A 72,089-nucleotide genomic window follows, 5' to 3' on the forward strand; every position below is an offset into this window, starting at 1 on the left:
TGAATAACTGCCATAAGAATAATCAACCTGAGCCTTGAGGTAAACTCTACTCTGTTTGGCTGAATATTTCTTAATGGCAAAGAATTCAGGCATGCATGCTAACATAACATTTCAGAGGCTGAAACGTTTATTTGCCCATCTTCATACATCCTAAGTACATAAACAACTGCAGGCATGGCTTAAATGATAACTGCTCTTTTAGCTTTAGATTTAAAATAGGTTCTCAAATATAGAACAGCTTGCTTCTTAGGCGGTGCGAGGGGTTTACAAAGTACTCTGGATATGCATGGTGTAGCCTGAAACTTTTTGATGCATGTTCAGCAATCTCTCAATCAATTGTGCTGGCAAAGTTTCTTTTTTTCCAAGATGGATACTTTGAGATTTGTAATGGAATATTCTGGAAGGCTGAAATGCACTGATAGTAGTTTGCCCTTGTTTTGAGTCCTGATGTCAAACTTGTGTCCATTAATTTTTTGTGTGCAAAGTTTGGCCTGTCTGCCTTACGTAGAAACCATAGGGGCATGGCTGGCAGATGATGGCATGTATCACAGTAGGGGAAGAACACATTTAGAGGAAGAGAAAGACCATCCAGGAATTGTGGATTGTCAAAGAAAGCTTTTCCTTTAACAACAGCAGGGTAAAGTAAATGTGCTAGTCCTATATAAGATTTGTGAGAAATTATCACCTTTATGGTTAACCTAAGCTATATTTCATCCAGTCTAAACCATTGCTTATTAATTAATTTATTTTATGTATAAGAAACAGCAAATGTTATGTACTTGTTCCTTTGGCATGGCTGTTTTCACCTGGCAGCAGTTACTCATTATGGCTCTTCAACACATGGGGGCTCCCCCAATCTATTACAGGTAGTCCTCACTTAACAAAGGTAATTGGGACCAACAACTCTGTTACTAAGTGACACAGTCTTAAAGCGTGACATCATGTGACCGTGTCGACTTATGACAGTAGTTCCCAGTTGCTGTCGATAGGTGAATCCTGCACGGTTGCAGCATTCCCAAATCATGTGATTGCCGTTTGTGACCTCCTGCCGGCCTCCCCATTGATTTTGCTTGTCAGAAGCTGGCAGTGAAGGTTGCAAATGGTGATCACATGACTGTGGGATGCTATGACTGTTGTAATTGCAAGCCAGTTGTCAAGTGTCTGAATCACAACCATGTGACTGTGGAGATGCTGTTGTAAGTCCCCTTTGTTCAGTGCCACCATAACTTCAAACGGTCGCTGAACAAGTGGTCATTCAACGAGGACTGCCTGTATGTTGCAAAGCCAGTTTTGCAGAGTTGTGAGGCTTGGCTCATAGGATTTCTCCCTTTTCTCCTGTAGCCAAAGCACCATGGCACTTAATACCATCCCCCATTTCTCTCAAGTCATTCTGAGGGGTGACTTTACTGTTAGCCTCACACATCAAATGATTGTGTTGTTTTAATAAAAAAATAAGAAAGAAAACTTTTCCCTCACAAAGAAAATATGTGTGAGGGAAAAGGGAGGGTTGGGCCCTCCTATAGTGGGAATACTGATGGGTTCAGTGGAGGACATATTCTCTCCACTGCAGATTGGCTGCAGTGGTTAAGAGGATCAAACCTGAAAGGGCCCAATGTCTGAGTTGAAACTTTGATTGACTATGTTTCATCAAGTAGGTGTTGACTGTTAGTGACCATATAGATAGATTTTCCTCATGACCATCTGTCCCTAATCTGGTCTTTCAGGTGCATCACTAACTATTGTAACTGAGTCCATCCACCTTGCTGCTGGTCCTCTTCTCTTTCCTTCCACCTTTCCTAGCTTTAGAGCCTTTTCCAGAGAGCTAGGTCTTCACATAATGTGTGTATGTAGAATAATTTGAGACTGGTCATTTGTGTCTCGAGCGAGAACTCTGGGTTGATTTGTTTGATGATCCATTTGTTTATTTTTTTGGCTGTCTATGGTATTCTCAGAAGTCTTCTTCAGCACCAAAGTTCAACAGCATCAATAGTCCTTCTATTCTGCTTCTTCAAAGAGCAATGTTTGCTTCCATAAAGTGTCACAAGGAATACCATTGCTTGTATTATTCTGGCTTTTGTAGGTATAGACACATCGTGGCATGTGAACGTTTTTTTACAAGGCCTTTGTGGCTGCTGTACCAAGTGCTAGTCTATGGTGTATTTGTTGACTGTTTGTTCCTTTACTGTTGATGGTTTATCCTTAAAAGGCAGAAGCTATCTACCACTTCAGTATCTTCACTACCAGTTCTAAGGCTGGTTGTTCTACCTGTTGTCATAAGCTTGGTTTTCTTTACATTTACTTTTAGTCCTATTTTTCACTGTGCTCTTTGACTTTTATTACTAGACCTTACAGATCCTTGCATTTTTGCTTATTGAATAGCATCATCACCATAGCACAGGTCATTGATGTTTCTTCCTCCAATTTAAAATCATATTCATCTTCTTCCAATCCAACTTCCCTTAATATATAGCATATATATTGAATAAATTAAGGGTGAATATACAGGCTTGTCATTACATTGCTGACCTGGAGCCAGTCTGTTTCACCATGTTGTTTGTACTCTGGCTTCCTGACCTGTATGTGGGTTTTGCACAAGGACAATAAAATGTTCTGGGATTCCCATTTTTCTAAGCACATTCTACAGGTTGATATGATTGATACAATGAAAGGCTTTTCTGTAATCAATGAAGCACGTATTGATTTCTTTTTAGTATTCTTTGACTTTCTGAGTTATCCCCTGTGCATCAGCAATAATGTCTCATGTTTCTCGATATTTTCTAAAGTCAGCTTGAACGTCTGGCACCTCTTTTTCCATGAAGGTCTCTAATCTGCATTGGATGATCCTAAGCATTATTTTGGTAGCATATGAAATTAAGGATATTGCATGATAGTTTCCACAGTCTGTTTTTTGATATTGGAATGTAGATTGACCTCTTCCAATCTGTTGGCCACTGTGTTGTTTTTCAGATGTCCTGGCATAGCTTGGTTAGAACCTTGACTGATTGTTCTTCTGTTGCTTGCCATATTTCAGTGGGTATTGCATCCATTCCTGTAGCCTTCTGACTTGATAATGCCTGGAGTGCTGATCTAATTTCATCCTCTAGTACTAGAGGTTCTTGTAAGTAAGGAATATCTTATAAGATAACTTGGATGTTGACATCTCTACTGAACAGTGTATCAGTAGATTCCTTCCACCTTTCTTTGATCTTCTTTGAACTGGTTACTATCTGTCCATTGGTGACCTTTAGCATACCAATTTGAGGTGGAACCTCCTTCTGAGTTCATGAGAATGTTGACTGATCTTAAAGAACTGGTTTAAAGAACAAGAGGAGCTTTGGTAACCATTCTTTGAAATAATTTTGTTTCTGTAAACTATAGTTAATATTATTAATTTGACTGGGTTTGAATCATCCAAATTAATTGAAATAGAAAACAGAAGCTCCCTTCTTGTTTCTGTAGTCAAGAGAGAAGAATGAAGGTGAAACATATGAATCTAAAGAGACCTATTATGAACTCCGTGTAGAACAATTAATGTGCAGATAGAACTTGTGAACCATCCTACTTTTTTTCTGCCTAAGGGTCAAGGTAATGTTCCATCAGTATGAGCTAACCCTTGGTTTTTCTTTACCCTATGGTAAATGCATGGAGTCACATGTTATGGGATATGTCGGGGAGAGTTAAATCTTTCCTTGCCAAATTAGAAAACAAACAAACAAAAAACCCTCCATTGGCAGCAATGGAAAACCTTTTCTTTCCACTTTTATAATAGGGAAGTAGGGATACCTAAAACAAAACTCTCCTGTGTATAGACTTTTTCCTGAGTAACAAAAGAACATTGGGTCATTTCTGCATGCACTGGCATAGTACATATTTTCTATTGTCTGGATTTCCATCCTCATAATCCACTGGCCAGCCTGGCTTTTCCTTGAAGAACGTTTCCCTGTACATGCTTTTGCATAGTGGGAAGCAAGCATCTGGGGGGGAAAATGCAGAGAAATCAAGTTTCTGCAAAAATTTAATACTGAACCCCTGCTTTGGTTCAGCCTGTGGCCTTCTATTTATTAGTGGACCATGGGTATCTGTAGAAGGGAAAAGGTGGCAAGTGACATCACACCTATCATGATATCACACAAATGATGCAAATTACATAATTTATATAATTTGAAAGATGATGTCATGACCTACCTCATATTATCATGGCTTGTTCTGGATGCCTACATGCTGGATTACAATTGTTAGCATCGCTCATCCTTTGGCTATGTTGCCTAGAGCTAATGGGAAATGGTTCAACACTGTCAGGCAGGCTACTCATTGCCCATCTCAGTTTTAGCAAAACAGCTTTGAGTCCTGGGCTCTAAGGAGCCAACAAGGAGACAAGGCATTTCAAAATAAAAGCCCTGAATCACTGGTGGCTGTTGTAAAAGAAAAATAGGTAGGAAAAAAGATAATGAACGGCACTTTCTTGCATTTATGCAGCCCTTCCTAGGGAATTCTCTCTCCTCGTTTCATTTTGTTTATTTCTCTTTTTTATTCAGTAAAACTGTGGAGCATGTGCTTTTGCTTTCAGCTAATCATGTGCTTCATTTTGGCTCCAAAGGAGATAAAAAACAGGATGGATCCTACAGCAAGGCGTTATTGAAAGGAGATTGACACCCGCGAAACATAACACAAACAGCCCACTAATTATTGCATTTCAGGTCAATGTTCAAACTCCAGTCTGTATCATGCACAAGCCCAGTGTCCTGTCCTGCTGATTATAGATGAGTTGAAGGCATGTTGAGATCCTCAGGCACAGCCTCTGTTGTATTCCCTGCAACATCTATAATGTAAACTCTTTTATACAAGTCTATGCTTCCTGCTCAGTATAATACAGATTAAAATAAAATTGATGCAGTTTGCTACCCACACCTTTCTGCCCAATATCATCTGTGATTTATCTGCATTGGCAAATATCACTGAAATTGGGATAGGAGACAATAATCTTCCCCTTTGCAGTCACCACAATTATTAAAGCAGAATTTTTTTTCTAAATGTGATAAGGGCAATGACATTGATTGTGCAGTAAAAGCCAGCACTTATTACATGTAAAAATAAAATAAGATAAAATGATTGCAATATATTTGAAGGAAATTTAGCTCTATTTGAAGTATTGGCATCTGGGTTGCCTTTTTAAAAACATAGTATTACTCTGTGCTGTGTTTTAGAAGCATGGAGGAGAGGCATGGAATGATAATTACTTTATTTGGTCCTAATTCCAGTTTTACTATTGTCTGTTTTCAGTGTATGAGGATGTAAATTTATTTATTTTTTAATTGTACTTTGACACTACCCAAGAACATGAATTCTCTAAAAAAAGGTTCAGTCAGCTGGAACGTGTCATATAAAGAAAAACAATACAAAAATCCACACGGAGAATAACACAGCAGAACAGCTAAACATCAGGAAAAGCAATGGTTCTTGAAATGCCTGTGCATTTTTTTTGAAGATGTTTTACCGGGCACATTGAAGTCTACAATACAGATGATTACTGAAGCTCTCTAGAAAGGGCATTCCACAGATGGGACCCCACCACCAAATGCTCAGTGAATGTTGACTGGGGTTCCAGAGTCTGTGGTTAAAGCATATAAGACAACCAGAACTATCAAATCTTAACATTTTAACTGCATGATTCTATCCATATCTATTGAAAAGAAGAAAACAAAGGATGCAACCTAAATGCATGTATGCATTTTATAAAGTATCTAATGTGGTCCTCACAAAATTGAAACATCAGCGCATCTCAGCAACTGTCAAGGTCCAAACAAGCCAATAAATTAGCTTGCCATATATAGAGATCTCCTCCATTTCCTAGTTATAAAAGGTCTTTGCAATGAGTGATTTTTCTCATCCACATCTGAAGGAAACTTCGCAGCCGTGTGGGCTCCCAATTCCTAAACATCTATTAATAAAACAGCAGTGTTTGCCAAGCATTCCTGTTTATGACCTCATGTTAGCACAGAATTAGATATGCTCATCCTAAACATTGATTTGTGAGTTGCTTCAAGACTTGTTAGTATGGAATTTATAAAGTTGAAAAGATCAGGATTAGGGGAATGTGTTTTGCAGACAGAATCAGCCTTCCCCATGATGAATCCAGGGTTTTCTTCCTGTCTTATTAAAAAGACTTGCTTCGACTGGACATGAAAAGAAAAAAGAAAAGAAAAAAGGGAAAGAAGTTGGGAAGCTAGGGTTTGGCAAAAATCAGACATTTGACAAAGCACATACTCCAGTCAAATCTGACAAGTTCCCCAAAGGCCTGTTTCTACCATGATACTGTTTGATATACACTAGGTCTGAATTTTTAATCATGAAACAGAAGTATTAATGATTATTTGGAACACAAGAAGCTGCTCTATATTGATTCAGATTATTAGCATGAGATAGTAAATAATTCTCTGGAGTTTTAGGAAGAATTTTTAGAACCTTCTCTAGAGATACTAAAGTTTGAGCTAGGTCCATATGCATGTCCTCTACACTGAACTGTGGCCCTCCCAATTAAATGTAGAAGCATAAATGTATAGAAGCAGGGCTGTACATTAATATCAATGGCAAAAAAGAGAAAGATGTTCACAAATGGTTTTGTAACCTTCTTTTTTGCCCTTTCTAATAGAAGCCCATAAACCTTTGGGAATATTGGTCATAACACCAACCAAGTCATTTAGGAGGAGTGGTATTTATCCTATTCCCACTGAGTAGTTAATCAGAACATACATTAGCATAACCCAAGCATGAACACTGGCAAAGAGATTCATTGTTGAATGTGATCAGCAGGAGCGTTGAGGGTTGTCATGATTGTTCTTCTGAACTATATCATTTTTAAAATTTCTACAATAGCAAGGCTAGAAATACAACAGTTTCTTTGAAAGGATGACCTTCCAGTCTGATAACTATGCAAGTGGAATTCAGCAGATGCATGCAAAGTGATTTACAGTTCTCCCCTTTTGCCTCCCTCTGATGGAGCTTACAGTATAGCCAGTTTCTTTATGGAATAATTGTTCTACCATTCCAAGATTATTTAGCTCCCCATTGGCAATGGTAATACTTCTGCTAAAATGACAGTATCCTAAAATGTAGCTGTAACTAAATTCCCCAAAGAGTTAATCAAAGAGTTCGGTTAATATTTAGCTGGCCACTTTTACACTGCTAACAAAACCTGGATCTTCCTTCTTGCATCTTCAGGTCCTCTTCTTCCTCAGGATATCTGCAGAGGATAGGCATATCTAAAGTTGTGTCATCTTCCTTACAGAGCAACTCCTATGCTAATTCCCCTTTGGTGGCCTAAGAGTCACCGTAGAACCTGCATATAGTCAAAGCTTTCCTACTTTCTCTCTTTCTCCAACGTCTCCCCCTCTATAAGACTCTGATTCTTCAGCCTTTACTTTGCGAACCTAATATGTTTCTCAACTTTGTATCTAAACTTTAAAATATCTGTCTTAGTTTGATCATAGCACATTTTATTTTTAACATATGCCAGTTATTTTTAACATACGCCAATTTACATATGGGCATAGACCTGCAGTAAGCAGAGTTTTAGGTCTGGTGGCCCCTTTGTAACTTGGACAGAGTTGAGGGTGATGTATGAAACTTTCCCAACTTGCCTTGGGATGATTTTCCAAAATGGCTGCCATGATGAGGATAACCAGTCAGATAATACCTATTTTCTAAAAAGCAACAAGAAAGGTTATTTCCTAATATCCCTTCTAGCCCCTTGAGATGTTCTCTACTTTATACTTGCTTACTCTTAATCATTTTTTTCTGGACAGGAGGACTATAGTTACAAAGGAACATTGAGCTACAGTTACCTACTAGCTTTATTTTGTATGACTCCAAAAGATCTATGCATCACATACCAGTTTTTTAAAAACGAAAACATCTTGGTTTATATGGCCCTACAAATGTTATGATTGCTCTTTGAAATTATATCCACTAGGCACGGAGGCCAAGAGTGATGTGCTAGAATGTCTTCATTTGTGTGCAGTATTTTATAAAAGAACAGTGGGGCTCTTTAGAATTTTTTTTAGCAGCAGGCAAGCTACTTCCTTTATGAAGCCCTTGGAGAGTTGAGTTTCCTGAAGTTATGGAGGGTGGTCTTCAGAAAATGAATCTGAATTCTGGTTTGTGCCAAAACCACCTTTGTGATTCCATCCAAAAATACAAGGAACTGGAAGGTCATCACTGACTGCAATGATTAATACAGTTAATCCAAAATAGATGCATGTGAAGTTGACTGGCTTTTTCCTTGGAAGTGCCTTCCAGGAATGTTTAGAAATGAAATACAGCCTTGCTACACAGTCCTTTACATTTCTCCTTAGAAGAAAATCCCACTGAGTTTATGAGGTTTACTACCAGATAAATTGGTATGGGATTACAGCTTTTAAAAAAAGGGGGGAAAAATGGACTGTTACATTACAGTCCAAAGCAAAGTCATTTGGGAGATAATGTCAAATAAAGTCAAGCTGAATAACATTTAAATTCTAATCTTGCTTTTCCCAATACTTTTTAGAAAGGTAGCATGTTAATGATTGCCATGTTATAAGGTAAAACTGGTTAAATATGTTAGATAGCTTCTTTAAACACACACACTATGTTCATGACATAGCTACCTTAATCTGTAATGGAATTAGGAAAGAAAAATATATAATTCATGTTATAAATAAAATATAACTGCAATTCCTTAAAAGGAGCTGGTTAAGGAATTATAATAATACTTCAATTGTTAAATATTTTGATTCCATTTTTCCAAATCTAGATTGGAAGGAACATTTTATTTCATATGCTATTACACTTGCTGAATATGATGTCCTCTAGAAATACTAGATTGACTCCCATAAACTATTATGGAAGAAGTTTGGGAGGATACATCTAATTTTCAAATACATCTTAGGATGGAATTCAGACAAGCAGCAGGTAAAAATAAGAATGATTTAAAGAAACAAACCAACTTCAAATGTTGCTTACTGATCTTGGCTAATTTCTTAAGCTAACCTTACTTCTCAGTTGAAACAAAAGCCCAAAGATTATCTGGGCTTGTTTCTGTGGCATTATACTGCACGTTATAATTTAACACTATGACCAAATATAACTATTGGATTGCTTCAGTATTTTGTACAGCACTTTGCACTAAATAAATGTTTAATGTTTATATTTCACATAGTCTAGAACTGGTCTACTTATGAACAGAGGCAGCTTAAGGTATCATTCAGAGACAAATGAAACAATTCACAACCTATTTCCAACTGGCTTTAGACTGGATTACAGGCTCAGATGGATGATCTTTATCTGGAGACCGAGAGCAGGATATTTGGAATTTTTGGCATTTTAGCAGCTTTCAGGGCCATCAGCCACAGAATCCTTCTGGATCATCAGAGAAATGTGAGACTTTGAGGCCCACTTTTGCAGTGATTCTGTCTCTATCTCTTGACAGATTTCAAATGGTATCACTTGGAAGCAAGTGGTCCTTGAAATAGGAGCTATGGTGTCCCTCACAGCTTTATTCTGTTTCTAACAGAATGCCTCCCTTGCTGATCTGAGGAGCCTAATTCATTTAAAAGATCCTAGGAAGTTAGAGAAAGCAGGAGAAGCACAGCTTCTGGAATTTGATGTCGGGGAAGAAACCAGAAAAAGAAAGACTGAATTTCAATATGGTTTGGATCTGGCTGGGGGATGTAGAGAAAAACATTCCAGAAGAAATCCCCCCATTCCCATGCTTCCCTATGGGAATGACTGGTGGGCAGTAGGATGCTGCCAACAGCTCCATTATAAGCCTGCTTCCTTGTTCCCCCAGTCATGTGACCCAGCTTGGAGTTCCTGCTAAGAGACCTTTCCCATAGGGAAGGTCTACATCCCTACATCCCTACATCCCTACATCCCCCAGCCAGGTCCAAACCATATTGAAATTCAGTCTTTCTTTTGCTGGTTTCTCCCTCAACACCAGATTCAGCCCCTCCTGTTCTGTTTTTGGAGAGGTATCCTGCTGATGGACAGACAGGCAAGACTCCCAATCCTCTTTAATTTCTTTCCAAATTTTTGTCAGGTGGGAAAAAATAAAAAAACACACATTTTAATGGTTGTTTTTAATTATTTTTAATTGCTATTTTAATTAGTTTTAATATCTCTGCTTTCAACTTTGGTTTTGTGCATTATTATAAACCGGCAGATAGCAGTGGTTGCTGTATAATAAGTTTAATAATAAGTTAAGAAGTGCGGACTCACCAGAGAATTTCAGCTGATCGTGGTTCGCTTGTGACTTGTTTTCCCCTTGTTCCATTTTACTTGTGATATTAATCTTCGCAGGCTGCTTGGAGCTATTTCAGCTGAGGAGTAGGATTTTAAAAAAAGCTTCAAATGAATAAAATGGCTTAGGCAAAACAAGTGTAATGCCTAAAATTGTAATGCATGTAAATACCTTATTTGCTTTGCTTTTGAACATTTATTTCTGACAGTCTATATCTGCACTTCTGATGTCTTCTCTTGTCATTTCTTCTAGTGGTTGAGAAGGATTCCACAAAAAATATCAAAAATATATGTAATTATATAGATCACTAACAGCATCAGATGAATCTTGTTTGGTGCATTTGCAAATAAACTAGAAGTCTGCCCTGCCACCTGTTGGCAAACTGAGGCTTGTGAAACACAAAACTAAGAACATTGTGTATTTTATGGGGCGGGAGGATGTTAAAGTTTTTCCTGGCGCTTTTGATTAAGATAAATAGTTCTCAGTGATATACACTAGACACTTTGCTATTTGCAAATGAAAATGGACTGTGTTGGAAAAGATATATGGTATCTATATCTACATAAAAAGTCCTTTCTGACTTTCCTCTGTAAACATACACATACACACATTTCTATTCTTAGATTTAGAAATTTACTTTTCATATTGACATGCAAACAAGTTCTTGTGAATCCTTCAATTCTTAACAACTGATATTTGTCTGGTTTTAGCAGATTTGCATAAGAAAGAAAGAAAGGCATTAGTGGGGAGTAGTTCATTAACCTTCTGGAAATGATGCTGTGTTGAATCTGTCACTGCCCCCTGCTATTTGTGTGTGTGTGTGTGTGTGTGTGTGTGGGATAGGAGTGTGAAACTAAAAGAAGAGCAAGACCAAGAAAGATTTTGCTAACATTTTATAGGAGAGGATTGGTTGCTTATAGTTCTAAGTGTATAAGGAGGGCAAGGGCTTCTAACCACATACTTTCTTGTTTAAATTTAAGATGTGATTATGTGTTTGCAATATGACAGTGTTCTTTAGCTTATAGCCTGGCAGAGGTTCCTGGAATGCCCATGTATCAGTGGGCACTTGGATTTTCTTAGCTGGTTTGCAAACTTTTTTTTTTAATGTGAGATTTTAAAGGCATTCTTCCATTCTTTACAAAAGAGACATAAAACAACCACCCCCCTCCTTCATAGAGTGAAGGGTTTTTTTTGCTAGTGAAGGATAGTTGGGTACCACACTAAATAGGAGATCACTGAAGTGCTTATGTATGCACTTATACATTCACTGATTTTTAGTTTGTTCTATAACCAAAGGTTTCAGGAAGATAAGATTTGGAAATGAATAACCAAACATATAATATATAACCAGATTAGCTCCCTTTTTTTCTGGCTGGCCTTCTATGCCTCTAAAAACAGCTGCATGTTAAACAGTAATTCAGTTGACTCATTATTGGAACCTCCCTCCTTGGGGAAAAACAAGCAGTTGAACTTCTGCAAGTCAAAGAGCTCTGAAAGACTCTGGTGTCCTATTAGGCCACCCACACCCGCATCAACACACGGACACTATTTGGTCACATCATCATTTATTTTATTACACTGTTATCCAGCATGCTTCAAGAACAGCAACCCTAATATTCTGCCCCAAAGGAAAGAAAGTTAGAGCTTTTGACAAAAGTAAAGCCCTAACATAACTGACTTAAAAGGGTGGAAGTGATGAAGGGGTGACATTATCTGTTTTTCTCTGATACTACGACTACATTAATTCATTCAACCAATTATGAATCTATCCTACAGTCGTATCATCTAATCTATATTTTACTTTGTTATTAAAGAACATCATGAGACACATTATCACACATTTAATTAAGGTTCAGGCACCCTATATCCACAGTACTTCCTCACTCTATTAAGCTAGAAACCTGGACCAAAAAAGAGTTGGGGTTAGTCTGGCCTGTTTGTGACAAACCAATGAGGCTCTGTTAGCTGCTGGATTCCCATCCAAGCCCTCGCAAATACACTGTTTAATAATCTGTTCAAGGACTTTGCCCAATATAGATCTTAGGCTGCCAAGTTTGTAATTTCTTTCCTTTATTTGAAGAAATTTGTTTATTTGTTTACTCAGTTTATATGGCTGCCCACTCACCATGCAACTCTGAGCTGCTAATAGTCCATTAAAAACAACCATAAAGGAACTGGATACATTTAGCCTGCAGAAGAAAGGACTGAGGGGATCTATGACAACATTCTCCGATAGCTAAATGGTTGTCATATAGAGGAAGGAGTAGACTTGTTCTCCCTCAACCCTGAGGGCAGAACCAGAAGCAATGTGTTGAAATGATAAGGAAGCAGCTTCGTGCGGATATTAGAAAGAGCTTCCTGGTGGCAAGAGCTGTCAACTAGGGAGATAGGTTTCCTTGTGAAGTGGTATGTGCTTCTTTGCTGGAGGTCTTCTAAGTGAAGCTGGATAGACATCTGCCTGAAATGCTTTTACAAATCCAGCTTGAGCAGGGGATCAGACTAGATATCCTCTGAGATCCCTCACAACTCTGTGCTTCTATAATTAGTGATATTATCTAGCCACCTTCTCTTCTGTCAATCTTATTTTCAAGGGCTTTCAATTTTTCCAAGCATCAAAGTCTTCTCCTATGACTCTTGCCTTCATATTATTTGTCCAAAATATTTAAGCGTTAGCTTCTTTGTATGCAGTATGGTTTTACTTTATCTAGTATTAAATTGTTTGTCCTTACAGTTCAAGGTATTCTCAACAATTTTCTTCAGCACCACAATTCAAAGGCATCCTTTTTCTTTTTTCTTCATTCAGCCTTTCTGATGGTCCAATTTTCAAAGTCATGTTACAGCTGGGAAAACCATGCCCCTGACAATATGTATCTTTGTTGTCAGTGCAATGTCTCTGCACTTTAATATTTTATCTAGATCTGCCAGACTACTTGAAATAGTCTGGAGGCCTATTCAATAAACTATTTACTTATTTACTAGATCTGTCATACCCTTTTTCTCAAGTAGTACATTTGTTTATTTTATGGCCACAGTTACCATCCCTGTGAAGTGTCGAACATAGGAAGATAACATCTGTTACTACTACAACTTCTTCTCCAACTATTTGCATTGGGTGCCAATGCCGGATGACATAATCTTATTTTTTTCTTTTTAATAATGACCACAAGACCAGCTTTTGCATTATCTTCTTTCGCCTTCAATGAGAGATCCCTTAAGTCTTTCTCATTTCTAGCCATCAAAGTGGTATTATCAGCATATCTGCGAGTACTGATATTTCTCCAGCAAGTTTAATTTTAAATTCTATTTCTTCTATTCTGCACATTCCTTCTCTTATACCCTTATAAATACTCTTATATTTATAAGTTAAATAAATAAGGGCAGAGTATACAATCTTGGTGCACTCCTTTTCCAGTGTGGAACTTTTTAGTTGCCTCATCTTCTATTCTAATTGTGGCTTCCTGATCATCATACAAATTCTTCAGAAGGTAGATGAGATGGTCCAGTACACTTACGTTTTTAAGAGCCATCCACAGTTTGTTGTGGTCTACCCAGTCAAAACCCTTTGTATAAACAGTAAGGCAAAAAAATTTGGGGGGGGGGGGAACTCCCTTGTCTTCTTCATTGTCCATTAGGTATAAACAATATGATCTTCTTATACATCTGGCAGTTGTTGTTCCATGTATTTTGAAGTCTAGGTTGCAAAATCTCTGCCAATATCTTACTTGAGCATGAGATAAGTGCAATTGTTCAATAGTTTGTTCAATTTCTTAGAACTATCCTTTTTTGTTACTGGACTATAAATGATTTTTCCAGTCCCTTGGCCACTTATAAATGTCATGTACTACTACTTCATCTTAAAGATTTTAAACAGTTTTCTGCAGGTATTTCACCCATTCCTACAGCTTTGTTTTTAGCAGTATTTTCTAGGACCCATATTTTTTCTCTTTTCAGAATGTCTGGACATCTCTTCTTTATATCTTCTTTCTCCAAAAGATCTTTGTCTTCTTTGTCTTTTATTTTACCCAACTTTATATAAAAGTTTCCCTTGCTTACCTTAATTTTCTTTTTAAAAAATCTTTTGTCCTTCCCATTTGATTGTTATTCCTCCTCCTCGTTCTCTCTCTCTCTCTCTCTTTTGCATTGGCCATAAACATATTGCATTAGTACCACTTCCCTGATCTACCCCTATTTCATTTTTCCTAACTTTCCATGGGGTCCAAGACCTGGGATCAGATTGCCTCCGTTAGGCTTTGATTACCATCCATTACTTTATTTTGAAATATGATCCCAACCAAGTTTCTAGTCCATATGGAATTATGATGCCCAGGTGCAAAGGCTGGATTCCTATATCTGTAATACAATTACAGAATAGGAAATTATATAGTTATCTGGTGTGTTTCTAGATGCCATTGTTATCTGCAATGCTTCCATCTGAGCCTAGCTTAGAGGTCCCATTTATATTAAAAAAATTAGACAAATATGTTATGTAAAAGACAAATACTATATTCATGACAAAAAACAGTGAAGCTTCACATATTGAAAATCACAGTAAGATGAATGATATTAAAAAGGATTTATTAAGATGGGGTAAACTGCAACTGTCATTGTTAGGTAGAATTTCAGTAATTAAAATGAATGTTTTGCCTAGAATGCTTTTTCTCTTTCAGACAATACCAATATTGACAAATGATGTACCATTTAAACAGTGGCAGAAAGATATTTCTACATTTGTGTGGCAAGGTAAAAAACCAAGAATAAAATATAAACTTTTACAGGATGTCAGAGAAAGAGGTGGGTTAGGTCTTCCAGATTTAAAGTTATACTTTTATGCCTGTGTCTTGTATGGATGAAAGAATGGATGACTTTACAAAACAAGAGGTTATAAGGACATGAGTTACAATCTGGAGGGCATCAATATTTATGGTATGACAAAGTGAAAGCTAGCATTGATTTTAATACTATACTGAGAATCTGGAATAGATATAAGACAAGATTGTCTCCAAAAATTCCTCTGTGGTTGTCACCCCAGAAAGCTTTTTATAGAAGAGAAATGACAGTTAAGCAATCATGGTTGATGTACGCAACTTTGTTATCGTTTTCTGAAGGAGAACCTAACCTGAAGAAGAGAGAAGAATTAGAATTGGAAGGTTTTGTTTGCCAACGGTTTACATATGCACAGTTGCTGGAATGATTTAAACTAGATAAGAAAAGGTATGAATTTACCACTGAGAACACTGAGTTTGAATATGTTTTGTGTACTAAAGATGAACATCTTATTGGTAAAATGTATAAATATTTATTAAAGATGAATTTGGAAGATGAATATGTTAAAGACTGTACGGTTAAATGGGCAAAAACTTTGGATATAACATAATGTTAGGCCAGTGGGAAAATATGTGGAATAAAGGGTTAAAGTTCACTCTCAGTTATATGTTGAAATAAAATTTCTATAAAATGATGTACTGTTGATATTTGACACCAGATAAATTGTCAAAGATGTATAAAGGAACCTCAAACATTTGTTGGAAATGTAATCAATGTGAAGGTCACTTATGGTGGACTTGTGAAAAGGCTAAGAAATATTGGAATATGATGTGTATTTTGATTCAAAAGATTTTGAAAATAGACTTGCAATTTAAACCAGAGACTTTTCTTTTAGGTATGATGGATAAACAAATGGAAAGACAGCACAGAAATTTATTTTTATATATGATAACTGTGGCAAGACTCCCATATATGCAAAACTGGAAGGATTTACAAATACCTACTGTTGAAGAATGGACATTGAAATTAATGGAATTGGTGGAGATGGTGAAACTTACCACTCTCCTCAAAGACAGGGCACTATCTAACTTTGTTGCTGACTGAAAACCACTCTTAGACTTTTTGCTTGATACTCAAAAAAATCCAGTTCTGATTTTGGGATTTGCTGACTGATGTCATACTTATAGAAATATCTTGTACAAATTATATGTATTATCCAGACTGATTTTAGGGATCTTCTTGAATAAAACTATTTTTTACTATGTAAACTTTTAGATATTAGAGTAAGAGGAGAATATGTTCTGTATCTATACCTGTACCAAGGAAAGTCAGAAGCTACTCTTTCTTTCTTATGCCCCCCTCCTTCCCTCTCCTTTTTTCTTTTTTCCCTTCCTTTTTCTTGATTTTTCTGTATTTTAACTTTTTTTGAAAACATAATATTTATAATAATTAAAAAAAAAACCACAGTAAGATGTCTACTGAGTTAGAGAAAGGAACAACAGCCTTTGCCATTATCCAATAACTTAGAAAGCAGCAAACTGGGTATTCAAATAATCTGTTTCTTAAGGTTTGGAAAAGGGCCTGCCTATCCATTGACTGTATATGCAAAACAAAAGGTTGCTGAACTGCCAGCTGGGTAATCAGACTGTAGATCAAATACCAGCTCTGACTGAGGTGCTTTTTAATTTTTGTGCTCTGTGTCAGAAACTAATTGCCGCCTGAATGCAACTTTCTCAAATGTCACTCACATGGCAGACACACTTGGGCTGGGGCCAGTATGAACTTGAAGCACACATGACACAGGTGGCTGCTGCCTTAAACTCTGTTGACAATAGGCCATGAATCCACAAAATAGCAAAAAAGGCATGGGTGTGTGTGTGTGTGATCAGCACTTTATTTGGGCATCATGTTATTTAGTCATCAAACCTGCCCAGATGGCAAATCTCTCAAAGCTTCTATTGCTATAGAGCATATTATTGAAGTTGCTGTAGTGGGACCATCTGGGGTTCAGAGAATATTGATTGGGAACTAAATTCTGAAAGTGATATCTTTCAATCTATATCTTGCCCACTGACTGAGTAGCATCTTTCTTCTGCCCAGCCCAGCATTGTGAATTTATATCATATGCTCTTCTGCTATCGTATCACGGATCTGGGTAAGAGGCTTACAGCTTTCTTTAAGTGATTTCATTCCCGAAAAGCAGGATGATCACGTAGAGAATGCCTTCAAGACAAGACTGTCTTCTGTAAAACAGTATGCATAACTACTTCTTTTGCTTTTACTTTCCCCTTTCATTCTTATAGATGTCTGCCATTTTTATTTTATTTGATGCTTTCAATAGTGCACCATTTTTGGAATTTATACCTATGGGAGGAAGAGGAGGGCACCCCACTCACATTTTTGTCTTTCAAGAGCTGAATTCTAACCTGCTTCTCCTGTAAGTTGTGCCTGTCAGCGTGAGGTCCAGCAAAGGGTTGCTTCAACATTAGACTCACTGCAGTGGGGCAAACCGGACTTTGGGGGCAGCAACCTATCACTTTTCATCCAGCTGCCCCCACTGCTTCTGCCTGTGTTTGCCTGCTAGGGTGAACACAAAAGGCACATGGAACAGGCATTCTATGACCCCACAGCATCAGAGTATGGCTGCTGCAATGTGTAAGGAGATCAAAATGGTCAAGTCTCCTTCCAGTTGCACTCCACTCCTGGTGCTGTCATGGAGATGTCCATGTTGTTTTCCTGGCAATAAGACAGAAACATTTTGCTACTACTTTATAGGCATTTTACTGCACTGCTGCTATCTAGTTGCACCAATTCTATGTGTAGAGAGATAAACTCTGAAGAATGTTCATTCTAATAATTCACTTGAAAGCAGCAATGAGCAGCCAGTGGTCCAAGGGCTGAATGCTTTCTCCAATCCCTTTTTGTGATTTGTGGGGCTCCTTGAGAATTACAGCAGGAAATAAAACTAAACCAATGTGATAAACCATTAACATACTGAGTTATGTTAATGGTTTAACAAATCATTAACAACCTGAGTGAAGTTTAAGAAGATCAAAACTCTTTCAACATATTGAGGGAAATTGACCACAAGGGAGTCAAAATCCAAAATCTCTATTTCGTTTATTGAATTTCTGATTTTGCTAAGTGTGTGGGTGTGAAAACAATCAAGATTGTGACTGTGACTATGTGATTAGAGCCCCACCCCCCCCTGACTTTTTCCTCCCCCCCGAAGATGCCCCAGACATGAAGATATGAGTGTAGACTTCCAGTGTTCCAAAAATAAGATTGACATTAAAGCAGAACTCCTTATCCTATGGATTTAAGCCTTGATGGACAAATAGGTGCTGTAGAATAGGAAAACAAGTAAAATGCAAATAACCTCTGCATTCAGTGTGATGACTACTCATAATCTATCATATGGGCTGGACTTGGGCTGCATGTAGATGCATATTCATTAAGCAAACGTTCAGCTTTCTCTCTGTGAAAAGGGCAAACTATTGTTGTTTTAAGTAGGTAAAGCCACCAACTGAATTTGACTCCTAGACTGTCCACTGCTTTCCTGGTAACAATGATGACGTTCTTTGCCATTACCTTCTTCCATGTTTTGTCTACTTCTCAGCCTAGTTTGGGATTTCCTGAAGCTTTCTCACTCAAGTACTAACCAAGCTGTCCTGGGACATTGTTGTTTTACAAAGGTTTTAAATGTGAGATATGCTTTATGGTGGTTTTGGTAAAGAGTAGGACTGCTAAGGAGAAGAAGTGGCATTGTTGCTATTGTAAATATTCATCCCACACAGAACCTGTAAAATCCAATATATTTTAGTAATAAAATGCCTCTAAACCTCCGAAATAGCAGGAGAGATTGCCTAAAGCACAAACTATAAATCACTATGTTAACTAGGTTGGCATATAGAAAATGTGTTATTGTAATTGCTTGTGCTGATATAGTACTCAAATGAAAGTAAGAAAGCTTTATGAAAATATTGTTCCATTCTTTGGGGCATGTAAATATGCTTATATGGGTGTCTTTGCCCCCAGAAGTATATAAGAATAATATAGAATAGCCAGGCAGGAGAAGCTCTGGATCCATACCCCAAGATGGCTGATTTACTGTTGTTTGATTTTCTTCCTGGCTTTTAAAAAATTTATTTATATTTATTTATTTATTTATTTAATTTGTATAGCCACCCATCTCAAGCAAGTGACTCTTTTTGGAATGACTGCCCTGCTTTCTCCAATGAGATTTTCATGGCTAATTTTCTTCTTGTCAGGGTCTTAGTCCCACATCATGCTGTATCCCTGGATACATATTTCATTCCATTCCAATGAATTGGAAGGAAAGAAAGAAAAGCAAGCAGAAGTCCCATATCAGGTTCAGAGGATTTCTTCTTAATGTCTGTTTGGAGATGACACTACCTTGCTGTGCAGATTAATGGAAAATGGCCTTGAATGCTGACACCATACTGAGCTTTACTGAAAAATAAACTTTCCATAATATGTGAGCAAAAACAAGAATATATCAATGAGCAAATAGTCAGGAGTGCAATGTAAAATTAAGTGACCAATATTAACCTGGTGAAAAATATAATATGCAGCATTTCAGTATTTCTTACCTTTCCCAGTGAGATTCAACCTTAAGCCCTTAAAACTGTAGTCATGGCCTTTCATTATTTTAGATCTATGTATAACTTTTTAGCTAGCAAGTGGGATGACCACATCAGTTTCGGCAACTCAATATCCAGTCCTGACCAAATAAAGAGGCAAATTGCAAGGAAAATGATAATAACGCAGTCATGATTTGTCTTTAAAAGCAGTGTGATAGCACAAATACAATTCAAAGGCTAGGAAAGAGGGATAATTAAAGTATACTCATTCTTTTTACCAGAGACTCTGACACTTCATTGTCCTTGCCCCTGACATAGTTCAACTTGACCTGCACTCCTGCTCTCATCTTATGTGATCAAAATATTCCTTTTGCTATATTCTTCTTAAGGATATTGTGTTGTCTGTTGTATCAGGACTCTGGACACCTACTCTGTGTCTGAAAGCAACTGAACCTGATTATACAGCTTTGCAAATGGAAGGCCTATTCTGAGTAACATCAACCTCCCAAAGCCACCTTCTCATTTGTATTCTCGAGGCTTCACTGATGAATGCTGGTTTCCTTTTAGCCATTTGCAGCTTAGCCAACACTGAGTTTAAAGCTTGAAGGATTTTGCAGCAGTGACCTACAAATCCCTTTGCCAGTCAGAATGCTGCCTTGCCATACAGAATAATATCCTCCTGTTTTAGTTTGCTGGCCCCAGATTTATTATTTCATGTTTCTCTACATTAGTCTTAATTTTCCATTCACTGGCCCAGGTACCTAGAAAGTTCAAATCCCTTGTTCCTTGTTATTTGCTCCTTCTCCAATTCATGTCACCCTTAGATGCTGATATTCTTCTGATTCTTATTCTCCCTTGTATTACAAATGAGTTCATCCTGTCCGAGTTCTCATCTGGGAACTCTTGGAGGAATGTTTCTGATCAAGTGCCCAAGATTTCACTTAAGTTGTCATCTATCTATCTATCTATCTATCTATCTATCTATCTATCTATCTATCTATCTATCTATCTATCTATCTTTCAGATTTGTCACCACCCATTTTGTTGAAATGACTCTGGGTGGTTAACAGCAAAAATAACATTCATTAAAATACTATTAATGGATATTGCATGGCAAAGTCTACTGTTTATTACTAGATGGACCGAAAGCTAATATTCCACTACTACCACTTTGAGGAGAAAGAGTAATCATCATCATCATCATCATTATCAGAAAGAATTTCATTTGTAACATGTAGATATTCTTGGACTAGGTAGATTCTGAGGAATTGCCATAATGGTAATAGATATGGTGAAAAAGTCCACCTGATTTCTTCCTGCTCTTTCTGATAAATTGTTCAAGCACTGAGATGAAACACTCTTTCTTGGACAAGAGATTGTGATATTGTCATGATTATTGGTATGGTGAGCAACCTCTGTTAGCCACAGAAAACCTCTTAGACTGTTTTTAGGATCTTTGGAAACCCCATAAGATCACACTGATTTTCTGTTTTTTAAAATCAGCTTTAAAAAAGTCGGAAGTAAATTAAGCACATTGATTTTACTAAGCTCCTCTAAATCGTCAAAACTGATAAAAAAAGATTCCCTGCATCACTGTGTCACTTGTTATACTCTCCCAAAACAAAGCCATAAAGCCCTTCCATGCCAAAAGTTTGACTGCCTGGTTTAGGGTTGGCCTAAACATTCAGAAAATTGTGGTTGAAATCCACTCCAGTATTCAACCCTCTGTGCCTATTAGCATTAAAAAGGCCAATATGGAGAATGGGTACAGCAGCCCCAGAATAAATAAGGAGGCTGCAGAAGATGGCCACAAAGAGATAATTGTAATGAATTAGCCAGTTAACTGGTGTCACTCCCTGCTGTTCTCAACTCGGAAGATTACTCACTGTCACATCTGAAGAAAAGCTTAGTGTCTCTCAGGGACTGGATAGGTTCTAACAACATGTGTTTGGGTCAAAGCCAATCATGTTTTTGTTCCTGTCTTACTTTTTATCAGTCATCCAAATCAGACCTGTTTTAGCTACTAAGGGAAGAATCCTATGAACAATCCTTTGATCATCTGTAAGATCTACAATCTGCATCTAATGTGCACACATTTTTCTCTTACAACCATCACATTCCTATTTAGAGTTAAAGACTAAATGAGGAATTGCCAGAGAATTTTATTAATTATTCTTTTCCCCATATATCCCAGACATGTGTTACTTTCCCCATATCTCCCAGACATGTGTTACTCATAGCTGAAACCTCTTAAATGTACAGTTTTAAGAAGAGTTAATTTTTACCCATGAAAAGCAGTTTGATATTTCAGATAATCTTAGTTCTTAGAATATGATGATTTTCAAAGGACTGAGAACCTACATTGCCGCTGATTAAAAAGGAGGGTACCTCATCAGATTGCTGCCCCAATCTAACAATTGCCACATGTTAAGTAAGACTTATGACCTACACAGTATGAATGCCACAAGAGTATAAGACTTTTCTGTGCTAGAAAAAGGAGAGGAGAATAAGATGGAAGCAACAGTGTATGAGCTAAAATTCCCAAAGAATGATATGGATTGCCTTGACAGGTTAACATCAACCTAGACACTCTTGCAAAGCTTTCATCTTGGCATTGTTGGCAATATCTCTCTGAGGTGGCACCCAAATTATAATCAGATAGGACAATTTGATGCAATCATATATAAGAATCCCACATAGATCAATGGGCTCAAGCAGCTTAGATATACGGAGGATGCTTCCATACAGCTGCTGTTTTTGCCCTTCCCAACATGCTAACAATTGTACTCCCTTTATACCCAATAAACTCCATCAAAAGATGAGTATTTCCTCAAGCTGGCCATGTCAGAATGCAAAAAACATTATTGCAACTTTCAATCTCCTTTACTCTTTCTTCTGCACTTGATATTGTTGCCAGGGGGGGAAAAAACCCCACCCAACATGTAGGAAGGAGCAAAACTGCTCCTCAGATTAATTGGGAGGAATGTGGCTATAGCAAGCTACAATGAGATCTTGACTTCAGGACAGGGAGGGTGACTTGCAGAGCTGGGAACCAGTTGGGAGTTTCAGCCGATGGGAAATAGCCTGCTATGCAGCTTCAGAGAATACACTGTAAAACTACCTTTGGAGTAGCAGCTGAGCTGGAAAGTAGTGGGTTCAGCTTGCAAAAGCTCCATGGTATCATGGGAACACAGAGTGGCAGGCTGCTGTTGCTTGTAGAAGGAGGCTTAATTAGGAGAGGAGCAGAACACATATCATAGGAGTGTAAGAATGTATGAAATGGCCTTATACCAAGGCAGATTATTCATCCATTTAACTGGCAGTTGTCATCCAGGATTTCAGACTGGAATCTTTCTCAGCCCTCTATGAGCCCAGTTCAGGGGTGGAGCCTGGGATTTTCAGGCAAAGCAAATGATCTGCAATTGAACAATATAATGATAGCATGAAATTAAAAGTCACCACTCATTTAACTGACTCAAAGATAATCTCCTGCCTGCCTGCCTGCCTGCCTGCAGAAGCTGAGTAACTTACAAGTAACAATATGAAAGGTTAAAATAACAAATATGAATTACAGCTCATAAGTTTAATGTGCCAGTGTTTGAGGGTAGCATGATCTGCATAGATCCCCAAATGCCTTTCTGGAGAGGCATATTTTCACAGCTCTTTGAAAATATAATAGGGAGGAGGGGGTCCAGAAATGTGAGGGTAGGTTATTCTAGAGGTGGGGGCCATCACTGAGAAGGTTTGAGCCCAGGTTGTGTTACAAGGATGTTTGTGGACCACAGACCATCCCTGCTAATATAATTCTACAATAATTATCATATATCAAAAAATTAGAATAGTAATATCCTTGGGTATATAGTTGTCTGATGTCTTCCATTCCAAAAACATAAAAACAGGTGTATTCCCATAATACATAGTTGTCATTTTACTTTGGTAACTTGGACAGAGATTAAAGTAACATGCAATTTTGCCCTAGATTCCTCGATGATAATTGATTCCCAAGTATGTTTTAGGTTTTTATCAATATATTGTTTTGCCATTCAGTGAGTATATTAATAAAGCAACATTTCCCAACTTGGCAGTCTTGAAATGTGTCATACCACAGCTTCCATCATTCCCAGCCACAGTTATTTGGTTCATGGAAGAGCAGGGCTGAGAAACAGCTATAGTTAAATTCAGAATAACAGTTCAACTCCTCATGCTTAATGGTTTTTACCCCCAAGTAAGAATGCCTACAGTCTATTATGCAAAGCTTTTCATGCATTTTTGTTAGCTCTTCACCTTAGCCTGCCTTGATTTGGTGGCTTATGTGAGGTCAAAAGTCCCCCCCCCCCAGAAGCTCACTGTTAAACAAATGCTCCTGGCCTGGACAGGTAGGGTGGGGTGGATTCATTTGCTTTAGCTCTCCTGTGTTTACTGTCTGGGACCAGGGCAGGCATGAAAGGAAATGTCAAAGCAATATAGCATGGTGCAGGTAACATTTTGATTCAGTTCAGAATTCTCTCTCCCATTCCCACCCTCACCCTGTATTCTTCATGCTGCTTATAATCACTAATCAGTTCTGGGTCTGAGGTGAGTTGTTAACCCATTAGCACTAGTGTGAACTGGGAACAGAAACGTCACCATTTGGAAATTCTATTTGCCATTAAAATGTGTGCTTTGCTTATTACTTGTGCGTTTGAAAATTCAGAAACAGGTGAATTCCTGTTATGCTCCCTATCCCCCAATCTTTAACCCTTAAGAGCAGACCCAGGTTCCCTGGCTGAAGAACTAAACGAAGCAATCTAAACAATCTGTGATGGAATTCTAGACATAAACTGTCCATATGTCATTTGTGAGCATCTCTCTGAGTTAAAAGTGCTTATACTTCAGGGCTAAGAATTCAGGGCATGTCTGGAAGAACCTGATGTTTTTCCTCTAAGGGACATTTTTGCATACCTGAACATGGAATGTTAAGGCTTCCTGAACATAAGCAAATGTCTATTTCAGGATTGTATCATTGGATTGGAAAAGGCTCTTCATCTAATCCCAGTTGGAAAGGAAACAGTCAATGTATTTGGGGAATATGCTTCAGTAACAAAGGAGGCTGTGGTTTTTTGTTTTTGGTTTAAACTTTCCATCTTTAGTGCTATTGTTGTCTTATAATAACTTACAGAAATCTTTAAGGATTCAATTGCTAAATGTGTAGAAGTGGAGTTTTAATTTCATGCATTGTTGTTGTTTTTGAATGTCCAAGCAGTTCTAAATTACAGAACTCTTATTTACAGTTTAGCCTTGTCTTTGTTAAAAGGAAATTAAGTCTAGAATGAAGCAAATAACATCTAATTATCTTTAAATATGGTATAACTTTCCAAAACCTTTTTTTAAAAGGCATAGTTGAATAAAACAACACCAATAATTATAACATTTTAGAAGAAAATCAAGAAACTTGAGAAGTAAAAGCTGGTTGAAAATTTAGGCTTATTCATTCATTTTCTTGTAATATCTGAAGATATAAAGGTACCCTGAGTAGCTTCTGTGTGATTAGTTAAACACAAGACACAGAGTTCTTGCTTACAACCTTTCAAAACTATGTTAAGCCATGGTGTGATTTGTTTAATGTGTGAACCCAACTGCGGTTTAAAGTTTAGAGTTAGGTATGCACCAGGCCACTAGGATTGGTTCAACAAACCGTATAATATGAGCCTAATCTGAGCATTGTTTCTTTTGTCAGGTAGGCTAATTTGAAAACATGCAATATGTTTCCTATTTTTTCTATGTTTCTCATCTTTGCTTCCTTAGAGTTTCACTAGGCATTTGCTCAAACTGCATTGCAATCTGGGCACAGATAGGGGTTCCAAAGCCTAAATGAAACAGGCAGAACCAGAGAGGTTCCAAGGGTTTCTTCTTCTTTATACAGAAATAGAGACATAAGGAAGCAGTTTGGATATAGTATAAGCCAGGCCTTCAGAATAGACGAGCACTTTAACTTTGCTGGCCTTAGCCTCCCTGATTTTTAAAATATTCTTTCTTGGGTGAATCTCCCTCCCTCTCAGGTTTAGAATGGCAATGCTTTCTGTACTTTACTCATTTTTTTCCCTTCTAGACTTGTGTTTGCTATCAAAAGCATTCTAAGTAGGCAACTTTTAACACAATGTTGACGTGTGCCTAACATATGTGTGTTCTTAGTATGTATGCCAATGCCCCCCATCCCCTATCCCTAGTTGCTAGTGCTACTTCTATTTACCTCTCTAGATTCAAGGAAAGGATTTACAAAATTAGCTGGCAGTTTATAATCCGTTATCAGACTAAGGTGGTCCTCTGACAGGTAAACCTTTGATCTTTTGCTCTTCTTTCTATCTTCTGGCCCAAGGCCTTCTAGAAGAGTGTCCCGTGGGACTTTTCCTCTTCAGTACTCTTCTTCCCCTAAAACTTTTCAGAATGCTCACCCAGCATTCCATAAATCTGCTCAGTCCATTTTAGGTCAAACAGCTAGTCTTATTCTGGATAGAAACCAGTAGACAAACAGTACATCTTCAGCAGCTCATAAAGCTCTCTAATTTATTTTAGCCACTATAGCATCTTTAGGTACCAGGCAAATGCTCCATGAGTCAACTTCTTCTCCTGTGGGAGCTTTCCTATAAAAATCTAAACTAACCCCTACATTCAGTTCTTTATCAGAAATGCAAGTGCAAACTGGTATGGATATCTACATGAATGCACGATATGCGAAGAGCCAGCGAGAAGCTATGGAGGAGAACAAGGTTATCACAATCTGCTTCTGTTTGAAGTGGAGTGGCAAAAGTTAGCATGAGGACCGAGTATGGGCATGTGGAAATAAGCAGGGCAGTTTATGCTAGCTAGTGAAACCTTGTTCACTCATTTTTTTCAGATACGATAAAAACAACCTGCTGAGAATAATGCAATGAAAATTTGGAATTGACCTGAAATGGCTGTCAACTATTTTAAACAAACAATTGTCACAGGAACAACAGTCCACTGAAAAATTTATTCATTTGATTGGAGAGTTAATTGGGTGGATTTTCTACACACATTTCATGGAAGGGGGTAGATTAGTCCTTCCCTCTTTTTTTTTTTTTTTTTTAACATTTACAGCTTAGGCAGAAAAGCAGATGAGGTGTCAGTGATGTTGGCATGTCCCACCAGGGAGTCCTTAGTGTTTTAAATTTTTGTTTTAGCTAGTTTTTCTTTTGTTTATTTTCTTTCTTTCTTTTGGCTTGTTTCTGAAGCATCCATGGGGGACAAGAGACAAAACATGCCATGTCCCATTTGTGTTTGGATGGTGACTGACACTGCATTGAAATATATAAGGGGCGGAGCTTGTGTTATGACATCACAACAGCATTTCAACATTTTGATGAAATACCAGCTTGCTGTGTTTGTCCCTGGTTTGAGGACTTATTATTATGTGTGTTTTTTTAACATTCTATTTTACAGGTATTCCCCCCCCCCCCAAAATTGTTATTATGTTGATATAGAAGTTTTCAATTTTGTGAAATTTTGAATAGTTGCATTTAGTCAGGACCTGGGTTCTGGTCCTGTCTCCACTCCAGGAAGTAACATAGTTTCAATATTGTTGATTTTGTTAAATGGCAACAATATTTGATTCATGGAATGTGAAACAATAGAAAGGAATTACTGACTGGAGAAAGATTTTTCAGAAATTAAAGATGATGAAATCTGAAATTTTTTCCTTGCAAGAAACTCAATTTTTCCCCAATGAAAAATATATTTTGGCTAAAAGCCTGATTAATCAGATTTATATAAATGGAAATTTGAAATCTACCAGAGAATTAGTGGTTTTAATTAAGTAGTCCTCTATTTTTTGTAGCAGAACAAGAAAATTTGGTCTCTGAAGGACATTACATGTTATTGGTCATTAAAAATGGAGACTGCTGAATGGCCTTAATAAATTTGTATGATCCAAACAAGCCTGACTTTGCAAGTATTTTGGGGTTACAGGTTGTAGCTATGGGTTTTAATTTAATTTTGGATCCCTTATTTGATTGGAATAAGATCTTGCCAGTGTTTATTTGGTTTTGCTTTGTTTTTAATCCTATGTATGTTAGTTCTGTAAGTTGCTTTGGAATGAGCCGCACAGAACCCAAAGCAAGCAAATAAATAAATATCAAGAAAATAAGGATTTCCCAGAATTGGAATGTTCTTCATGCTACATCTGGCAATTTAATTGAGTGGATATATATGATAACATTAAATTTAAATAAGCAAGGATATATTTTTTATAAGTATACAAGGTACATGTTCAGGACTGATTCTTTTAAAAATATCTTGATTAATGGTTAATTTAGTTGATAAATGTAATGTTTCAATTAAAATTTTTGGACATGCACCAATAATAATGTCAATGGTTCTAGGAGGAAAATAAAAATAAAGATACTGTCAGTGAGAGGTAGCATTTTAATACCTAATTGCTAGACAACCCTGGACACAGACACCTTTTTATTTTCAAATAAAGAGAGAATTGGCTCCGATGGGGATTGTCTGGGATGCATTTACAATATTTAGCATTGGCAATACAACAATCTATCTATTGGAGTAAAAAAAAAAAAGTGTTATAAAACGGAATAAAAAACTTTGAACATATATTTCAAAAACCATTCCCTGAAAGTAACTATTAAAAATAGTTAAAATGTCACTTGATCAGTTTTATGCATTGAATCCTGAATATTCATTTAAGTGTTTTAAACGGTTGTAACGGCAACAGAGTGAAAAATCTGGTAAATTACAGGTGATCCTTGTTTAATGACCACTCATTCAGCAACCATTTGAACTTGTGATGGTGCTGAATGAGTGGTAGTTACGACTGGCCCAGATTTCCGACCGTCACAGTGTCCTGCAGTTATGTGACCATGATTTGTGACCTTCTCTGCCAGCTTCCCACAAGCAAAATGAGGAAGTTGGCAGGAAGTTGGAAGTTCTGATCACCTGAGGTCCTTGCTTAATGACCCACTCAGTCTTTGCTTAACTGCCATTTGCTAAGCGGTGTGGTCACGCGACATCGCACTTTATGACCACATTGCTTAGTGATGGAAATTCCAGTCCCAGTTACTGTAGTTAAGTGAGAACTACTTGTACTGACTTCTCATTTGAAACAACTGAAACAAAGTAAGATAATAACTACAATAAAGGATTCTTTGGAGATTCATAATGATTACACTGAAAATAATGTTCAACATTTGGAGTTTTATAAAGCTTTATATTCTGCAAATACAGAAATATCTACCAAGCAGATGCTCCTGACATTTCTGTGGCCCAGTTGTGGGATTTAGCTGCATCATTAACTTCACAGGAAATATTTACACTATTGACATAATGAATTAATGAATAAATAAATAAATGCTCCAGGTCATATTAGGGAACTTACATATTCTGAAACCTGGTAAGGATCCTATGAACTGTTTGAGTAATTGCCAGATTTCTTTGTTAAATGTTGGTGCTAAGATTCTGACAGCTCCTTTGACAAGAAGATTATAGAAGGAATTATCTTCAATAGTTCATTCAGCAACTCAAGCTTCTGGCAACATTAGATTATTAGAAGATTTATTAACATTATATGATAAGAAAAATGAAATAGCTATTTTGACATCATTAGATGCAGAATAAGCTTTTGATATGGTGCAAATCAAGTTTCTCCATGCAAATGATGAAGAAAATTGGATTTCTTGTAAAATTTATTTTATGGATTAAAAATGTATTGTTTTAGAGGCTACACTAGTAATTCAATATTTTCATTAAAAAAAACCCAAAAACCAAAAATAAATTTGGATAATATAGGATACAGAAACTTGGACGAGAGAATTGAATTATCCTAGATAGCAAAATCAGCAGTTTCATATTCTAAGAAATGTTGAATATATTTTGCATGATCTAAAAATTCATTTCAGCAATGTTTGGGGGAGTGGGAGGGATTGGGCTCTTCCATGTATGTTCAAAAAAGGTTGGCCATTTTTTTTTTATGCTAAAGATGTAAAAAATTTGAAAGTACATGGACATGTGCATTGGTAGCTCCTTATCAATTAGATATTATTTCTATGGTGAACTAGGTTCTTGGAAGGATATTAAGGTTTAAAGATATTAAGATGTTATTAAATTATATTTTTAAAATGTGGCATTTGTCTATTTATGAGGAACTTTTAATATAGTGTGGCTGGACCATTGCCCAAAAAGGTAATTATGAATCTCTGGTAGGATGTCTGTGTACTCGACTCTAAAGGTTGGCTTCACAGTACTTGTCAGTTCTTAGTCTAAACTAGCTTAGGTTGAACTAGATGGAGAAGTCAGATTGGACAGTAAAATTCCATACAATCTTTGTTTAATTTATTGTTTAAAAAGTGAATTTTAATGATTTCCCTATTTTAATACTGCAGAAAAGTAGCAAAATTTTAACTGCATTGTATTATTGCTCATTTCTTCTTTTCCTCTTTTTAAATGACATGTTTTATTCTGTATTGTTATTTATATTGTTTAAAAAACTCAATAAAACAGTTAATGGAAAAGAAGAAAAAAGTCTAGGGTGAATATTATTTCTGATTGTGCTACAACTATTTATTGTGACAATCTCATTCCCCAAGAAGGCCATGGCTAACCTTGATAAGAAAATCAGATGGATGTGCCCAGGAGGAGGCTTTACTGTTTTACATTCTACTGCCCCTTCTCCACCAAGGGCTTTTCAATCATTCATCCTTTATATTTTATTTTTCTTTCCATATAAATTGTTATCGGATTCTTTGCCACAATTCTTGAGCGTACACATTGTATGGCAAGTGAGACAATGGCCAAAGAGAGCCCTTTGCTTCATAGGTGCAGTGGAGACAAAGGAAAATATTTCAAGGTCACTCTTGTTACACTTGGGATCTGTCACTAAGTCTCAAGTGTCTTTTATGACTGAATTTATGAGGTGCTCTAGAAAGTTTCTTATCAAGGCAGGGGAGGATTGTGGAGCCAGCTGTAATCTTGTTTAGGCTTCTGAAATACAGTATGAGATGGAAAGAAAGAAGGAAGGAAAGAAAGAAGAAGGAAGGAAGGAAGGAAGGAAGGAAGGAAGGAAGGAAGGAAGGAAGAAAGAAAGAAAGAAAGAAAGAAAGAAAGAAAGAAAGAAAGAAAGAAAGAAAGAAAGAAAGAAAAGAAAGCTAACAATTTTAATAATATTTGCTCTGCTTCTTGGAGAAGTCAACATTGTTGGGATTTTATTCCAGAAATGTCTTACTTTTGTCCATTGCTGGGTCTTAAGTGATATTTAAAACCTTTAACACAGAATGTCTGTAAGGGTGATAAAATACACTGGCACTTTTTTTGTGCATGCTTACTTTTCAACTCTATACATGGCTGTCAATCCTGTTCTGATGTAAATGTGAAGTCAAGTGCATGAACTGCAGGATATCTAAAAACTTTTATTTGGTGTTGCTTCTTTGGTTTGCTAATGAATTGATCCTACCCTAATAAGAACATCAAACCATGGCTACATACCTGTGTCCATCTACTTTACTTTGCCCTGGATTTTCAGACTGGAAAACATATATACATAGATTTCTACCCCATGAATATATGCATAAATAATTTTTTACTCAATTTCAGAATGGTTATACATATTATGTAGCAGCAAATTTCAGATAATATTGAGTACCACTATCAACCCTGGCTCTTTGACAGTTGTAACTACAGTCATGTGAAAAAGAAAGGACACCCTCTTTGAGTTCTATGATTTTACATATCAGGACATAATAAAAATCATCTGGTCCTTAGCAATTCTCAAAAGCAGGTAAATACAATCTCAGATGAACAACAACAGATGATATATTACACCATGTCATCATTTATTTTACAAAAAGAAAGCCAAAATGGAGAAGCCATGTGTGAAAAACTAAGTACATCCTCACTGCTCCCATAGGTATGAAGAGGCTAAGGAGCAGCCAGGTGCTGCTAATCAAATGCCCTTGATCAATTGATCACCAGCAAGTGTGACTACCTCCATAAAAGCCGAAGTTTTAGGAATTTGCTGGTCTTGAGCATTGAGGTGTGTGTTAACACAATGCCAAAGAGTAAAGACATCAGCAATGATCTTAGAGAAGCAACTGTTGCCGCCCATCAATCTGGGGAGGGTTATAAGGCCATTTCCAAACAATGTAAAGTCCATCATTCTACAGTGGGGAAGATGATTCACAAGTGGAAAACATTCAAGACAGTTGCCAATCTTCCCAGGAGTGGACATCCCAGCGAATTTACCCTGAGGTCAGACCGTGCAACGCTCAGAGAAATTGCAAAAAATCCAAGAGTTACATCTCAGACTCTACAGGCCTCAGTTAGCATGTGAAATGTTCAAGTTCATGACAGTACCATTAGAAAAAGACTGAACAAGTATGGTTTGTTTGGAAGGGTTGCCAGGAGAAAGCCTCTTCTCTCTAAAAAGGACATGGCAGCACGGCTTAGGTTTGCAAAGTTGCATCTGAACAAATCACAAGACTTCTGGAACACTGTCCTTTGGACAGATGAGACCAAAGTGGAGATGTTTGGCCATAGTGCACAGCGCCATGTTTGGTGAAAACCAAACACATTATATCAGCACAAACATCTCGTACCAACCATCAAGCAGGGTGGTGGAGGGGTGATGATTTGGGCTTATTTTGCAGCCACAGGACCTGGGCATCTTGCAGTCATTGAGTCGACCATGAACTCCTTTGTATACCAAAGTATTCTAGAGTCAAATGTGAGGACATCTATCTGACAGCTAAAGCTCAGCTGACACTGGGTCATGCAACAGGACAGTGATCCCAAGCACATCAGCAAAACGACAACAGAATGTCTGAAAAAGAAAAGAATCAAGGTGTTGCAGTGGCCCAGTCAAAGTCCAGACCTCAACCGGATTGAAATGCTGTGGCGGGACCTCAAGAGAGCTGCGCATAAACAGATGCCTGCAAACCTCAATGAACTGAAGCCATGTCGTAAAGAAGAGTGGGGCAAAATTCCTCCACAATGATGTGAGAGACTGATAAAGTCATACAGAAAATGATTACTTCAAGTTATTGCTGCTAAAGGTGGTTCTACAAGCTACTGAATCATAAGGTATACTTAGTTTTTCACACATGGCTTCTCCATTTTGACTTTCTTTTTGTAAAATAAATGATGACATGGGGTAACATGTGTGTTGTTCACCTGAGGTTGTGTTTACCTACTTTTGAGAACTGCTAAGGACCAGATGATTTTTATTTTGTCCTGATACGTAAAACCATAGAACTCAAAGAGGGTGTCCTTTCTTTTTCACACGATTGTACAGAGAAATGTGAGGGGTGGTGGTAGTAGTGCCATAAATTCTTACAAGCAGGTTTAGACAGGAATTTCAGGAAGAGATTCTAAACTTCAGAGTTGTAAAAACTGATCAAGACATGAGGAAATATTTTTGCTTTTATTCAATCATGTTTGGTAATTTCACAAGCTAGACCAGCTCACCCCAACTGGTGCTCATGCTAGACCAATGTTTCTCAACCTTGGCAACTTTAAGATATGTGGACTTTAAGTTCCAGCCATACTGGCTGGGGAATTCTGGGAGTTGAAGTTCACATATCTTACATTTGCTAAGGTTGAGAAACATTGTGCTAGACTATAATTCATACAATTTATGAAAATTACTATCAATGCCAAAAAAAGAAAAAAAAAGATTTCAGCCTGATGCGAGACATAAAACACATTTCTGCAGTCATGGTAGCAATGTTTATTTTCACCAAGAGAACAACCTTGATATTACTCTAATCTTCTTGGGAGAAAGAAAAAAGGCCAGAAGCATAATCAGTTCCTTTACTTACAATGGCTGCTAATAGTAGGTAGCAGCATTATATATAGTGCAACTGGAAAAAATGCAGAAGAGGGCATCCAGCATGATCAGAGGGGTTCAGACACCCTCCCTATAAGGAAAAACTGGAATGTTTGGGACACCTTTGCTTGGAGAAAGGGAGTCTGAGGGAGACATGATTGGGGTCCTTGCAATCACACATGGCATGGAGAATATGGACAGTAGTTCATGTTCTCCATCCCTTGGCCTGTGCAAGGATCAGGCATTATTCAATGAAGCTGACTGGAAGGAGATTTAGAACCAGCAATAGAAAGCATTTCTTCAAAAGCTGCATAAACAACCTGTGCAGTTTAGTATCACAAGGCATGATGATGGCCACTCATATGGATAGCTTTAAAAGGGGATTGTTTAAATTCACTGAGGACAGGTCTATTAAAGATGACCAGTCTTGATGACTCAATGTTATGTCTGAACTGGGGACCGTGGTAGGAGAAGGTTTAGCTCCCATTTCATGCTGGAGACCATGTCAAAGGTACCTGTCTTATCACTGTAAGAAACAAAATTCTGGACTAAGATGGGCATTGATGTAATCCATCAGGGCTACGCTTACGCTCTCATAAAGAGAGGATTGGGGGTGGTGGTGGTGGTGGTGGTGGTTCTACACTTCAAGCACTAAATGTACATTTTGGGGACTCTGGGAAAAATACACCTCTGTGCATGTTTTTTGTGCTGTTCCTAGACTGGTTCCAGACCTGTCCAGTGCATCCCTGTGGAATGACAGCCTCCCTTTCTGTTCTCGGAACAGAAAAAGCAAAGGTGGGGAGAGTTTCTCTAAAGGATTAGCATGCTAATCCCATTATCAAGCAAGGACGTGGAGTAAATTTAGAATAGAATCATCTTCTGAAGTAAGTTGCTCTCAATATTATTTTGAGCATTCAAAGGACGCCTTTGTAAGCTGCTTTTCAGTTTCACTCGTGCAGAGAGAGATGGGAGAACAGTGAAAGGGGGAAGGGTGTGGTGGAATTTCACAGACTGCCAGTGACTGCAAAGGAAATCTCTGAATATACATCTCCATCTCCTGGATTTTTCTTATTCTGAGGACTGAAACCAGAGCAAAATGGGAAGTTGGTTTTGGGGTTTTTTGGGTGGATCCCCCCCCCCATGTTAGAGCTGTTTTTCCATAGGCTTTTTCTTACTTCCCAGCTCTTGGGCACAATGAAGTCCTTGCTCAGTGTTTATGCTATTCAGAATACAAGTTACCTAATCAGCAAACCCAATCTTCCAGACAGCTTTGTAATCCATGGAAAAAACTGCCCGTGCCTTTTGGGTAAGCACCATGGACTGAATTCTTGCTTCACTGTATCAGCCACATTTAGGGCAATTCCAGCCTGACATCTGGTCGCTCTACATTGCAGCCTACAACCATGGTTTGAGCAATTGTGAAAGATGCTTCATTACAAAAATTCTACCATGCTGCCCTTCAGCATCAACGCTCATGGTCCTTACTGTTCTCAGTGTTTTGAATCCTGCAGAAGTGAAATCAGTCACAGGTTGGGTTGGTGAGGGATGGGTGGTAATGGAATAATAATGAAAAATGTTCAGAAAAAAATTGCTTCTTATATTCAAAATGTGGGAAACTGTGGGGTTTGGGTCCAAAATGTATAATAAGGAAATAATCAAACAGACTCAAGATGACATCCACATTTAGAGGGATCCTCTTCCAGCTCTTATGCAAGGTTATCCTCTCAACTAAAATAGAAAGAGACCTATACTACTCTCACCATTGTGACATATGCATCCATGCAACCCACAGATACAGCAGAGCTGTGATGTTTGTCTTGTGGCAGTTGGGATTTTGTAACACGGTCTATGACTATGATACTCATTAGAGCATGGGCCTCAACATGAGAAATGACAATCTCCCGTTCTGTTCTGGGAATAGAATCAACAAAGGTGGAGAGAGTTTCTCTAAAGGATTAGCATGCTAATCCCATTATCAAGCAAGGACATGGAGTAAACTTAGAACAGAATCATCTTCTGAAGTATGTTGCTCTCACTTAATATTATTTTGAGCACTCAAGAGACGCCTCTGTAAATTGCTTTCCAGTTTCATTCTTGCAGAGAGAGTTGGGAGAACGGTGAAAGAGGGAAGGATGTGGTGGAATTTTACAGACTGTCAGTGACTGCAAGGAAAGCTCTGCTGGCATTACAGAATATACATCACCTGGATTTTTCTTTCCCTTCCAAATTGCAGAAATATGAAATTCATCCACAACGTTGTTTGAGGCCAACAGTCTGTACGGAGGAGGAAAGATCTACATGCAGATTTTTGGACACTTTTCTCACTAAGCTCACTTCCAGTATGGAAGCCAGAGGGAAACCAGATTCACTGTCATGAGGAAGGAAACTTTTTTGCTGCTATCATTTATGAACATGATATATACAAGTGTGCAATCTTTTGGGGCCTGAGGACCCACACTTGGCTTTTGAGACCCATGTTGGAGGCTAGTGTTCACCAAGTATGTGGGATCTTAACAAAGAATTGGTGTGTGGCATGACAAAACATTATTTGAATTAATTTAAATTAAAATGTAAAATACATTACATTAAGAACAGCCAATGTGGTTGTTCCCCAAAATTTAATTATTCAATAATTAAATTGAATTAATAATTTAAATAATAATAACAACAATTATTTTGAATAAATCCAGTTCAGGATGAAGGCCTCTTCATTAAAGGTTCTCCTCATTTGTGACATTAAAAATTATAATTTGGCAGCAACTTTTGCACATGTATGGAGATTCTCCTACGTTAAACAATTTATCTACCATTAGTCTACCAGTACTTCACATTTTATTTATTTATTTATTCAATTTATATCGCTGCCCATCTCAAACAAGTGATTCCATTTATACCATGGAGGGGTTGCCATAGGATTCCCAAATGGGGCATCATCTACACTGTTATAGATTGCCAACAATGTTTCAAAGGCCTCCACTTGGACTAAATTAATGTCACAAAGCTGTGCAGACTTAGAATGGATGGATTCCCAGGCAATCTTCCCAGAACTGTCCAATTCAACCTCAGTAGTTGATCTGTCCCATGTCTTTCTCCTATCCTCTGGGCATCCAGATGATGCTAGGTGCTAGGAAACTGGATTTTTCCAATCAATAGATTACTAAGGTTGCCCTCCCATACAATAAATATTATATTAGACTGTTTACACAAGTTGCCAAAGAGAGTTTTAAAATACTATAATGCCTAAGGAAAGCCTTTAGAACATAATTTATTTTACATATCTTTGAAAACTGATAATCTGTTTTGTAAAAATGTTTGAAGTCCTTAAATTTACCCCTTGGGGGCTTTTTAGAATTCTTTTAAGCTCCTAATAACTTCAAATTAAGGCCTCTCAGGAGTTGAAATAGCTGTGAAACAACCTTTGGGAAATTATAACTTTTTATCTGAATTACAGACATATCAAATAGACTGTGTATAATTGTGATGCAAACAGATAATCTCCCAAAACATGTTTATGACAGATTTTATCAATTTGGGCTTAACCAAGGCTACAAGTTAATTTTTCAGGGAAGTGTCATTTTATTTTATTTTTTTTATATACTTTTATTAAGAATTTTGATTATAATAGTAAAATCTAATACAAACTAAACTTAAAGAAAAAGATGACAATAGAAATAAAGGATAAAAGGTGCAAGGAAAAAGAAAAAAAGAAAGAAGAAAAAAGTAAGAGTATAATAAAGAGGAAAGAAATATATAAAGAAGTGACTTCCAACCTTTATCACAACAAGTATAAGCAAATTTAGTGGTTCTTCACCCTCTCTAAGGTTACAAACATTTATCTCTTCATCCCATATCCCATCCCTTATCTATAAACAAATCCATAAAGCATCATCATTCAGTCCTGGTGTCAGCAGAAAGTCCATAAAGGGTTGCCAGAAGTAACAACATATCTTGTTTTAATCTTGATTAAATAAACCAACTTTATATTCCTTCCTTTTACTTCTAACAATCTTAATCTTTAGTTCATTCAAATATTGTAGGATTTGATTTCTCTTCATTTCTTTGTCTCATCACAGAGTTCTTCAAGGCTTTAACAAGCCTCTTTTGTAAATCCAATAGGAGAAAATTGTCCAGGTCACTCTCTTGGTTTAACATTTGTATTTCTCTTTTGGATTTTAAAACATCAGCCAATTTCTTTGGTAGATCCAGTGAAACGACGTTTTCCAAGTCATTATCTTGGCCTGTCAGTTGTAAGTCTACTTTCGATACTATCTCTATCTTGTCAGAAAAAAATTGTTCTACATTTGTCATTTCTTCAACAACATTTTTTGGACATAGTCTCTCCATAGAAGCAGACATCATTACTGACATTGTTGATATTGTGGCTACTAATTTCTGACTCTGTTCTTCAAAAGTCTCCTTCAGTATTTTCATTGTTTTAATGTTTTGAATTTGATAGGCTTGCATTTTTCCCCTCTACCTAAAATCTTTAGTCCCCTCTAGTGTCCAATTTTTAAATCATGAAATTCTTTACCTCTGTTATGTCTTCCCAAAACCAAAACAGATCTATTTCCCATGAGAAGCCGTTTGTTCTTTATAATTAATTCCAAAGTTTTATTGTAAAAGTTTCAATATTCCAAATTTATCTGGATGCTTAGTCCATTTTTAACTTTCTAAGATCAAAATGTTATTTAGATTTTTGCTGTTTATTTCAGATTCTTTAAGTTCTTAAGTTTATATTTAATTTTTCTTTTGTTCAGAGTTGAAGATAAATTAACACGATGAAGTCTTTTCAAACTTGTCATTCTGAAGGTCTCTAATAGCTTTAAGATAGTTAATAGGCAATTCCAAAAGTGATTAGAAAGTGAGGTTTGCGAACTTAGTGTCCTTTAAAAGGCTCTGCCACAGTTGTGAGCAAGATGGCTAATCCCTTCGTCTCTTGGCACTCAAACCCATGGAAAACTCCTATCCTTCAGTCTCCTTATGAAAAGCAGCTGTCTGGAGCACATGTGGGTGATCTCCGGTCCACATCTTATCCAGAGAGGTTCCAAGAGACCAGTCTACTTACTGGTTCCTTGGTTTTTGCCACTGTCATTGGCTCTGCTCTTGCGGAGCCATCTTCAGTTTTCCATACCTCCCCTGGAAGTATAATTTTAAAGGCTATTTTTATATATACTTTTGGACTGTTTTTATATTTGTAAATTTATTTTCACTTGTGCATAAGAACAATATTGGAGAAAATGGTGCATGCTAGGAAGATTGATATAATAAAAAAAAATAGGACCATTATAATATTCCCACTTTAGAAATGAACATTTAATGCAAACTACTGCCACAGCACTACTTAAAATGTTAGTGCAAACCTATTCATCAAACACAAACTGAGAGTCAATTTGTACATAAATGTTTGTGTAGCTTGCCTCAAGGTTACAATTGGTGATTTGTTTATTTAGTGCATTTTTTAAAAGCTATGCCTTTCTAAAGGCAACCCCTCAAGGGAAGTATATCGAAAATGTCTCTAAAGGTAGTAGAATCTTTATAACCCTATGATCCACTGACAAATAAACCTTCCATTGTTGTCAAATTGTATTAGTGGCCAATAAAACCAGGTCTCCACAGAAGGTGGATTCATGTTTTACTCCTTCCACCGTAGCTGGCTTCTTATGAACTAACAGGAAGTAAAATCCTTAGCCCTAGAAGGCAGACCAATCTGCCTCTCCTTTAACAAGCCAAAGCAAGAGTTCAATTTTACATTTTGTGTTTAGGCTTGATTGTGAGGGACAAGCCAGAAATCACAGTTTGAATGCAAAGCTAAATACACTTTTTCTGGATTACTGATTTGTGCAAATTCTGAATGTAGGAAAATTTCATTCAGTTTGCCTTTCAACTGACATTTATCTAATTCCCAGGCCCTATATAAACTAGATCATATTCATTATGCTCACATCCACACTTTTAATGGGCTGTGTAATGTAGTTTGTACTTTACAAAGGTATGCATGACAGTACATATATCTGGCTTTAGGGCACACAAAATAAATGTTAAGAGAAAATTCCCACAGAAATATCTCATCTTCAGAAGATTTGTTTTCCAAATAGGTTTAATACAAAAATAATTGTTCTAATTTCTTGAGGACTTTTTTTTCTGGCTGGATTGCCGATTGATGCATAAATGGGAGAGAATGAATTTTAGAATAAAAAGAAAGAAATCTGAGCAACAGAGAATTTTTTCCACCCCTAGCAATTGCAATCCTGCCTAATTTCTGATGACGGTCTGCCTGGGGCATCGATTTGGTGGGAGTCAAAAAAAAAAAAAAATCACAACAGCAGTCATGACTGCAGGATCAAAGCCCTGCCTCTATTTACAAACAAGGCATGTAAAAAGCAGGCAAGGCTTTGAACGTGAATCTGCAGCCACCATCTTGACTTTTTGGACTCCTCCCTGTGGATGCCCCTGCACTTCACCTTCCACTGTAATTAGACTAGGCTACAAAGCTATGCAAATCATATAAAGCTCCTGTCCTCATACCTGACAGTAAAAATACTATCATAACTATAACTGGTAAATAATAATTGGCTTCATGGCAAACAAAATCTGTTGCCTGAGGCAGCTGTGCCACTCTTCTTATGGCTGACCCAGTCTGTCCTCCAGTGATGATCTTTACTATAAGTGGCTGAATAGACTTTCACATCATCTTAGCTAAACTGGTCAAAGCTACTCTGAACTGGGCCCAGAAACATCTCAGCATCCATTTCAGTGATACAGAATGTCTCTCTCCAGTTGAGACACATAGGGATAGCTTCTACCTTGATGTCAGTATCAGCCTCATGCACTGCAGTATTCCAGCCTTGATGGCACTAATACAACTGGGGACATCTTCGAAGGAAGGATTTAGAACTTTCCTTTGATGGGACTGTGGTCAGCATACCAGCCAAATTGGTGGGCCTTTTGCTACTGATGATGTCTCCATAATCAACACTGAGCCCAAAAGGATCCATGAAGCCAGGACTACCATCCCTCTAATTCAGATTAGCACATTTTCTTACATTCATTGCTTCTGTCTTGCCTCAATCAAGCTTCAGCTTCTGCACCCTCAGCTATTCCAAAACTCATCTATCCCAACCCTCATCTAACCCAGAATTGTTTCCAACAGCTTTTCAGGAATTCCAAACAATACATACATTTTTGAGATCTGATGTAAACTGATTGTTTGCCTTTCAGAAGATTTTTTTTTAAAACACCGAACAAAATAACAGAATTTGGAATAGTGCAAGATAGCAGATACTGTACATTAATGCTTTATAAAACCAGTGTAGATGCTCCCTTGCCAGTCTTTCTTTGGATTGTCACTTTGCAGGTTTTACTGATTTAAAGCTTAGTTTATTTAACCTACAACTTTGTATTTACACTGAGCTGAGTTAAATTAGGAATCACAAGTAATCCTCTTGATCCATGGATTTCTATGGGTCACCAGAGAAATAAGTTTGAAATATAATATTCTAGTGAGCTAACTGTGTACAAAAGAATACATTAAATACATTCCTTTCTAGAAAGACTCAGCTACAACCCACTCAGTTTCTGTTTGACCAGAAAACATTGTGCGGGCTTCCATCTCACTTGTACTTTTTTTTGCAAAGGGGGTGGGTGGGTGGTGTTACAGAAACATAATTATTAATATTGCCTGATGGAAACTGACCTTGTAGGTTTGTGCTGATAAATAACCCTTTCTAGTAATGCTGCATTTAGCAAGGAATCTGGCTCACATGAAGTGGAGAAAGACATGGCCAGATGCTCTGTGTTAGCATGAGAATAATATTTAGTATGAACTAGAACTATTAAGCAAGATATATGGAGATGAGGAGGATGAATGAGCCAAATCTGGTCTTAAAACAAATCTGAAGCTTAACGTTATAATAACGATCTCATTTTTTCTTTGGGCATTTTTTTGTAATGAGCTTTATAAACCAGTTAATGATATTTATGGATTGCATGGCAACACTGCTGAACTTTCACATCATCCAACAGGCCAGAGATCTAGTTTGAATGTGGTCTACTCTTTATAATAGACATTCATGAAACGTTTCTTTCACTTGTCACACTTCACATTCATCTTTTGTGACACTTCTAAGCATTTTAATCTCCTCTCCTCTTATCATACAGTATTTTACTCCAATTTAATTGGAGTAAATTAAATTGGAGTAATTTAGTTTGATTTCTCCTCCAGAACTGCTTCCATCAACATCATCTCCTTACTGTGTCAAAGGAAGAGGTGAGATAGCCAAACCATTCCATCAATTTGGCTAGGAGCATCTTCCATTTGGCTTCTTCTCTCTAGAAGTGCCATACACAGAAACCATTTTATCTGGCCACTGTAATATTTGTTGTGTTTTTTCTTCTTCTTAAAGAATCCTGGATTCTTAGGACAAATTCCAGGGGAAGTCAAAACTTAAATTTTTATTACGTAACGGTTATAGCCACAACACTTCACAGTTTTCCATTTTGTATCTTTTCCCCACTGCTTTCCTAACCCCCTTTTTTCTTCTTTCCTGGTTGCAGTGTCTCTTCGGTCTTAGGACATACCCTAAATCCCTCCTTATGTTATATAGAAACAAAGAAACAAACAATGATAAAGCAAATTTTCTAACATTAGGGAAGATCACCATTTCAAAGACAAAACATACAAACTTATACAGAAGACTCTACCCATTATCTCATAAGTACATTGTGATGTCTGGAAGGTCTTCTAATAAGTCTTCTACTTTCTAGTTGGTATCCCACGAATGAAATTCATCTCAAGAATTCTGGCTTCTTCTTGTCTAGACTCAAGGAGTCTGTCCATATCCTGAAATGCAGGAATCACCACTTCACATACTATCTCACTGCATTCCAGCTGAGTTGGAAGGGTTCTCAGAGGGTTGATGTTTTAAATAAAAACACCATTATCTTTAGAGTTAACCTGTTCAAAGGAAGGCATATAAATTTTCCACAGAATAACACAGTGAACATTCTTGTAAGCTGACTGAAACTTATCACCAGCCAGATTGTTAGCAACATACCCTGTATCCAGTGGAGTTTATTCTTTAATACTAGGTTCTAAACTCTGACATTTATGAAGAAAAATATGCCTGATTAGTGCATGAATGGGAGCTGTAATTGGTCATCCCATGTAGGTTGCCTTCAGTTCTACGATGGAAGAAAGTGAGATGTGAAGAAACAAAGACAGGAGCAGTATATACTTCTATCTTTTTTTCTGTCAAGCTGTCCTTGACATTTGGCTATTTTGTAAAGGAGGAGAACACAGAGTCCAGAGTATTCCTGTTCTTGTCAATAGTTTGTCTCCAAGGTCAACAGAGATTAAAATGGGCTTTGCCATGAGTAAAAGAATATAGAAATAGCCTTGATGAAGGAAAGGATGAGCTGTTAAGGGAGAAAAAATGGCAATACAGTACAGTCCTGGGGAAGCAGAAAGCATAAGAAAGAATCTCAAGATAACCTCACCTTGATTTTGTTTGGTATAAGATGGAGCAGAGAGAAATTCTGACAGACTTTCAAGATTCTGTTATTATACCATACAACAGTAAAGTACAACTCCTATAATCCTTGTGGTGACTGTTTCCTGACCTGGCCTACATTGAAGGCCTGACACCATGAGAACCAGGGATACTGGGAACTCCAATTACTGTATTTTTCCATCTTTAAGACACCCCCATGTATAAGACGCCCCTCACTTTTCCAACCCAAAATTAATAAATCAATATTTTAAAGATAAAGCAGAACACATTTTTATTTAGTAATTAGGTAACATTTACATGATACATTCAGTGGGAGGAGGTCCAAACTGTCTCTCTGCAGCTCTATTTCCATGCTCTTTTGCACAACTGATTACATTCAATCACGAGTGAAACTGCCGATAGCTTGTCTTTGCAAACAGACTTCCTCCAATTGGTTTGTTCAACATCAGCTGATGTTAGTTACATAAGGCTTGTGATTGGAGGAAGTCTGTTTGCAGAGACAAGCTATTTCACTTGTGAATGGAGGCTAGTGATAGGAGGAAGCCTATTTGCAAAGACAAAGTATGGGCAGTTTCGCAACCATGCGGTCCTCTCCTCGGCTTACTTCCTTGCATAAGACGCCCTTCAATTTTTAGTGTAACAATTTTAGAAAAAAGTATCGTCTTATAGACGGAAAAATACAGTAATCCCTACTCTGATTTGCAGTTTCTCCATAACATGGAGGGACTAGCAACTTATAGAGGGTGTTGATGGAAGCAAAGTATGAGAAATAAATTCTGAAAACTGAATTTTCAGGTAGGCTTAGAGAACGTTACCAAGAGAATGTTGTTATCTGTTTCTGATTATGACAGGCAAGGGACAATTTCGCATGAATAAAGATTCAAAACAAACAAACAAAGTGACAAGTCTCACACTGCATTATTATAGATTCTCAGCTTCAGTCTGGTCAGATGCTTAGTGACTAATAGCTAATGCAAATGTAATAGTTTTACGTGATAGCTGATTACATTTTATCAGGAGATCATCTGAGTTGAGGAGATATTTGAGAAAGTGGAGAAAGAGTTAAGGCATAGCCACCAATGTCAGAATACAAAGCCTACGTCTTGAACTATAACAGCTGATGCTTTCAAATGGATTGTCATAATAAAGCTTGGCTTTTGAAGAGGCCATGGAAATTTCATTTCTTGTAGCTTGTATAGCCTTATATGGGGATTCGATAGGATAAAAACTAGAATTATTTTTCAGAGACTTGTGTGGTTAAATCATGTTCTATCCAGAAAAATCTAAAGGTACTCAACATCTGGCGCACTCAAGAACATGTGGCGTTATTTTCTCAATCCATTCCTTTGTACTTTTTTTTAGCATGAAAGAGAGAGACTGAAATGTGTGTGTGTGTGTATGTGAGAGAGAGAGATGTGGGGGAAAGAATAAGATCAGATAAAAATCAGCAATATGTTTGCTACACAAATGCCAGTTCTGCAATGGATGGTTGCCAGCAAGAAAGCAAGCCTGGCTGCCTTTTGTAAAAGATGTTTCCTTAGGATGCTGAGTTCAAAATCTTGATTTTGCCTGGAAGATTTTGCATGGAGGAATTTAGACTGTAAGTATATACCACTCTCCCTTAATTGGTATGGACAAAAGAAGTAGTCCTTGTTCTCTAGTAGGCATGAAATGTAGAGATAGTATGAATGCCCTTCACTCCCCAGGTGGATCTCCCTGGCAAAAGGCCTGGGCAACCCGCTGTGGAATCAATATCTTTAATAGCTCTGCTACTGAGGAAAAAAATCAGGCCTTTTCATGTCAAAGTTACAGATGGTTGCCTTCTATGCTCTGAACATCTTTTGCATCTGATACCAAGGCATAAAAACAAAATCTCATAGACAAATAGTCCACTTTGAAATTTCATTTTAATTTTTTTTTACAGACATGTATTTTTACAAAATGCATGCACCAGATACATTATTGTGGTTATGATATTAAGCGTTCATTTTTTAATCTGGTTGTGTTGCTGACACTCTTTTGTACACTGCTTAGAGTCCTCTGTAATTGACACAGTATATACATTTCAGAAATAAATAAATACAAATTCTCATTAACCTGTTTGCGATAGTATAGAACAAATTCCATTTCACAAGCTGAGGGAGAACTAAGGATGCTGTGGCCTCTAGATAGTAATTTTCTCATTTCTACCAGATGCTCCTAACCCAGATAGTACTGGACAGATAAAGAAATTATTTAAAACAAGCAGAATAGATTCTCCATCCATAGTTAACTGTCATACTTGAGCAAATGTAGGGCTCCCTACAAGGATGTGCCTGAATAATGTAGTTTCTTGCCCCAAGACAGAATAAATACTGGAGAAGCTAACCCCTTCTGAAACCATATGACATATTATTGTTTTCTTGAAATTTCTAAATGAGAATTGAGGAATTGCTGGAATAATTAATTGAAGTATGATGGTGGATCATAATATAACTTTGATCTGTACAACCTTTGCTTGTTAAGCATGTTAAGAGTTTCACTCACTTCTGACTTGTGAAAAGTACATCCTTATCACCATAAAGATGTCTGGCTAAAATGCTGTATCTTTGCTTAGTTGACATCGAACGTAATATTTGCCTTTTCTTTAAAATCTGGAATCGTAGAAGCAGCATTTTTAATGGCCCAACCCCCCCAGCTTTTCAAGTCATGTCTAGTTCGCAAGGCTTTGTTATATTGTATAAATGTTCTGTGTTCTCCTTTGTATATGTCTCAAACATTAGGGTTAAGAACAGATCTGCTTAGCGTGCTGCTCTGTGCCATGATGTTTTATTCATGCACAACTGGGATGTAATGTGAATTGCATAACATGGAAAACATCTGACTCTACAAATTGTGCAACTGGCAACATCATTGTACAGACAAGCACCAGTGAGTTAGACAGAGGAAAAATACAGAGGTCTCCATTGCAAATATCGTATAGGACTCCTGGTTCGTTTGGATATCATTTGGATACTGTTAACTGAATTAGTCTCTGGAACATAAATCCTATCTTTCCATCTGTTCTGGTTTACTGTACAGCATGAATATATTCTGTATATATGCGTGTATAATCTCCTGTCAGCATGAAACATTTTTCATGTACAGAGCCAATTTTTGGTGGGTGATCTGCTCTTTGAACCTTTATAGATTTAACAGACAAGTTTACAGTAAAGGGTTTATCTTCTTTTGCCCCCTCCCCCTCCCTGTTTTTCCTTGTTCTTTTCTTTTTATTTCTTCCCCCAAATGTGTGCTATTGTTACTGCAGTGCAACACATCCTTTTCACTATTCTTATTATGATGAGTTTGTGCTTTTTGCTAAAAAGCAATTAAACGAAGTGACAGAGCAGGTGCACGTTTTTACAGAAACAATAGTTGGATCCTACCCAATCTGATGAAAACACAACTTGTATAAACTAAAACTAAACTATGGGTGAAAGTCCTATCTGATTTTTTTTTGTTTTTTAATCTTAGTGTTTTATGACCAGGACTGACCTGCGTGTTTTGACGAGCTGTTGGAGCTGATGTGAATGCCTTGTGCTAGATTTTCAAAGGGGAACATGGCATTTTGGAGCTCGGCTCCAGCTGAAGGTCACTGGGATTTAGATGCCAGCTGTTGTAGTTACTGAGGACTCCCTGAGGAGCCTTCCCTAAAGGTTGTGTCATTTTGGCTTCTCTTTATTACCAGTCTCTGGCATTGTTTCCGTGGCCTTATAATGATATAATCTCCCCATGAAATAAGATCTCAGTAACTATTACTTATTTAGGAACCTACAGCTAGATACAAGGGAGCTGAGGGAGGACAGTACCATTGGATGACAACAGGGAACAGATTTCAAGTGACTACTGTAAGCCCAATTAGAAGAGTTTTTGGTGCTGAAGTGGAGAGGTTAGGATGACTTACCTTCAGCTCAAGTACAGATAAGGATACCATTCTGAAGGCAAGTCACCCTAACTCTAACCTTGCCTGATAATTGTCCTGAGAACAAATGGATAAGTCATAAAGCTTTCGAAATCAATGCGTACTGGTGATCTATTTCAACATCTGTCCTCCAGCTACTTTGAAGGAGACAAGGGGAGGGGCACTTGGAATTGTAGTTCAGCCACATGTGGAGCACCACAGTTTACTTAACCTTCTTGGAAGGGGGAATACTATCCAGGGGCTTATGGCTGATCTGCTGAAATTCTCTCTGTTATACAGTGGTTTAAAACAGAGTGGCCCTGATTTCTTTTGTATTGAACTAACCTAAGTGTAAACCTCTTTGAATACTGTTATTTTTTATTCTGATATTATGCTGCACTCTTGGACATGACTGCGTAGAAATAAGCCTGCCTTTAAGTTTGCAGCCTTAATGTATTAGCCTAGCATTGCAGGATGGAAAACACAGGGCTAAATGTGGACTGTGAACCCCTTTTTGCAGTCCTCAGAAGCCTCCTCTGACTACCCCATTAAACGTCAGTCACAGGATTGCTGAATGCTGGCTGCATGGTTTTGCCCTGTTCTGAGATGGAAGACACAGAAAAAGCAATGGAATAACTTCCTAACACAGGGCACTTGTAAATGGCTTCATTTCTATGCCCCCCCCCCAATCCCTCCAAGACATTTTGAATTCAGTTATGCAGTTGTCTTGACTCCTGCCATCCTTGGAACATGGAGAACCAGCAGAGATCACCATGAGTCAGTCATGCTTTCTTGGTCAACCCATAGAAGAATGTCCCAATCATCATTTTGTTTTTGCACTGCTCCCTGAGCTACAGCAGCTCCTGGAATAACACAAATTACTTGCCCCCTCTTCACACAGGAAGAGGAAAAAGAAAATGCTGGCACCCCCTTGTTTTCAGTGTAGATGAAACAGTGTACATTTATCTAAGTATTTTCCAAAATATCTGGACTGTAGGTATGAGAAGAAAGCTGTTTAACTCTGAGACATCATTTTTCTTGTATATAAATTCCCATCACTGAAAGTTGCACTTGTAAATGGCTTCATTTGTAGCCAGATACTGGTTTAACTATGGTTCTAGACTGCATATAGAGACTTTATGTGAGTGTTTGCTGGGGGAAAGAGTAACTGCTCACTTTAGCCCAGAGATGGCACTGATGCTAGACCAGGGCAAGAAGTAACATTATTCCATTCCTAATGGAGAATCCTGGCTCTTGCCTGGGACGTGATGTGATCCTGTCTACCTTGCTTTAGCATCTTACTGATTGCATACCTCACTGCTCCTAAAAAGCATTAATTGGTGGCTATGACTCTTTCCTGTCTTTTGTCCATAAAACCCTCAACGATGAGCCAAGGTTTGAAGATCACTCTTTGGTCATCTTTATACTTGATCAAGATAGATGCCACAGTGACTCTTTTGAGAACAAGTGGCGTTATCAAAGTACCTTGATAACTGGCCAGAGTGTATTAGAGGCTCGAGCTATTTAATTATGTCTTTTAAAAACTGTCTTTTATGAATATGATGTAATTGGTCACTTTGTATGTTGATATGATCGAATCTGTATCAGCCTGGATTATCGTGATACCTGCTCAGATAAAGAATACCTTTACTTGAAGCCATTTATAAGAATATTTATTTTCTAGCACTGTTCTGATGTGATTTTTTTTTTTTAAAAGAATAGGTTTGTACTCTGAAAAATGAACTGCATGCCTTAAAAGGGGGAACTATACAGTAGTATGGGGTATTTCACACATACAGTAGCTTTGACTCTAAAGGCTATGTGGATAGCCACTGGCTCTGTCATTTGAAGGGTCTGTGTTAACATGGATACAGGTCAATGGTTGTCCACATTCTTGGCATCCTGTATATCTGAAATTCAATTTCCTGCATTTCAGGTTTTAAGCAATTAATGAGCAGTTGACAGGAAGGCCTTCACCCAACAGATTTCTGAGCCACTGCCAATCAAAGGAAATAATATTTGCTGCATTCCCTTCATTTTACTGGATATTATAACTCTGCAGTTCAAGAAAAGCCTTATACAATTTATTATAGCTATGCAAATCTCTCAGAAAACTCATTGGGACAAATATTTGGAAATTTTGGCTGATTTTGAAAAAGCTCAACAGGGAGAAGACCTTAGAAAATCTTTCCAGTATTAGTATTAGTATTAGTATTAGTATTAGTATTAGTATTAGTATTAGTATTAGTATTAGTATGGTAACCACCAGGAGATGCTGGACTATAGTCTAGAATGGGAAGTGTAAAAACCATTCTGGAAGAAGTCAGTGGTAAGCCACTTTGACATTATTGCAAGAAACTTAAATAGAAGTGTCCATGAAATGGCTAGGAATTGAGCTTGACCTGAGTGAGACTAAAGATTTTTTTTTTTTACACAACAGAAACAAAACCTTGATTTATACTTTTCAGCCATAAATTGGTCCAGCTAGACCAGGGAAAGCCAGGATAGACAAGGCAGGGAATATGGAGAATATATTCCACAATTTCTGATTTCCCCAGTTTTGATTTAGCCTAACCTCATATAAAGTAGTTTTAAAGTTCTGATCATTTGTAACACTTGTTACAAATATTCCAGGTAACTTAATTGCTGCATGGAGTGAGTTGCCAACCTTCGGTTTGGGCAACCCCACAAAAATGATTTCAGAAGGGCTGTGCCCTTTGGTGTGGCTGCTTCAGGGTTATGGCAACAGCTGATGATTTTAGTGGACTCTCCTTTGAACATATAGAAACCTGTAGTCCTCTTCTAAGAGGTGTAGTGGTTAAGGCACTGGGAAACTGGGAGTTCTAGTCCCACCTTAGGCACAAAGCCAGCTGGGTCACCTTGGGCCAGTCCCTCTCTTTTAGCCCTAGGAAGGAGGCTTCTGAAAATCTTGCCAGGAATACTGCAGGGACTTGTCCAGGCAGTCACAGGAGTCAACACTGGCTTGAAGGCACAAAAAACCAAAACAAAACAAAAAAAAAAAAACCTCCTCTTCTAAGGAGAGAAGTAAAGAAAAGTAACGGAGTCCACGTCCAAGGTGAGAGCTGAGGTCTGGGCAGGTGGCAGTCATTAGCATGGAACTGCTCACCATGTTGATTATATTAACATTTGGAAGTGCCCAGTAGAATAAGGCTTCTCAGCTTGTCATATTTTAAGAACATTCACTGGCAAAACATTACCATCTGAAATGCGTCAGGGAAAAAAAAACAATCTTTTGGCAAATCTAGCATCTGTTTTTTATTTCTCTTGCATTTTCTTTATTGAAAGAGTTTCTACCGAGATGCAGGCACAAAATAAAACCATGGCACTCCTAGCTAGAAAAATAAATAAAAATTATGTACTACTGGAATCGTGATGAGATCATCAAAACGAAAGAGCAAAGGGAGGGAGCTGTTGCTGTCTGACAATTAAATCTCACTTGCAATTCAATCCAGAAGGATATCAGACATATCTGGAATGATGTTGGGGCTGAACCTCAACTTTTGGAGGCCCATCCCCTTTTATGGCATTTCTCTCTCTCTCTCTCTCTCTCACCACCCATACCAAGACATGTTCACCTATAAAAGGTGCTCTTTCATAATTGTCATTGTTTCTGTGGCACACTTTTGTCGCACACTTTTGTTGCACACAGGGAAAGGGTAGGTAGCACAGGAGTTAGGATGGCACTGGCATGTATTAGGAACAATGGTGTTGGAAAATAGAAGAGAAATGGACAAACTAGTTTGACAAATAACACTTTTTTAGCCTGAAGTGGCCTGCAGACCCACTTGTTCAGGAACCTGACTGTATTGAGGTACAATGGGGTGAAAAGCTTTCCTCTGTCATTAAACCATAAGTAAAGTAAAATTCAGGTGGTGGAGGTGGGGGGAGGGACATTGTTTGCATAATACCACATAGTATCATTTGGATTAATCTGTCTCTGTCTCCAGCACTGCATAAAATCAGCCACATCAAAGAGCACAAAATAGTCTGTGTTGTATTATAGTTCAATCCGTTTATAATGTCAATGTTTGTCTGTGATATGTAGAACATGGAACTTGTTTTTTTTCCCCTACACTATCTTAAAGGACTTAGCACCCTTTTCCTTATGGTAATCTTACAGGCCTTTGCTATTTGCCATACTTTGACTAATAAAACAAAATATTCAGACTCACATTTTTACAAGCTTTGAAAAGAACTCCAGACCCTATTGGCTTTTTAAATCTCTTTTTCCCCCCACCAAAGCTCTAAAACAGTAGATAATATGGGAATGTGTGGCATTCTTATATTCTTGAAAAAGACTTTGATATGCTTCAACAGTATTTACAGCTGGGCTTTGTAAACAGTTGTTCATGACAAGTAATGATAAAACATGCCTATCTTGGAAACATCTTTGCATATATATAGTCACATATGCTGACATATTTCATCCTGGAGAAGGTCTATCTACAGTACATGGTCGCATTGAACTGATGTCACATTATCTATCATTCAATCATTCAATCAATCAATCAATCAATCAATCAACTGATATACTAATTGTTCACTGCAGTTCCTACAGTATAAATTTGATAATATTGGGGAAAAATGAATTTGTTGAAATTAAAACCAGATGAAGTAGAGATGCATTTGGTAAGGAGAAAGATGGACTCTAGGATTGAGATTAAAGTTTGTTCTGGATGGGATTTCACTCTCCCAGGAAGAGCAGCTTCACTGTCTAGTGGCGTTCCTTGAATCTCGTCAATGGACTTTATGTGGCAGCTGCAAATCCAGTGACAACTGTGGTATGGAGCACATTGGCACAATTACAGTATCCTAACTGTGACCCTCTCTGAGACATTTGGATTTAGCAAGTTATTCATTCCTTGATTATGTGCCTTGACTGCTGTAATATGCTTTATATGAGGCTACTGTGAAAATAATCCTGGATGAGGTCTATATATGTAGTTGCTAAGAGTTGACACCAACTTGTTGACACATAATTAATCACTCCTGAAAAATGTTTAATAATTACAGTTGTTTGCTGAATAGCTGCTAACCAGTGCAAAGAACAGGAATCATACGGTCTCTAGTAGACACATTTTAAGGTGCTTTAAAGTCCTAAACAGATTAGAGAATGATTAACAGAGATACCACTCCTTATGCTATGGACCTGCCCAGTTACTGAGATCAACAAGAGACACGCTTTGGAAGATGTCCCTCCCTCCAAAAGCTCAATTATCTGGTTCATGGGGAAGGGCCTTCTCCTGTAAGGTTTCAAGACTATGGAATATATTTCCTAAGAAGGTGCATCGGGCATTCCCAGTAATTAAAGAGATTATAAAGCATGCATCTCCTGCTTAGCTTTTAACTGTTAATTATTTTAATGGCTGGTTTTAATTGCACTTTGTTTTATTTTATACTTTCAAAGCTTTATTATTGCGAAGTCCTTGAGCATTGGAATAACAGAAGGGTTATTTGATTCTCTTTACTGCCTTTTCTGCTTCATCGCTTTAACACGATATATTTAAGTACATGCTTAACTTTAACAATGCCTTCTTGTTCATGTCAGAAGCAAACTTCCTGGAGTATGGTGACACTTATTCCAAGGAAAGTGTAGATATAATTGCAGGTTAATGGAAGGCAACATGCTGGAATCTGGCTGCTCCAGCTTAGGTGTTTCTGGAGAAGGGAAGGTGAGTGCTGATGTGGACCTTGTCCACGTGGCTGCTGCTGACCTATATTTTAACAGATCAGAATATATGGCCTGTATTCTAGGACTACCAGAGCTGCAAAAAAGTCTCTTTGTCTGCAAAGAGATGCAGAAAATCTCCAATTCCAATTAATGATGTTGGCTAAATGCTGAGATGGAAAGCAAATAACTTTTTTTCCTTTTAGGAATTAATTTTCAGAGTGCAGTTTAAATCCCTTGGATAAAGCAATAGGAGAATTTAGTGTGAACAATTTAAAGGTAACCTTCCAAATGAGCAGCATTTCCTCTGTTAAATTGCCCCAAATTGCCACATCCTGTTGTTAAATGACCAATTTTCTTTAAAGGTTCTGTATCCTCTGGATAGGTATTTTCTATGTGTCACAGTAATATGATAGCTGTCCAGATTTTCTAGATCAAGGATGCATGGCCTTCAAGCCTTGGCACCGCCCCAAACACACTCTGAAAGTTGCTCTCCAGTTGGTGATGAAAGGTCATTCATGGGTTCTCTATGGAGAGCTACTATCTAGATTAAGGACATTGTCAGAATGAAATCATGTCCAGTTTCAACAGTTAGGAATATTTATTTTCAGAAATTGATACTACTTCTCATATCATCAGTTCATCTTATATCCCAAGTATCTTTTATAAAAATCCATTTCCGTTACTTTACTTGGAAAATTGGATGGAGCTTGATCTTAGCTATCTTCTTCTCTTGCCCATTTAAGATACTATATTTAGAGATATTCTGGGAAAATAAGGCAGGGTATCCTTGATCTTTGTGAGCTGTCCATAAACTAGCAAAGAGAAGACACAGTGGAATATCTTATTTATTAATGTAATTCCTATGCTGGAATTTGTCAGAAGATTGTTCAGGGATTATTTATGTTGCTAGGATAGTTTTTTTTTAAAAAAAATCCTAGCAACATTTTACATTAGGCTTATAATATTAGAAAGAGAAATTTAGGCCATGGAGTCCAACTCTTGGCTCATTGCAGGAATCCAAACTAAAATACGGATATTTTAGAAGCTATTGGCCTTCTGCTTGAAAATATTGGACCATAGATGATCACGATGAATAAAACTTAAATGCAAAAGCAATCAGGGAGCCTTTTGAACAACATACAAAAAAAGTGCAGGGTAGCCACCATCACAAAATTCTACACCATTTTCTTGGTGCTACTTTAATTATTTCCATACATTCTATTATTTTCCCAGCTCTTGACCAAACGGTAGTAACATTGTTTAAAATGTTGAAATTAAATGCGCCACTTGCTGCTGCTTCTATAAATAGCTTCATGGGACAATTTCCTAAAATAATATTTGAAAGTGAAGCTGGCATAGACAGAACTTGGCTGAATGGACTATGTGACTGCTTTGTCAGTTGCACTATTTAACCAAATGTTTTTAATTTCAGTATAAGAAAAGCTATTTCAGTGCATCTGGGGAAAATAGCAGATGGAGAAGCAATGTTAAACACGGGTGGCAGCTCATAAAAATCTTCCCTTTCGTGAAGTTGAACTTCCTAGACAAGGCCTGCCAGCTCATATTTTCATTTTTCAATAAAAATGCCTATTGAGTAAAACATAATTCTTACTGCTTTTCACCCTTAAAACAGGAAATAATATGCCCATTTAAACTTAATCACAATTTATATTACAGTGCATATTTTTAAACAACAGTCGAAGATGGAGAGTTTGGTAGCAATAATATTTATGAATTACACTTTTAGTTAGCAAAGGAAAATGTGTGACCTCTTACGTTTTGTTTGACATTTGAATTTGGTGTCCAGCATGGGTGACACAAGTGATGGATGTTTATTAACCAACTGTATAAACAGGAAATGCTTCTAAGCTGTCCATTTATTAACACAGTACGTATTACTATTTGAAAATTTAAGTTTGCTTTATCTTTCTCCTACATTTAAGCTGGAAGGGAGGGCAGGTTCCAGGTCTAACATTTGTTTCACTCCAGATGCCCTGTGCAATATGAACATCAAAGGAATGTCTGAAAATATTAATCAGAACCACTCTACTTTAATAAAGATATATGCAGTTGGTGAATGTGTGCATGTGTGCTTGACTAGCATGTGACTGACCAGCCAGCCAATGTTAGTTAGTGTTTCTGTAGTTTGGCAGTTTTAAGTCTGAACAGACCAGAACTTAGTCCAGAATTGAAAGAGCATTGATCAAGGCCAGGAGATAAAGATACTTCAGGAATTTTTTTTTCTTGCAGATCCATGAATGCTTTTGGAGGTGGGAAGAGTTTTGTACACAGAAAAAGAATCCAGGAACATTGATTGCATAGTCACACACATTAGGGTGAAACTAAAGTGACAACTCCACCCCTTCCCTTCCCCCCCCCCCCCGGACCACTGAAATCCAGTAGTCCATCCACATACAGTAGATTATTATGATGTGCACCTGAGTTAGTTTCTGTATCTTTCTTTAACACTTGCATTCAGAATCACATCTAAGGTAGATGTGGGTCTTCTCAATTACAAAAGAACTAGAAAATTCTTGGAAATGGCCCACAGAGCTAACTTACAATTCTGAAAGGGACACAGGTCAAGGAATGTTCACTGAATGTTTCATTCAGTTATAATCCTAACTAGTTGGTGTCATCACGGTCACCAACCATTCTGATAGACAATTGCAATAGTTCATTCTTTTAAAAACAATGTTCCAAAAAATAAAAAAAGTAAGAAAAGAAATGGAACATTATCTGTAAAACACAATCATACCTATTGGAAACCAGATCTAATGTATCAAACACTGATTTAGAGCTGGCAACATGTTTTAGGGAAGAGTTTAAGACTTGCATAGTCCTTTCCTAAACAACTCCCATTGCAAAGAAAATTGACTTTTTTGCTCTACAAACAACCAAAATTCAGTTAATAGGAAGGTTAGAATCCTGGAAATGGAAAAATGGCAGATTTTTAAGCTCCGTTCTTCAGTGGATGAAAAAGTAGTATCTTTATTGCTTGTGGTCAAAGGTTAAATTTAAGTTGCATCAAATTGAAAAAACATGCTTCCAGTGAGGTTAGATTCTCAGGCTCAGAGTGATTTGAACTATAATGAAAGCAAACACTGAAAGAGAGAAATAATCCCATTAAAGATGAACTATTCACTTTAACCTCAAATATTTGGAAACTAAAATAAAATAACCATATTACAAGGGGATGAAGCCCAAATAATAAAGAAAACTGGAACTGAGTATTCACTTTCAGACCAATCAAAACAAAAAAGGTTTAATACAATCCTATTTTTACAAAGTAATTTTCAGTTAAAGAACAAGCCATTCAATGTGCTGCTACTGTTTTCAGCCAGTAAAGAATCAGGGATATTCTTTTATTTTTATAAACTTAAGCCCAGTTGAAGTATTTGTAAATATTCAAAATGGGTCCTGCACATTGAAATCTCTGTGCCATTTCAGGTTTTATATGTACAATTTACTCATTTGAAAGGAACCAACTTGAATTTTAAGATCCAAATTAAACTCTCTTAGATTATAGGTAGTCCCCAGTTTACCCATGACCCATAGTTAACAACAGAGCCTATTGTGGCAAAATCTGAGTTGATTCAAGTTAAATACACAATGTTTTGAGTTCATTACACAATACTACTTTTACAGCATTATACAATAATACTATTCCATCTTACATACAAATTCGACTTAAGGACATACCTTGGGAACAGAATTTGTTCTTAAACTGGGGAGTACTTGTAATGCATTTTGATACATAATGGAATAGGTTTTTTTTTTAAATGTAAAGTTAATTTTCAAGGATAAATTACTAGATTGAGATAGTCCACTCAGAGGAGAGGTTAGTGTGCCTCAAAAGTTCCTGAATGATTGAAATGTTCCTTCAGTGCTTTAGTCCACTAAAAGCTCTTGAGGGCCTATTTTGTAGATGTTTTTATCCAACAAAAAGAAGTTCTTGGTAAACAGATAAGTCATTTTATGGACTTTACTAACTACTATGGTGTCAAGAAGTATTTGTTTTATTTATTAGAATGTTAATACCATCAATGTTTCTTGGTGGTTTAAGTTAGTGAGTGCCAGTTTGATGTATCGGTTCAGATGCCAAACTAGAAACCAGGAGATTGTAACTTTTAATCTGATTTGGTGACTTTGGGCCAAACACTGTCTCTCAGCCTAACCCACCTCACAGAGTTGTTACTGTGGAGAAAATAAGAAGAGGAGCATTATATATGCTGTCTTGGGTTGTACAAAATAAAGACAGGACATAAAACTAATAAATTAATAGAAGCGTGAATGGAGAATTATACCAAGAATTAAAATCAGAAGTAACATTACAGCATGTTAAAAGAGATGGCTTTTAAAGGCTGTAAAGAAAGCCAGGAAGGAGGTTGGACCCTTCAACTTGGCAAACAGCAAAGCTCAGAGACCCAGGATGGCTGCAGAGGAGGTTCGACCAAAGTTGCTGCCAGACAAGCCTGCAGGACCTATAGCAAAGAATGTGTCAACTCAAAAAACACATTTAAGTGTGATTTGTACAAGGCAAAGTATCACATCACCAGGGCAATATCCTGGTTGTTTTTAGAACTGGCTCTTTTCAAAAGACACGTGTGCTGTCTCCTAGGCAACATTCATGTATTTGTGCAAGTGACACATGGTCAGTACACATACAGGGGAGTTAAATGCAGGGAACCAGAGATGTTGTCCCAGATTAATGGGTGATCAAAGGAACCAAGTTCTACAAGGAGAGCTAATCTGACACCCAGGGCCACTGGTATCTTTGGAGTTCCTTTTTTTTTTTTTTTTTGCAGTCCTGGACCCACTTCTGACTAAATTGGTTTCCTGCCATTTGATGGTGATAAGACCTCTCCCCCCAATTGTGTAGGGTCTAAATTAGGATTAATGTAATTTATAAATTAAAAAAAAATGTCCCTCAGACCAAGAAAAAAAAAACTTCCACCCACTTTGTATCATCACCCTATCCAACATTCAGCCACCTCCAAAACATTTAGTGTGGCCTCTGTCCATCAGAAGTTGTCTACCTCTGAGATAATCTAGAACTTGGGAAAAAGTCATCTTTATGCTAACTTCTTACCATGCCCCTGGGAGATATGTATGCATTCAAGCTGAGAAGAAGCATCATAGTGTGGCCATCTCTTTGGTAAAACCAAGCATTTGGAAAGCCACCAGAGCCAAATTGCTGTTACTGAAAATTCAGCAATGGGTACAAGTTTAGTGATACCTCATTTTTGAAGTTTCTGCTGAACTCCAGCATTTGGGAACAGACATTCAGGTCCTTTTCTCTAAAAACAGATTAAACGAATCTAATGAAAAAGCAAACAAGGGAGGGATGAGAATTTATCTCATATCCCAAGCTTTAGTCTGTACACTAAGTTTAAAACCTTGCAGCAAACTTCTGAGTGGTATATCATTCTTTCTTAAACCATGGATTCTAGCCAAAGTACCAACATAATGATAGTTACAGAATACTGATAGCTTGAAAATTTATCTTTCTCCAATATCAGCAAGGGTCAGTCCATCAGAAACATAGCTGTTCTCTGGCCTCAAACAACCTGATTAATTTATTGACTGAAAGAAGTATTTTGCAAAAGTGTGAATGGAATATTTCCCACTATGATACAGAAGCGACCAAGATTTTTCTACTGCTATCTAAACTCATGTTTGAGATGATTGAATTTTTGTTTAATGCAACTGAATTTGCAAAATAGAATCACTTTTTAGTGTTCAGTATTGTTCCAGTTTTGCAAGATGTTAAATTATATATCAGTAGAGTCAGTTTGGTGTAGTGGTTAAGGCATCAAGGTAGAAACCGGAAGAATGTGAGTTCTAGTCCCGCCTTAGGCACAAAGCCAGCTGGGTGACCTTGGGCCAGTCACTCTCTCTCAGCCCTAGGAAGAAGTAGGCAATGGCAAACCCCTTCTGAAAATGCTACCAAGAAAACTGCAGGGACTTGTCCAGGCAGTCTCCATGAATCAGATACAACTGAACGGATGAAAAAAAAATTATATATCACCAGTAGCTTCAGTATTCTGATGAACCAAATTAGTGCTGCTTCAGTGCTTTTCAGGGCTGAGAATGAGAGCTGCAGATTAAAACTGTGCATGCAGAGTTCCCAGAGAAAAAGAAAGCCTTATAAAGGCAAAGATTTAGTACAAATCTAATTGCAGTCAGTATTTGCCGTTGCTTCTTTATGCCTGATTTTTAATGCATTGCAGCCAGGAATCATTTCAGGTTTCACTGATGGGCACCCAGAATTTTGCAAAAATCTTCTGATCATCTCTGTGTTGCATTCATGGTTCTCATGGGAAAAAACAACTAACAATAAAAAATGGTATACTTGACTTCACTACATAAAAAGGGTAACAAATTATAAACAGAGGACACTACCGTTCAGTAGATCTATGCTGTTAGTATGTACCAGTCTTTAGGCTTCTGAGACTGTTTTATCCAGCTGTAAGTGGAGCTGTAAGTGTCAGAAGAAAGAAACTGTTGGCAGGTGATGTACTGAAAAAGAATGGTGCAAGATCTCATCTCTGCGTCCTGCATTTCTTCCAGGGAAAATAAAGAGAGTGAGATAAAATGCTCACTTAAGGTGCAAGTGAGCTTTCTGGCAAGGTGCAAAGACCTATGAAGACAAGTTGACTGCTGCAGGATTGATTAGATCACCCTGATAAAATGCCTGACATCCAGGACTTCCTTCAGCGACTGACTTTTGTCAGAGTAATTGGGAGAGAGTCACTATGACAGGCTAAGGTTTTGTTTTGTTTGCTTTATTTTAACACACAAGACCTTGACATTAGGGGCTAAAAGGAAAGGGTATTAAAATCTGGTGTGACAAAGAATCTGAGCCAGTTTGATGTGACCCTAGAGAAACAACCTGTTATCAGCACTTACCAGTGGAGGATGCATTACAGTGGCAGAGGAGGGTGCAAAAAAAGTGGGCTTCTCAGAAACTGAGCAGCAAATGGGTTGCAGAGCATTCGATGCTCTCTCTTCTACAGTTGACGTTTGGAAAATAGGGTCATTAATATGAAAAATAAAAGGGCCCCATGAAAAAATGACAAGATTGGGGAACTGCTTTTCAACTCTCTCTTCTAATGTAAATTCTGCAAACATGAGATGTAAAAAATGAAATCGTTTAGATTACCAAAACAGTACTCATCATTTCTGGTGTTTCAAAGACTTTTCACCTGAAATCTTAAAGTTTATATGCATGCTGGTTACTTATTATGGAAAAGACAGCTGTTTTGAATTTGAGAGTGCCAATGTACTCATTCTATGAGCAAACATAAAACTGGAGAACCGGCTATTATTGGGTGAATATATTATTCAAGTACTATTTGAAGAATTTGAGTCTGGGAAGTTATTTTCTTTTTCTCATATAATTTTTATTTAAAAAATTTAAAAGAAAGATAAAAACTAACAAACTAATGTAGAATAAAGAAAAGAAAGAAAAAAAGAAAGAAAAGAAAGACAAAGCTGAAAAAAGAAAAGAACGAAAATATAAAGAAGTAGCTTCCAATTTTCTTTACAGCAGTTATAAGTATAAATTTATCTCTTACTCTATGGTTGCAACATAACTCTCATTTTTTCTATAATCTATTTTTTTCTTATCACCAAAACCATAAATCATAAGTTCATTTCTTTCTGTTTCACACAAAAAGTCCATAAGGGGTTTCCAGTCAGCAATAATTGTAGATACTGTCTTTTCTCTGATCAAAGTCAATTTAGCCATCTCAGCAAGTTGCATCATCTTCACTATCCATTCCTCCATTGTGGGTAGTGTTGAATCCTTCTACCTTTGTGCACATAATAAACTTGCTGCAATTATCATATATAAAAACAAAGTTCCATAATTTTTTTCCAACTGTTCATCCATCAGTCCCAAAAGAAAAGTCTGGGAAGCTATTTTCCATTTCTTTTGAAGCACTGGAAATAGCCACAGGTAGACCATGGCAGGAAATATCTTGGCTTGTGAGTAGTCTGCTTCTCTATTTTCTCTGAATGGAAATATAAGATATGCTGAACCACAGTGGACTTGCATTGCAAAAAATCAGGTTTCAGGAATAACAAGAACACCCTCGAGCATCAGGTATTAGATAAGGAAGATCCAATGGACTAGGTCTCCTTGCCTGTTTTTGTGAATTGTTAGGTTGTATACCTAAGATCAGTTCAGTATTTTTTTATCAAATTACAATTCCAAAATTCAGGAGGGCCTTACCCTTAGTTCACATTAACACATTCACCAGGTGGGTTATGGAGGGGAAAGTAAGAGAATTCCTTATGTGGCTAAACTTTGTCTTTGCAGTGCTGGTACCACTGAAATCACAGCCCACATTTTTGCCTTTAATAATAACATTCCCAAGGCACTTAGATTTGTTTTACTTGAATTATTTATTCTCTAGCAGAAATACATCCATTTCTATAAACTTTGCAAAAATTTGCCATATGTTTTGTAAAATTCAGCAAGGGCTAATGAGCTAATATTAGAGTATGTATCTACCTTATGTGCTTTGTTGTTTTATGTTGGTTGATCAATGACTGTCATAAACAATATCTATCTACAGAAATAGGCAGATGGTTTCTCTCAGTGACACAATTTTGGGGTGGTTTGAGGAGGATCTGAAATAATTCCAAGGTAGAAATGGGAGCAAATAAAAAAGGTCACCCGAATCACCCATTGGAAGGCATCCTTCAGCTGTCCAGCTGGGGGCAAGAAAAGTTTTGGGCTCTAAAACAAACATAAGCCCAATTGTCTTGGAATGTATCTGAGAGATGGATCACTAACTGACAGCAGTTCTATAGACACGGATAGATCACTATGGATAGTACTGCAATGATGAGTAGACAAAAGATCTACACAGAAGGATTGTGGTTACTGGAACCATTTTCAGCAGCTTGGCAACATTCACACTGCTTGTTGGTCCACTTGGTGGTGTTCCAGATGCTAAATTTGTGGTCATTTGGGAGTAGGCTGCTAGAGCACTGGTGTGCAACATGTCAATACAGTGCAAAGAGAACTATATTCTTCTAGTCCAGATAATAATGGGAGAATCTTATCAGTCTGAAAGGAAGTGACATATTTGCATATGGTCCAGAACTTGAGTCTTTGATTAGCCAAGATGGTTATATTTGTGTGCATGTGTATTTGTGTGTGTGAAAGGGAAAGGAAGGGGATTTAAGAATGAGTTACTGAAAAATATAGTTTTCAGGAAGCATTCATACAGTTTCAGATAGGCGTCAGGTATTTCAGAGCTCCAGTCGACACTACTCCTCTCTTGTGAATGTATAAACAATAATCGGGAAGCAAGAGAAAAGATTTAATGTACCAATAGAAGAGAATATGTGTAGCTCAGGGTTGAACTGTGGAGTCCTTGGTGTTCTCTGAGCTTGGTTGTTTTCTTGCAAACATTTTGTTACCCAGCTGGGTAACATCTTCAGTGCTAGAATGGAATGGGGTTTGCTCTCTGTTTATATACTGTGGCATGCCCTGCCACTGTTGGTGGGGGTGGGTTTTTTTTTGTTTTTTTCCCCCTCTGGTAGTTCCTTGATTAGGGTATTGTTTACTGCTTGATTGTATGCCTGGGGGTGACCTCTGCTTATCTGGGTGATGATTGCTGGTGAGGAGACATTCTGATCTTTTGTTTTCCTTTCTATTGTCTCTTTTGAATAGTGTAGATGTTGTATATCAGATCTCCAGCAAGAGTGAATCAACACTGGTAGAAGCCAGACCGGGAAAAGATGCCATCTCTCTGTGATGGAAGGCAACAGAATTCTCCCCAGTCTGGCTTCTACTGTTGATTCACTCTTGCTGAAGATCTGAATGCTCAACAGGAATATTCTTTCACTAACATAGAGATAAACAGTCATCACTCAGACAAGCAGAGATTAACACCAAGATTATCACCAGACATACGTACAATCAGCAGTAAACAATGCCTTAATCAAGGAACTACCAGAGGGGGAAAAACAAAATAAAACAAAACCCCCACCCCCACCAACACTGGCAGGGCAAGCCACTGTATATAATCCCACTCCCTTCTAGCACTGAAGATGTTACCTAGCTGGGTAACAAAACGTTTGCAAGAAAACAACCAAGCTCAGAGAACACCAAGGACTCCACAAGGTTTAATGTGGCATAGACTGGTTGATTGGGTTAAAAAATAGAATGCTGAATGTTTTGAAGAAAAGGTGTTTTCAGTCCCATTAATAGACAGTAGGAGACCTTACTCTGTTTCAAATATTGATACCCCCATAAACAATAAAACAATACCCCCAACGGTTTAAATAATTACATTTGCAGAGATTTGATTTTTAATGATTTTCTAAACAATATTGTTTTGCTACTTTAATCACTCTCAGCTCATTACCTCTGGCTTTTTGAATCAAAACGCTTCACTGAGTGGGGATGTTTGCAATGAAATCTTTGGATTAAGAAAGTTACATGTTTCTGCATCTCTTCCAGTTTAGATGTCAGCTGAAAATCTTAAGTTGCTATTTTACACCCAAGGACCTGTATATTAGCTGGCTACTCAAATTAACTTTGGGCCCTGCTGCAGATTTTCATAGGCTTTATAAACATATACTTTCTGTTAAATCCTGCCTTGATTAATGCTTCACAAAAGTCCAGAAGAGTTGAACAACATGTGATGGGGGCTGGAATTACACTAGATTTAGTCTGTGCATTGTGCAAAATATCCTCCTGTATTGCACCAATCATTAAATAATAGGGAAGTAACTAGCACAATTTATTTCTATATGAAATAAAATGATCAAATACAGCAAGTCTGTAGACTAATTTAACACTGTTTCCTATCCACTCAATTTCTTTGAGAAAACAGAAATTGGGTCCCATCTTGAGTACCCTAATCCAGGGTTCCTCAATCTTAGCAACTTTAAGATGGGTGGACTTCAACTCCCAGAATTCCCCAGCCAACCATGCTGGCTGGGGAATTCTGGGAGTTGAAGTCCACTCATCTTAAAGTTGCTAAGGTTGAGGAACCCTGCTCTAATCCCTTTAAAAGAACCCTCAGCAAGAAGGTCTGAATAGTTTTACAGCAGAAACATGGGGGGGGGGTTGTAAATAAAGTTGAGATCATTATTGTGGTGATACAATTGAAGCCCTGCCCCTTTGTACAGGTGTGTGACATTGGCACAAATAAAAAAAGAATGGGGCTTCAACTATGCTACCACAACTACCATCATGCCTTTTTTGATAGCCCTCCCCATTGGCACCATTGCTTTAAAGCAGTGGTTCTCAAACCGTTTTACATTCTTAAAAATGATTGAGGACCCCAAGGAGCTTTGATTTATGTGGGTTGTATCTATCAATATTCACTGTATTAGGAATTAAAAGTGAGAAATTTTAAAATATTTATTTATTTGACTTCGTGGACCCCCTAAAAGAGTCTTGCTCCTTCCTCCAGGTCCTCAGACCACACTTTGAGAACCACTGCTTTAAAGTATTCTTCAATGAACCTTATCAATTCCATTTTACAATGTGGAACTCGCCTCCATATTTAGTCCAATGTACCTAAAGAGCGAAGAGCATAACCTGTGATGAGAAAAGTTCATGTGACCACTGGTAAGTGAACAGATCTGAATCCTATAAAAAATTTATTTTGAACCACTGGAAAGGATAAACTGTTATTGTGTGTGTGTGTGTGTGTGTGTGTGTGTGTACATGAATTTTCAAAACCTGCAGACAAGGAGATGGATATAGATAGTTGTATGATAGGCACATACACATGATTTATTACATTTATATAGACCAGAGTCAGTTTGTGTGAGATGGGCGGCTATATAAATGTGACAAATGTGAGAACTGGCTAATTGTATCAATAAGTAATCAATAAATCCATGGAATTCACTATGAACTATTGTTATTTGGTGTGTGGAGGTGCTGCTACTATGAACAAGTACTTGTGATCAACTCTTTTCAATTGTGTAACTTTGGATTTTAGGCACATGAGAAGAAGAGTTGCAGCTGTCCATAATCACCCATCTCTGCAAGTGTTATTTGGATGGTCCTCAGCCATGAGGTCAATGGGCAGCCTTCTGAATCCGGGGGCTGCGTAGGCTGTTCACTGACAGCTTGAGGGGTCACGTCACATTTGCACGTAGACATGCATACAAACCCTTCCTTTTTGCATCATTGCCATCTAGGCTTTCTCTTCCTTCTCAGCAGCGTTGCTTCAGATGGCTGGGTCACTGCTGCTATTTGGAGTGAGAATATGCAACCACGTATTTGTTGCTGGCTGGCAACAAATGAAGTTTAAATTCTCAGCAGTTCCACAAGCAGGATTTTTTGCCACTTGCAATTTCCAGCAAGTAAGGTGTTTCATGTTAAGGAATAAACATCTTTTTTGTTTTTGACAGTCATTGGTCTGCATTTATATCAGAGCTTCTTTAGACATTCAGGCATCTTTTGATTATTAATTGTGGGTGGGGGCTGCTTATGAATGGCTGAGTTTAACACAGCTTTAGAGTCTGCAATGGACTCTTCCGTATGTTCGTATTTTGATTTATCACTAGGAGGAATGTTCTACACTGAAAGAAAACAATCAGTATTTAAAATGCTAAAGAACAAGGTTATGACCCTGGCATGTATAATATTCAGCTAAGATCGCCATCCAAAGCAATAATATAAGATTATACTACATTAATTATGAACTTCCCCCTCTTTCTTTTTAAACTCTAGAATGTGTGCTTTGTGTCCCAGTTTGGATCAGAAAGGTTGGGGCTGGTGCTTAACCTGTTCAAAAATCCAATGAACATTAAAAATAAAAAAGCCTCTGTTACATGCTTACTCAAAAGTAAATAAAATGAAAATATAATGAAACGAGTTACATGTTACCTATTTAATATTTTAAACCTTGAATCAAACTATGACATTGAAGGGGAATTCTTTCTGAATAAAGGATCATACCCACACAACAGAACTTGCCAGAACCTGTCCATCTTGTCAAAATTGCTTTTTCTGGCAATAAAACTGAGAGCTGGCATGACGAGGATTTTTCATCCTGCCCAGTTCTCTCTGATCCAGCATATTATTCCTGGTTTTACTCACCCCTCTCAGTTGGATGCAGTCTCTAGCCCTTTCCAGATACACAGCACATTTAAATTAAAAGTTGGCAACCTTAAACCATTGTCTGTTTTCCTTGTACTTTGTAACCATGCACAATTCTACTCTGGAGAAAATATAATTTACAGCAACTGCCAAATTCAGAAGAATCTGATTCAGGCATCCAAATAAATGAGACTTTAATGAGATACACGGATGCATCTCATTGTTTAAATTGGATCTCTGGGAACTGGTTTGGTTGGGTCTCCTGCCGATGACATCATTACAGGGTTTGTTCCAAAGTACTTACAAGAAAAATAACACAGATGCTTTTTTGTTTAATAACTTACCAAGGAAAAATAGAAAGCCATTTGGAGAACCCTTCCTTGAGCTTTAAGTAGTAGTTCTTTTGGCAGAAAAGTTACTTGGCTTCTCACCGTTTTACTGCATGTGTTCAAACTACATTGGCTTATATGAATGACAGGTATACTCTGAGCAAGCGTCTCTGCAGAGTTTGCATTCCTGGGTAGAGTTCTGGTTGCTGCAGTGATACAAAGTCTCCTATGCAAGCATGCCAAATACTGCATTCAGGGAGAGATGTTAGAAGTGGCTGATTGTGCCAGGGCAGTAGACCACAACCGAAATGACTCAAACAATACTTCAGAAGTCCCCTAAACACTGGAGCAAACCGGATTTTCTGCTGGGTAGAAAATCTGAGTTTGTGATTTAAATGTTGCCTTCATTTTCAATTCATTACGTCCCAAAGAGATGTTGCAAGAACTAGCACAGTCATTCTCTGATAGACCAAAGGATTGAGGAAGGTATCTGAAGTTTTCACTAGAAAGCAAGGAATAACCAAGAGCTTTTGATTATATATGTATATATCACACACACACATATTTACACGCTCACAAATATATATTCATATTCACTAATGAACATAGACACATACATTACATCTTTCTATAGGGAGATAAATTAAATAGGTTATACAGTTTCAAAAGCTCTAGCTCAAAGTAGACTAGTTAGCAAAATGCAGAAAGTTGTAACACTCCTTTATCTGTAAATGAAGAAAACTGTTACATTCCTTTAGCTAAAACTCAGACATTGATGCAAAATTGATAAATGTTCTCTAATTCAATCATTCTATACCCACATGGATTTCTTCTTCCTGTAAGGCCCTCTGGTTATCATTTGAAGACATATCCAGAAAGCTGATATATCCATCCAGTTGAGATTCTGTTGCACAGTAGTACCATAGCTGAACACCTGCACTTAGAAACCAATTAAAACAGAATGTAGTGCCTCAGCTTAAGCCTTGAAAAAAAAAATCCTGTTTTTGAAGAAATATTTGGCATGCCATTGGAGTGGCTGTTATATCAAAAGAGGAAAACATTATAAAAAGATACATATTTGCATACAATTTACTTCTTCTAATGCATAGCTACAGTAGGTGCACATTTCAAATATTTGAATAGAAATGAGACATGTCTTTCTATAATAGAGAAGATAATCACTAGCTGAGATGTGTTCTTGCTTATTCAACCTGCTATCCAAGTGCTAATTGTGGGTGTCCAACTTCATGATCCAACCATGGCTGCTTGGCCTGGACCTTCAAACAGAAGCCTTGGCTTAGGCAGTTGGCTCCTTTTCTCATGAGCATGGTTCCCCTGTCTCTTCTTGAAAAAAGACTATTCAGTGGAAATGCTGAGATTATATATCCAGCATATGAGCTTCACTTTTTCCTCTGTTCCATTTCAGATCTTGACAAGTTAGCTTTGCCCTCACTGAACCCTTTGCGGTACTTCCTCTCTGTATACTGAATCATCCTGACTTCACAAAGAGGAATGGGCATTTCCATGCTGACAGGATATCCTCTTCCAGCGTTCAGAAACACTTTTTCTGTGGCCTGAGTGAAAGATTCTTCTTACAGCTTCCATGAAATTACTATGTTCTGTTTTCATGAAATGTGAAACTAAATCAACATTCCCTTTGGACATCATATCATAAAATAGTCACTTACTTGGAAACAGGTTTTAATGCCATCAGCTATACCAGAGTTACAGATGACAGCTGGGTCTTCATGCCCATGAAGTTTAAATTTCAAATAGTCTTTTTTCCCCCTATAGTTCTCCTAATTCCATAAAATCGGTAAACATTTCTTTTGTTCCACTGTATTCAGACTGCTTTAGGTTTTGAGTTTATGTATGCTTGTTAAGGCAATCAAATATAACATTTTTCTGATTCACAAAAGCATTTTGCTGGCTCATAAATCTGAGGTATAGTAAATACAGTATATGAGTAAAATACAGGTATAGTAATATATGATTAGTCACCTTGTGAAATGTTTTTCTGGTTATGAATGGTAGATAAATTTATGGTCATATAAGATGAAGAGGCTGAGACAGTATGTCCTAGAAGACATGTTCTAGTCTAAATGCTTCCAGATCTGCTAGCTAGAAATCATTAAGTATTTAATTCCCTGGGATGCTCCACCAAGTAAGTCCAAGCTTGTTGGTTAGATGGGATTTATAGCTTCAAATGCTTCCAGGCTTACTGGAGTGGGTTGGAAGCTTATAGTATTCTAAGTATAAGATGTCCCTGCTCACTGGTATTACAAAATTTAAACCTTATATAATCATCCAGTAAACGGGCTTGAGCACCAGTTTAGTGTAGTGGTTAAGACACAAGGCTAGAAACCAGGAGACTGTGAGTTCTAGTCCTGCCTTAGGGATGAAGCCAGCTGAGTGACGTTGGGCCAGTCATTCTCTCTCAACCCTAGGAAGAACGCAATGACAAACCACATCTGAAAACGTTGCCAAGAAAACTGCAGGAACTAGTCCAGGTATTCAACACTGACTTTAAGGCACGCTCATGCACGCACACACACACAAAGTGGGTTTAAGCAGGTGGCTATTGCAGAGAGATTTTAAGATTCCTTTCTGTCTCCCAGCAGCATTGAGAATATGGTGAGACTTCAGCATGGAAAGGGGCTGAACTTCAATCAACTAATTTGAACCTAATCTGGATTGAACCTAAATTGTCTCAATTGACATAAATCATTCTGAATCAAGCTGGGAATTCAATTAAGGATTCAAGCAGATTCTCATTCTCCATGATGAGGAAAAATGGTTCTTATTATAATGGATGACCTCTAAGCCAAAACAAACAATGGAGGTATAACTCAGTCATAGTCTTATGCTGTGAATGGAGGTCACGATTTTTATTTTATAATCACCATAGATAGCTATGGTAGTGAGCTATGATTAGCCATTTTAGCATATGAATAAAAGCATGAGTGGAAACTTTGAAATGGCTGAGGCAAAGCCAAATGAGGTTGGGAAAATGCTGAAAATGCACAAAGACAAGGATTATGGACAAGAATGGAGAAAGGTAAAAAAGAGAAATGGCTTGGAATGTCAAGAGTCAGTAAGCCCTATTGGAAAATGTCAGATCCTGGAAATGTGGTGACCAACCAGAAGTAAAAGAGACTGCATAAATAGTGCAGTCGGGTATATAATGCATAGTATGAGCATTATATACCCGAAGAGAGAAACCCTTTTTCAATGAGGTATTAGTCCAAATCATGGTTGGACAATGGATATAAACATGAAGCCATGTTAGAATGTTGTTTGGAGAAAGATGATTTTGCTGTTCTTACAACAAAAATACAGAACAAATGTCCTTTCCAAAATATAAGAATGTGACATCTTCCAAGGTGTGAATATATAAAAGGGATAGCAAAGACTGAGTCACATGGAAGCTACATAAAGAAACACACAGCACACACACAAGCACCTGCTGCAGTTCTGCCAAAGCTGCTTGCTGGTGTTACCTTCCCTGTTATGCATGAATCACTGGGGTGGCCATTATATATAAATAGGGTGGCCATTTATGAGTCACCCAAACAAAGAAATGGCATCACTAAAATAGATTTGCATGCACTCATTTATCCTTTCAAATCTAGGCAGAATTACCATAAATTCCCCATGTTGGGGAAAATTGCAACCTAGCGACTTGTTTGCCTACATAGTCTGCTGTCAAGTTGCTTCCATCTAATGATTCTTGATGGTTAAATAGGACTTGACTGGACAGCCTTTCCAACAGAAACCGCCCTCTGAAAGACAGAATATATAGACCATCTGTGTGATAATGGCCAACCAACCCCACCGTATCACTCAACTGGTCCTCCCTCTCTGAGCAAAAAGTAGAATTGCTAGTTGCATCTGAGTTCCTCAAATTATTGGACTTAGAGATCTCCTGATTTGAATCTGGAGTTTATATTTAGCTGTGTGAACCAATATCCAATGTTAGGCATGTCCCCCATAGTTACCCTCTATTCAATGTTTATTTATTTATTCATGTTCAGTGGTGCCCAGCTCCAGATCTATCCTGAGACAGTGACCACCATCATGTTCTATGACAGCAAATTTCAAAATTAATTGCACATTATGCCAGATGTTATTTTGTTTGGTCTTACAGAGCTTCTGGGAAGAAGTGCTTTTTTGATAATAGTATGTTCATAACAATGTTCTGAAGTGCAAATTAGTTAATATGCAAAAGGTCTTAGGCTTAGTTCCTGAGAGAAAGAAAGAGTTAAATGTTTCTAGCAATCATTCTGAAAAATAAACAATATTTGTAAAATTGACATACAGTAGAAACATACTGATTCCTCCCCCTTGGTTTTTGTATTCTACTATATTATTTGTTCGTTATACACTCACAAGGACTCTTCTATCAGCTTCTCACATTGTCTGTTCAATTGTTTATTCATTAATTCATTCAGTTTGTAAGCCATTGTAAAAACTTACTTTTGTAAGTTGCACCTCCTTTTTCTATTAAGGTTAAAGTATTTTAGAAATTGCCACCTGGTGAAGCCAGACCGGAATATAAAACCTGGATAACAGTTGATCTTATTTGCAGGCATACAAAGTTTGCGCCTGTTCATTAGATTTGTGATATATTGCCATCTCATATTCCTCTCCTTGGAATTAATAAATGTTTTGGTTTACATGGTTCTAATAAAGCATCACAGTGACAACACAAAGGATCTAGGAAACATTATTACTGTAATGGAAACATCATATATCTCATCCCCAAGTATTGCCACGCACTCAGCAATTACATGAAATTGAATCTTTGTCACTGTCTTTGAACTAGGCTTTTGCACTTACCATGAGAACTGGGATTACTGAGACATTTGGGTGAGAAAACCTTGCAGTTGTTTCAATGATATTTAATCCTACCGGATTATAGTTCTCCTACTGCCACTGATCTAGCAGTTAATGCAATGAAAACAAAAGCCCTTATACTTACACCAGACTGGGTCACTACATACCAAGGATACTGTAGATGTCAGAAAGGCCCATAAATTGGATGGCAAGACTTCCTGAGATGGAACTTGATAACCTCATGAAGGTGAGGAGGTGGGGGTGGATCGGAAGGAAGATGTTGTGCTGCAAGAAATACCAACCAAAGCTAATCATAGGCACAGTTACATTGCATTACGAATGCCTTTCTAGAGGTTGGGCTAGTTTTCAATAAAATGAAACACAAACACAAGATCATAAAACTATATCAATTTATGCCAAATATTACATGGAAGGCACAAAGAGCTTTGCAGTTGCAGTATCATGTCAATTCTTTGAAGAATATTACATCCAGTTGCAATTAAGCTTTGTTAATAACTCCTATCTTGGATATTAAGTGGTGCTAGTGGCAATGGGTACACCATTGGAAGAACTGAAGGATCAAGTTAGGGACAGATGGTCATGGAAATAATTTATCTGTGCAGTTGCTAAGAGTCAACACCAACTTGATGGCACATAATCCATCCATCAATCAACATGGGCCACATTCTGTATTAGCCAGTTATGAGACAACCTAGAAGAGAACATTGAGAATTTCATTTCAGGAGCCAACTGTGTCTCCAATGTAGCCTCCCATATAGAAGCAAAGAAAGACCAGAGCATGGCATAATAGTTTCAGTTAATGGTTTTAAATGGTCCTCTTTCTACAGGGCCTAATTCCCTGCATACTCGCCAGCAGTTTTATAGCTTCTTGAAAGCATGAGATCTGAGAGAAAAAGCTTCAATATAGGTTTTCCCCACTTCTGTTGAGGGCACAACAGCACTTATACTCATTCATTTTAGTATTATTATTTCTTCAGTGGTACTGGAGAGTTTCAAGAACACCCCCAATAATGATAGAACCTTCTTGCTTGGTATTTGTTTTATTGTACCTTTGATATAGATAGACATAACAGCATAAGATTACCTATGATTAGGAATATTCCTGGATGCCCTGATAGATTTATTTTTTTATTTATAAAACTTGATACTGCCTCAATTATAGTTGACTATAGGTGGTTTACAGTAAAAAGAAAAAAAAAATTCCATAAAATCCTCAGTCTAAAACAA

The sequence above is a fragment of the Python bivittatus genome, unplaced genomic scaffold (genome assembly GCF_059951505.1).
Source record: "Python bivittatus isolate LINGU-HERP-01145 unplaced genomic scaffold, Pbiv_v1 ctg000080_np1212, whole genome shotgun sequence".
In the NCBI taxonomy this organism is placed as follows: Eukaryota; Metazoa; Chordata; class Lepidosauria; order Squamata; family Pythonidae; genus Python; species Python bivittatus.